The sequence below is a fragment of the Rana temporaria genome, chromosome 1, assembly GCF_905171775.1.
Source record: "Rana temporaria chromosome 1, aRanTem1.1, whole genome shotgun sequence".
Taxonomy (NCBI): domain Eukaryota; kingdom Metazoa; phylum Chordata; class Amphibia; order Anura; family Ranidae; genus Rana; species Rana temporaria.
The window spans coordinates 509,838,821-509,910,909 of NC_053489.1; positions in this window are offsets into that span (position 1 = coordinate 509,838,821).

Consider the following 72,089-nt stretch of genomic DNA (forward strand, 5'->3'; position numbering starts at 1 on the left):
AGGGGCTGAGAGATTTCTGGAGTAAGATATTGGAATATATCTTATATATTGTAAATATAGTGTAATACTTTCTATAACACCAGGATCAGTAAAAACAATAAAAACTGATATTTTTCACCACATGATAACAGCAGCTAAATATATACAGGTAATAGCCCGTAAATGGCGGAAAACAAAAAGCCCCACTATAATGGAATGGGCCTGTGAAATGAACTAAATACATTATATGGAAAAACAGATTAGAGAAGAGGAGTTCATAAAGAACCAAATGCCTAAAGTATGGCAACTATGGGAAGAATTTCGGCTCTCATCAAAAGGCTTAATAAAATATTTATGAATGGAAATACATCATACTAAGGAAGGAAGGAGGGAGAAATGGGAGGGAGGGATTACCTTCATTTTTATTTAATACTAGCTGAATACCCGGCGTTGCCCGGTCTTCCTATCTTAACCTTTTGGGGAGGAAAATCATAGTAATATAAATATACCCATCTTTTATATAAGGGTGTAGGTAAGGGTTAATTTAACTGTCATATATTTTTATTTGGCATATAAGTAATATGTATACCAGGTATTATTGAAATATCTCCAGGCGTACAGAAGTTATGTGGGAACATACATTTCCCATTGATTTGCATGGGACTTTAAACAAAAACCCCGACCCTCACAAATGGGGGTAGTTAAGGGATAAATTAACTATCCTATAGTTTAAGTGGACATATAAGTAACATGTGACCAAGTGTTATCGAAATATGTACAGCCGTTTGGAAGTTATGAAGTAACATGTATTTCCCATAGAGTTGAATGGGACTTTAAAGAAAAACCCCGACCATGGCAAATGGGGGTGGGTAAGGGTTAAACCACCTATCCTATGTTTGTTGCTGACATATAAGTAACATGTGTGCCAAGTTTCATGTTAATATCTTTAGTCGTTTAGACGTGATGCTGGAACATATATACATACACACACACGTTGAGTTTTATATATATAGATTTTTGGTTAGCTTGGTCTAGAATATGTGTGGAATGAATGTAAAGGTGATAGGGAATAACAACAAAATCCTGGTGAAATGACAAGGGAAAAGAATAAAGAGAATTAGATCCCACGATTATAAATCAAGATCCCAAGTGACGAGAACAGGGAAAATGTAAAACTATAAGATAAGATATATAAATGTATAGCTATATGTATTTTAACCACTTAAGGACCACCTAGCGGCGATATACGTCAGCAGAATGGCACAGCTGGGCACAGGCACGTTGCCCTTTAAGTGCCCAGCCGTGGGTCACGCGCGCCATGCGCGACGGATTGCGCCTCGGTCCGAAGCTCCGAGACCGTGCCCGCGGGACCCGCAGACCCGATCGCCGCCGGTGTCCCACAATTGGGTCACAGGAGCTGAGGAACAGGGAGAGGTGAGTGTAAACACACCTTCCCCGTTCTTCTCTGTGGCTTGTCACTGATAATCTGTTCCCTGTTATAGGGAACGACGATCAGTGACGTCACACGTCAAGCCACGCCCCCTACAGTAAGATTCACTCCCTTAGGACACACGTAACCCCTTAGAAAAAGAAAATAAAGGTCTGGTGTGACCCCTCTAACGCCTCCATCCCTAGTAGTACACAAAAAGACAAAGGGGGGGGGGGAAGCCCTGGGACTTTGAATGAGGTGAGAGAGGTTTAGCCAATGTTCACAGCGAACAATGAGACAAAATCTATTTATTATTTTCAAAGTGTTATGTAACGGAGCGGCAACAACAATGATTGTGAGTTACCTGGCATAATAGCCAATGTACACAGCACAGATAAAAGTAAATATGTAAAGATTAATTACAAAAGTTATACATCAATGTGCAACAATAAAACTTAAAAGTTACAGGGCCAGTGGATACATATATACAATAAACAAATAAAATGTACATACATATAAACAGAGAAATATGTAGACATAATGCAGACATCAATAATATCCAACATGTACAGGCATAAAACAAGTATCAATAAAGCCCTACTAGTTTCGCGAGACCCTGCTCGCTTCTTCAGGGGCGGATGCATGAATGTTGTATCTGCAATGTAAGTGATAAAATCAATAGATGTATGTTAATAAATGGGGACAGGCGGAATGATTGGCAAGAGAGGTCTGAAGAGGGATCTCATACTTACCAATGGGCTGAAATGAATTGCCAAACGCTGGATATCAGGATGTCGGCCGTGTAGTGCATCCAGCTAGGGAGCTGAGGAGACGGAGCAAACAAAAGCCACATCCGGATGATCAGCATGGTCTGGATGGTGGTATTTCTCACTGCAGTCTCCACTAAGCCCCTTGTAATCATGTCTAGAAAATATCTGCAAGGATGCACATGTATCAGAAGGCATCATGGTTTCAATATGAGCTTAATGTGTAAGGTTATACTAGATAAAATATAATCTACATATAAGGATGATTGTCGCCATTACTTGTAAAAAAAAAAATTATTAATAAAAATGCCATAAAACTATCCCTTATTTTGTAAACGCTATAACTTTTGCGCAAACCAATCAATAAACTCTTATTGCGATTTTTTTTACCAAAAATATGTAGAAGAATACGTATCGGCCTAAACTGAGGAAAATAAATGTTTTTTTATATATTTTTGGGGGATATTTATTATAGCAAAAAGTAAAAAAAATAGATTTTTTTTCAAATTGTCGCTCTATTTTTGTTTATAGTGCAAAACATAAAAAACGCAGAGGTGATAAAATACCACCAAAAGAAAGCTCTATTTGTGGGAAAAAAGGACGCCAATTTTGTTTGGAAGCCACGTCGCATGACCGCGCAATTGTCAGTTAAAGCGACGCAGTGCCGAATCGCAAAAAGGGGCCAGGTCCTTTAGCTGCATAATGGCCCGGGTCTTAAGTGAATAAAATGTATTTATAAAATGTATGACAATTTTTATAAAAAGAGATTGAAAACAAGGGTAAACTTTCCAACAGAGCATCCACTGGGTTACTGGGTCTTGCGGATGGACAACTGGGCAGAACTTGCTCAATATGCAATCAAGCTACTGGCCTGTCCTTCATCCAGCGTGATGTCTTAACGCACATTCAGTGCTGCTGGAGGTTTTGTAACGGATCAAAGAGTGCACAACTGCACTGTTTTCAAATTGTGACAGCAGGTGCGGGGAGAGGATTCACCACCTGTCATGGAGAAGGGGGGATCATGCTTACAGGAGGGTTGACCTCATCAATGTGCTACTGCTTTCTCATTGTCCAGCTGCAGACATGGCTGGGCTGGGACCAAAATTTGGCCCTGGACTTCATCCAAACTGGCCCACTTTGACAGGTCTCTCCCATGGCGGCCGGACAACTCCCGCACCCCCCCTGGCCACCCAAGCCCCTTCTTCCCCTTCACCAGCCACTAGCTGTTCTACTTTATTAGAGTATGACGGCTGGTACTGGTATTCTTATAGGCAGTACCAGTGGGGAAGCTAGACATTTCACCCGGGGCAAAGAATCAGTTTGGTGCCCCCCCCTTATGGGACAAGATTAGGCAGAAGTGAGAAACTCCCAGGCCATAGCTGTTGAGTCAGCTGTCTGCCCCCTCCCCCATGCTCCTCTGTCGTCGTCCCTGCTCCTCTGGTCCTCCTCCTGCTTCTTTGTTCCCCCCAGCTAAGCGCTGCGGGGAGAGAGAGGAGGTGAGCGCTGCAGGAAGGGAGAGAGACAGAGGAGCGGAGAGCCCACTGTCACTGAAGCCGGCCCACTGAGCCATCGGCCCACCAGGAAACTCCTTGTAGTCCCAATTGCCAGTCCATCCCTGGCTGCAGATTGAGTGGGTCCTGGGCCAGGCTGTATTGCTAACTGAAGGGAGGTCAGGGATCTGGCCTGACATAATTGGATCACAAAATTGGCTGAACAAAATTACAAATCTAGGTAAAAGGTAAAGCAGCTAAAATATGTATTTCATGTATCATTGTTTAATAATATGTATTGTTCTATTTGCATATAAGTGTAGTGATAAGCATAAATGAATAAGGTAGACTTTTAAAGCAGAAAGTTTTATAGTATATAAATACAAGTCTGGAAGCACACATACTGCTCCGATAATACCAGTGATGATACATATCATGTATTACATTGAGCTATTTCTTTTTTTTTGTGCTGCAAGACATTCTTTGTTTTGATTCAAGCTTTCTTGTCCTGCACATGCTGCAGCATTTTAATGTGTTTATTATAGCAAGCCTGCACATAATCATGGGCAAACTGTATTATCAAACAGCAGAAGTAGCTGGCATTATTATCAGAATCTTTCCTTTCAGGCACACAGCACCTTGGTTTTTATTTTATTGGGTACAATTTTGTACTTGGTCTGTCCCAATTGTCCCAGTATGGTTGTTAAATAATCAACAGACAAGATATTGAAAATAAATCATTATGTAGTGTTAGTGGGAACAAAGATAAAACATATACAGTGCGGAGAACAAAGAAAATAAAAGAAATAGGAAAAGCAGGTTGAAAATAAATAGTAGTGGGTGGCAAAATTGAATGGATGACAACCAGATGAGATGTAGAAAATATATGGGGTGTTTAATGCTATTTGCTGGAAGTTGACGCCAGTAGCTCATTTGTTATTGCCGTTGGGGGTTCTTACTCTGAGTCATGCAAAGTGAGTCGGCAATGTAGTGAGTATTAGAGTAATACCTGCACTTGGGGAACAAAAACACGTTTGTATTCATGCACAAATGTGTTTAAATAACCAGACAATTATGAACAGAGTATTGTCGATGAAATATCTATATGATAATCATCCACAGCAGACAAAAGTGAAGACACATGGGATCTGTGTGTGCTTAGTGCTGTTTCCCGACTACTTTCTAAGTTAGTCCTAAAAGAACAACTCCACATAACAGGTAAAATCATTATTTACTGATGTTGTTCAGGATTTACTGCAATTCCGCTAAAGCCAGTATAACCCTCTATTTTATGTATCACTCTGAAGCACATGTAGGTGATCCTCACACGACCATCCAGTCATCAGTCAACATACGCAGCTGCAAAAAAAGTGGATTAAAAGGCATATAGGAGGCCATAGAATAGGTTAATCAAAATTCAGCCAGTTCAGCAGGCACCAGAGAAATTCTGATCCATGTGTGGCAATTACTGCTCAACAAAAGTTGATCTATTTCTAGATTGTAAGCTCTAACGAGCAGGGCCCTCTGATCCCTCCTGTATGGATTTGTATTGTGGCTGTACTGTCTTCCCTAAATGTAAAGCGTTGCGCAAACTGTTAGCGCTATATAAATCCTGTATAATAATAATAATCTATCAATCGACTTCTGCTGACCAGACCTGTTGGAAACAATTCAGCAGGGAGGATTTCCCCATCTACCCCCAATTAGTGGTTGTGGGAGCTGGTTGAATGAAAAAATAGAGTCATGTATGGCCAGCTTTGGGCAGAGACTATGGACCAGATTCATGTACCTGCGCTGCGGCGTAACGTAACTCATTTACGTTACACCGCCGCAACTTTTCAGTTTCAATTCAAATGGGGCGTGTACCATTTAAATTAGGCGCGCTACCGCGCCGAACGTTCTCCGCATGCTCCGTGTGAAAAATTACCGTCGTGCTTGGCGCGAAATTACGGCGCCACAACGTGTTTTTTGAATGGCGACGTGCGTAATGTACTTTCGTATTCCCGGACGTCTTACGCAAAAAAAAAATTTGAAATTCGACGTGGGAACGACGGCCATACTTTAACATGGCTGGTCTAAATCTAAGCCATGAAATAGCAGGCTTAAGATTGCAACAGGAAAAACCGACTAGCGACGACGTAAGAGAATGCGACGAACGCGCGTACCTTCGTGGATCGCCGTAAGCAGCTAATTTGCATACCCGACGCTGGAAAACGAAGCAAACTCCACCCAGTGGCCGGCGGAGAATTACACCTACGATCCGAAGGCGTACGAAGCCGTACGCCTGTCGGATCTATGCCAAAAGCCGTCGTATCTTGGTTTGAGGATTCCAAATCAAGATACGACGCGGAAAATTTGAAAATACGCCACCATATCAGTAGATACGCCGGCGTATTTCGGCTGTTAATCTAGCCCTATGTTTTTTCAATCTTTATTGAAGCTGAGTGTACTTGGCTGGAGCACTGTAAAACTATAGGGAACGCACTGGCACTATCTGTATTCTTTCAGATCAACAACCCATCTCTGGGAAACACTTCTGTGCACTTAAAGCAGAGTTCCACCCAAAAGTGAAACTTCGGCTTTAAGAACGTCTGACCCTCTTTACATACCACATTTGGCATGTCATGGGGGGGCAGGTACCTAGTTTTGACGGGTACCCAGCTCCCACTTCTGCTCAGGCTGCCTAGGTGACTTGAGCGGAAGTTCTCCTCCCCCTCCCTCCCTGCAATCTTCTGGGACACGTCACATTCTTTGAGAAAGTGATAAGGTAGTCACGATACGCGCGAGGACAGGAAGAGCCGTGGTGACATCACTTCTGGGTTACGGCCAAACCCGGAAGTAAACGTTATACAAGACTGTTGTTTTAATGCTGTAACTACTCTACTTAAATGTGAGTTTTTCACCTTGAATAAAATTATTATTTTATGGAATTACTACACTATGGAGTGCCTATTTATCCCTTTATGTGCCTGTCTGAGATTGTGAAACCAGGATGTCTGTAGTGGAGGGATCTTTTAAAGGAACACAACAGAAAGGCTTATTTTTAAGCCTATTAAGGTGAGAGGCTGGGGGGAATGATTGGCACCAGCACTGGAGGATCAGCACTTGCACTTTTTGTATGACACTGCCATTGAACTTGGATTGCCTGTGACTCGCACTGTTTTGGACTTTTATGCACATTGCTGTGGATCACTTATAGAAATTTTCCAGCGCAAGGAACTGCATCTGCACAGTTCTTTGTTTGGATTTGCCTACTTTGCACATATTATTGTTGTTTGATGCACTTTATACTATATATCACTGAATATTTATATTAGTTTTTATCAGTCTTATCAGTTTTTTTTTTTACGCAGGATTTTTTTTTTTTCACATTTGGATTGCTGCACTTGGTATTTATTTGCACTGTAGAGGAAGTCATATTTATTTGTTTATTATTGAAGAACATATAAGATATATGCCCCTTTTATCTTAATTTTATAGTAATTTTAGTGTGAGTGCCCTTCTTATATTAATTTTGTTATCAGTGTGTGAACACTTAGGCCCCTTTCACACTGGGGCGGGAGGCGCGGTGGCGGTATAGCGCCGCTAAAAATAGCGGTGCTATACCATCGGAATTGTCGTGGGATTCAGCCGCTAGCGGTGCGGTATTAACCCCCGCTAGCTGCCGTAAAAGGATTAATACCGTAAAAGGATTAATACCGCCCGCAATGCGCCTCTACAGAGGCGCATTGCGGGCGGTAATACTGCGGTTTCCCATTGTTTTAAATGGTAAGGAGCGGTGAAGGAGCGGTATACACACCACTCCTCTCACCACTCCAAAGATGCTGCTTGCAGGAGATTTTTTTCTCTCCTGCCAGCACATCGTCTCAGTGTGAAAGCCCTTGGGCTTTCACATTGAGGTTGCTGGGCAAGAGTATTTCAGGCTGTATTTAGGCGCTAATTTTAGCGCTGTACCGCCTGAAAAACTCCCCAGTGTGAAAGGGGCCTTACTAGGTGGCTGCTACACATTTGTTTAGTTTTTTCATGGACTTTTATGCACATTGCTGTGGATCACTTATATAAATTTTCCAGCACAAGGAACTGCATTTGCACATGTCTCTTTTTTTTTCTCATTGGTTTACACAGATGTTTTACACAGGATTAATTTCTTCACATTTGGATTGCTGCACTTGGTATTTATTTGCACTGTAGAGGAAGCCATATGTATTTATTTATTGAAGAACATATAAGATATATGCACCTTTTATCGTAATTTAATTATTAATTTTAGAGTGAGCGCTCCTATACCCCCTTCTTATATTCATAGGTCCCAAAAGATCGTCTAACCATTCAGGACGTACAGCATGACTCGCGCATGCACAGTGCGTACCCGTAAAGGTGGCGCCAGGGAGAGGCAGAGGAGAAAACCGAGGCATCGGCGGCCGTATCGCTGGATCCTGGGACAGGTGAGTGTGTGTTTATTAAAAGTCAGCAGCTTCACTTTTTGTAGCTGCTGAGTCCTGACTTTTAATAAACACAGAAATGGGTGAAACTCCACTTTAACATAGCAAGAGCAGTGATTGCATAAGGGAATTTACATAGAGCGTTAACTGAAATCGCAGAAACATTAATAAAACGTACCTGTAAGACAATAGGGAAACACGCTGGTGTTGATATACTTAAAACAAATAGGCTATTTACTTTTCAAGATAATTTGCCTGATTAGGTATTCTTTGCAAAGTAAATGTTCACAACATTTACTAAGCTAAAGAAAAATTCCCTTGAAAAGTGAACAGCTTATTTGCAATTAGTAAAACAACTTCACTGCCACTGTCTGCATACTCTCAGGTCAACAACCCATCTGCAATTACAATACATCCATGGACAGCGATGTCCATAAGTGTCTCAGCTATCCAAAACTCTCCCTCCTGATTGGCTGAGACACAGCAGCAGTGCCATTGGCTTCTACTGCTGTCAATTAAAGTCATTTAGGCAATCAGGAGAGAGAAGGGGCTCCATGTCTGAATGGACACAGGGGGCTGCGACTGGACTTGGGAGCCCCCATAGCAAGCTGCTTGCTGTAGGGGCACTTGACAGGAGGGAGGGGCCAGGAGTACAGAAGAAGGACCTGGGAAGAGGAGGATCTGGGCTGCTGTGTGCAAATCCACTGCACAGGGCAGGCGTGTATGACATGTTTGTTATTTTTATAGAAAACAAAACGAGACTTTACAATAATTTTAAGCTTGAAGCAAGTTTGGCAAACACTAATAAAGTTGAGGTGCCAAATCCAAACCCTATTAAATTCAATAGTAGTTGAATGTTAAAAACAGTTACAGCCATTTTGTGGGCTAATAAGCAAGGGATTGCCAAACAAATGGCATGGGGGGGGGGCGGGCACTGGTACTGCCCCTGAAGACAAAACAGGCCCTTATCTGAGCTTGCTACTTGGAAGGCAAGAAAAGGGGGAAGATGAGCGTGCATCCCCCCACCTGAACCATACCAACTCACATGCCCTCAACATGCAGGGGGTACTTTGTTGAACCATGTTTAGAAAGGACACTGATTGTGGGAGTCTGCAGGTGGGGGGCTAATTGGAATTTGGAAGCCCTTTTATTTACAAGGAGACCCTCAGATACCAGCCCCCATGTGAATAAGTAACCACCTGCTCATTCTAGTATTCTAATTCCCCAAAAAATGGAAAGTGTAAATGAGGACAAAGACAGTTATTGAAAAGTCCTTTGATAAAAAAAAAAAAGTCCCACAATGTACATCCATCCTCAATCACGTTATCCAGTAATGTATGTCAAATGCAATGCTTTATGCCCTGCCAAGTAAGAGAGATAGGCAGGCAAGGCATGTGATATCGCTGGATGTTAAGGACACCTGCTATCCTTAAAGGGTTAGTAAAGGAATTTTTTTTTTACTTTAAAATAACAAACATGTTATACTTACCTCCACTGTGCAGTTCGTTTTGCACAGAGTGCCCCCGATCCACGTCTTCTGGGGTCCCTTGGCGGCTGTCTCTGGTCCTCCCCGCAAGAACTGACCACAGTCATGCGAGAGAGCTCGCATGGTGGTGAGTAATTGCGGGCGCGCTCACGTGATACAGCGATCGGCCATAGCCGCTCACTGTATCACTCGGCCCCGCCCCTCGGCGTGCCGCGTCACTGGATGTGATTGACAGCAGCGCCAGCCAATGGCTGCGCTGCTCTCAATCCATCCGCTCTAGCCAATCAGCGGCCAGGCTGAGCGCGATTAGGATCTCGGGACCGAGCGCGGGACTTTCGAGGGGTCAGGTAAGTATAACAGGAGCTCGAGGGGGGCCGGCAGCATCAGATGTTTTTCACCTTAATGCATAGATTGCATTAAGGTGAAAACATTTTTTACTTTACAACTCCTTTAACAATCATTGTCAGCAGGAAGTAGCAATACCGCCAATATATGTACAGCTCCTGATGAATAGGTAAATGTTAAGTTATTTGGATCAAAACTTTAACCACTTCCCGCCCGGTCAATAGTCAATTGATGTCCGGGAAGTGGTTGTGGAATCCTGACTGGACGTCTATAGACGTCTGGCAGGATAACATGCCCTGGGGGCGCGCAGCACGGCGATCAGTGATGCGGGGTGTTAGTCTGAAACCCTGCATCTCCGATCTTTGTTAAGAGCCTCCGGCAGAGGCTCTTTACCACGTGATCAGCCATGTCCAATCACGGCTGATCACGATGTAAACAGGAAGAGCCGTTGATCGGCTCTTTCTCACGTGCGTGAGAGAGTAGAATGTACTCACTTATATAAGAGTTTACAGAGGTAGCAGTATCTGGGTGCGCCCTTATTATTAAAAGGGGCTTCCAGATTGCAATAAGCCCCCCCTGCCCACAAACCTCCACAACCACTGGGCATGGGGACAAGATGCTTTGCTTTGCCAGGGGGGTCATGTAGCCTTTTATGGTTTGGGGAGGGGGTTGCTTGACCTCCCCCTCCTCTCCTGGCCAGTCAAACTGCTGCTCAGATTAAGGGTCTGGTATGTTTTTTTTATGGAGGCCTCGCACAATTTCATGGAGTCCCCCTTAAAATCCTTACTGACCCGAAGGGTATCATATTGATTTCATTTTCATACTTACCTAAAACCCTTCTAAAACCCTGCTCCATCAAGATCTTAACTCTGTGGCCTGCTTGGTGTTGAACGGCATCTACTGGAAAGCTTTGGAAATAAATCCATCTACCGTACTGTACCAGTTTTGAGGATGAGCTTTACTCCCTTGCATTTTTTATGTTGTAGAGAATTTAGCAGGAGATGCTGAAACATGCAGGATTGGGCAGGGATAAGGTTCTAAGGTGGTACAGCGTATCTCTGCTAAATCAGCAAATAGGTAAATCTATTGTTTTCCTCTCTACGGAGCTCTATGGCATTTAGTTCCACTCCAAAAAACTGTCAGATTGTCACTGAAGAGTGCCAAAGCTGTCTTTATAATGTAAACATTTGACTAGGTGTACATTTATCCTTAATGATCAACCCACACATTTATTACGCACCTCAAGCTACCACCTACTATCACCTTAAAGCGTAACTCCACTGGGTGATCTACTGTATGTACATTGCAAGGATTATAATAACCTTTGTTGCAGATTCCTATCTTTTGTTATTTCAAAGAAATCCATGTGTGTTGTCTGTGCCTCTGGGCTTAGTGGGTCTAATGGGAGTGGTTTCATAATTATCAGTCAGCTGTGGCAGCTGCAGGGCACTAATGAGGAAAGCTGTTGGGCCTACATCCCTTTAGTGTTCCTATTGGAAATATCTAATCAAAAATGAAAAAAACGTGGGCGTGATGATATGCGTCGGGATTAGGCTATAGGCAAAACCGGAAGTGACGTAGGAATACAAGCTCGCTGCTCGTGGATTGTCTGTTTGTGAGCGTTTTTTTAAAAGTGAATGTACCAGCTCTACGTTTTTAGTAATGAACTGTTGATCTAAACTTTATTGCACTGCATCTGCGATCTTTCTTCCATCCTAACCATTGGTACTGAGGTAACCACATAGGAGTCTGTACCCAGCGAAGGGAACCTATACCAGATCCATCAGGGAGGGACCCCGTAGGGGACCTCTGGAGGCCATCTTGAGTATTAGATCTAGATACATGCTGTCACCTTACAACCGTAAGGTAAGAGCTAGCACACATTGAGGTGCCATCGCTTTGAAGTGCCTTGACACCAGCCATTAACTCACTGTTTGGTGAAGGGAATCATCACTCATCTTATGCTGCCAGATGGACTCTTAATAATATTTTTATTTATTTTTGATTGGCACATTGGTTATACATATTATCACTGTGGCTGGTATTTGTTCCAAGTTTCTTATATATGTGATATACCGGTACTTTTTTTGCACTGTTCACTTTATTGCACCTTGAGTGCACCTCTATATCATATTTGTTTGTTGCACCTTACCCTGTTCAATTATTCATTCACTTTATTGATGCATTGTGATTTGTGCACATCCTTAGTACTTGCACATGCACTTTCAAATTTGAGCTATTTGTCACTTAGTTAACTTACCAGTCACTCTACAGTGCAGTACCATTATTATTTGTATTCTCACTTGTATCTTAGGCAGACTTCGAGGAAAATTGGTGAGCCAATCACACAAGCAGGGAATTATGTTTCTGGGGTGTGTTCAGTAAACATTCTGGGCCAGATTCTCGTAGATTGGCGTAAAAATGGGCGGGCGTAACGTATCTGATTTACGTTATGCCGCCGCAAGTTTTTCAGGCAAGTGCATGCGCCGTCCCTAAATGTTCCCGGCGTGCATGGAAGTCACGTCGCAAATGACGTCGCAAGGAAGTCATTGGTTTGGACGTGGACGTAAATAACGTCGAGCAACATTCACGGACGACTTACGCAAACGACATAACTTTTTAAATTTTCGACGCGGGAACGACGGCCATACTTAACATTGACTGCGCCTCATAGACCCAGGGGCAACTTTACGCCGGGAAAAGCCTAACGTAAACATCGTAACTTTACTGCGTCGGCCGTGCGTACATTCGGGATTTCGCGTATCTAGCTAATTTGCATACTCGACGCGGAAATCGTTGGAAGCGCCACCTAGCGGGGGGGAAAAATTGCAGTTACGATCCGATGGTGTGAGAGACTTACGCCTGTCGGATCGAAAGGATATCTATGCATAACTGATTCTAAGAATCAGTCGCATTGATACGACGGCGCTAGGCAGAGATACGACGGCGTATCTGGAGATGCGCCGTCGTATCTCTTTTGAGAATCTGGGCCTCTGTGTACAGAACAACTCCATGTAGCCATATTGCTTTGTATTTACAGAAAGCTACAGCGGCTGCAGGTTGAAAAGGAAAGGTAATTTTTAATAACATTCAATTACAATTTGACTTTTGCTTTTTTTTTTTTTTCACGAAAGGGGAGTTACCCTTTAATTAAACCAACCTTGCTGCTCTTTTCCATCTGACAGTATTAGCTGCATTCCGAGGACCATCAAGGAAGTGACAACGCATTGATTTATTCTGCACCTCACTTGATTATTTCTGGCAAGGTTTGACTCATATGACATTCATGTATGTACTATGTTTAACTTAAATGTTATTCCCTTCACGTTCATTTACCAAATTTTCTCTAATTCAAATTACCTTTCATGATTTATGCATGCTGTTATTGGGTTACTTTAAATGAAGTGTCTCTTCTCATCAATAGAAGGACATGCCAAATTAGATATGTACAGTACATGTGACTGTATGTCCTCCAGGCTAGCCAATATTACTATCTACATTTGTATCAATACACTTCTTTCTCTATGTACACATGAAAAATAAAGGTCAATCAGGGTTGTGCCTTTATGAAGCAGCATTTAGAAAAGAACAATGCTAAAAGTCTCCAATAAGTAAAGTGCTTATTTTCATACGACAACAATATACTAATGGTGTATTTAAAGTGTATGTCAAGCCAAAACTTTTTTCTTCATTTTGAACATACTGTACAGTAAGTCCCCTGCATACGAACCTTCGAATTGCGAATTTTCAAAGTTCCAAACATAGGTTTGCACAGTTTTTTTTTTTTCCGTTCAACCCAGCGGGCTGAACGAAAAAAAAACCTGACGGATCTCTGTTCAAACACAAGCAATGTTGGTATAGCGATCTCCTTCTGTGCTATTGTGTTCTAACAGGGGGCTGTCCACTGCCAGAACACACTGATCAGCGATCGCAGTCTTTGTCTGCAAGCACTGATCTTTTTTTGGAATTACGAACAAGTTGGACTTACGAATAAGCACCCGGAATGGAACTCGTTCATAAGTAGGGGACTTGCTGTAGTGGGAAAGGGTCAGAACCCCATCATGTTTTCTACCGCTAGCCAGGGTTTTAAAAGAGAGATTTATCTTAACTTCCTATCCTGCTCACAATGTTTTACCAAAAAGGAAATGAGAGGAGCTCTCAAACAGCAACACAGACAGAAATAAAAATGCTTTTTTAGTAATGCTTAGTAGAGCAGAGACCACTGGGCAGGTTTTTATTTCTGTGTGCAGGTCATAACCAAGACCTGAAGTACAAATACACAAAAAAATCACTGGCACTAGACGAGGATAATAGTAACCCTAATGTAAAAATCATAACTCGTATGTAGGGTATGAGGAAGATAGTCCAGTGCTGCGGGAATCGTGGTACCCGGAAGTACCAAAATACAGAAAATACACCAAAAATCCGCGCTCATGAAGACCTGAAGTACCTCAATCAGGAAAAGTCCACGTGATGGATATTAGATAGAGATGACAATCATGGAAAATAAACATATCAGACACATTACATTATTTGTGATGGCTGTGTGAATACAGCATCTTTTTTTATACATAGACCCTTTAATTGTACACATATGTTGAAACTTTCTTAAAATAAGAGCAATATACTTTTTGTTCCTTATTTAGAGGTTGCTTTTATAAGGGTAGTTTAACTTACTTTGTTTATGTGTACAGTATGTGTTTTATGCATTGATATTTGTGTACTTTAGCTTTCCTTTTTTTTTCACAGATTTCTGCATCTTCTAATGTACAGTGAAAAGTTCACGATATGCAGTAAAAGCAGAGTAAGCAATATCAGTACAGGAGAGGAGTGTTAAACTGTGTAAGTCTGAAAGTAAGAAGGGGGAGAAACACAGGACACGCCATCTGATTGCAGCAAAGTTTTAATAATAAGGTATGTACTGTTGTACACTCACAAGACAGAGATAGAAATCAAGCTCATCTGTGTTTCTGGGGGTAGCTCTCCCAATGTCCGGGACAGGCATCGAATCGTAGAGGAGATGGCAGGAGATCAGTTTTCAGTCCTGTGGCCACCAGGAAGTTGACCGGAACCAGTGTGTAACGCAAAGAAGTGACATCACTGGAAGTAGAGGAACATCAGGGAGATACCTTCTAGATGGGTGAATAGGCAGGCTACGCGCTCTGAGCATCAGCTCCTTCTACAGGCCACAGGACTAAAAACGGATGCATGTCTCGGATGCCGGGAGAGATACCCTCCAGACACACAGATGAGCTTGATTTCTATCTCTATCCTGTGAGTGTACTACATAGTTTGTTATTAATACTTTGCTCTAATACTTAACTCAGGTGGCGCTTTCTGTGTTTCTCCTCCTTCTTATCCTGTTTACAGAGCTGGCTTTCTCTGAGGATAGCTGCCGCCATTCACCTTACGTACCTACCCCTTATGGACTAATGGACTAATATGACTAATGGTTTTACACCCTTTCATATGTTCACAGTTACTCTATCTTTGCACTTACAGTTTTTCGCTTTTTTTTTTATGTATTTTTTTTGTGTAAGTCTGAAAGTAAGGCTTAGTTTAGCTGTAACTATTGGGTTAAAATACCAGGCTCAAACAGACTGCACTGTTTTCACCAAATGGGAAAATTCATAGGTTTTATGCATTATGAGAAGGAAGCAACTATGTAATGAGCAACTATGGCTACTCTTATACATGTATATGTATTTTTCAATATACCAAAATTAACTATTTTATATGTATACCTAATTAAAAATACAACATTTAAAAAAAGGCATGTACTGGCACTGTTGTGCTTCACTTAGAACCAACAAGCAACCAATGTATGTCCTTCCTGTAATTAAACCACATTCAAAGCTCCAATACATGTTTCACATTATCTACCCTTCTTTTTGTAGGACAGCTCTGTCAATGACAGCTGTATTCACAGCGATAAGACTAGAAGGCAATAACAGTGGCTGTCAGTAGTTGATCACTGACACTGGACAATGGTCAACTGACAAACCAGTTAACACTTTGTCATGAAAAGGGTTGTTTTTTTTTGTGCAGGGAAAAGTAGAATGCTGTATTGTTCTGAAAATGTCTATGATATAGGGTTAAGAGTTAGTTAGAAAAAAAATCCAATAGAATTATTGTTACCTTTAAACTAGCTGCATGTATAGTAGTGCTATTGACTGCCAAGCACTCGTACTTGCTCTTAAATAACAAAAAAAAAAGCAATTTTGCTGTTTACTTTGAAGTAAATGATAGGTGGTATTGCAGTCCCTTAAAGGGTCACTAAAGGAACATTTTTTTTTTTTGCTGAAATTACTGTTTACAGGGTATAGAGACATAAAAGTTAACTGATTCCTTTTAAAAATGATTAAAAATAGATTAAATTCAATCATATAATGTGCCTCTAGTTTCACTTTCGGTTTTAAATTGGTTTCATGTTTCTGTGAAGTAAAGAGACCAACAGAACAAAAACAAACAAATCCAGGGCAGTGTTTTGTTTTTAAAATCAATCTGATTGTTTCTGTTAAGTTTTAGACACACAGTAATGACAGCTTAGACCACCGTGAAAAGCTCCCAGTACTGTGGTTATAAGGAGCCAGACAACCAGGAAGTGTGGAGATCACAGCAGAATTACAGCAACTTCAAAGCAAAAACGAACAATAAGGGCATGAAACCAGGACTGCAGTAAGGTAAAGGAAGCTATTTAGCTAAAAAAAAATTCCTTTAGTGACCCTTTAACCTAGGCTTGCTCTTTTGAATATTGTAATGTGCTGGACAGTAGACATGTGCACACTGAAATATTTCATTTCGTAATTTCGTTTTCGTCCAAAAATTAATATATTTAGTTACTCCCGAAATTAGTTTTATTTATTTTGTTTCGTTATAAAATGCATTCGTTCGAGAATCCAAATTAATTAAGATCGAATCTGTCAATTGAAGGCTTATGGTGTCTGTCGAATGTTCTAAGAAGTTTCGACGGAGCAGCTAAATTGTACGAGGCAGCAATCATACATTTCCGGTCGAATGTTCCGCCTATAAGCTATAGAAGAATTCTAATGTTGTATGACACTAGTAATAATTACATTTATTAATTATTATTACTAGTCAACTAACATTCGAATTCTTCTATAGCCTATGGGCAGAGCATTTCACCAAAAATTTATGATTTTGGCCAGGGGTGAAGTCCTGGGGAAAAAAGTGTGGGAACTCCCACCCAAGATTCACTCCCCCACCAAAAAAAAAAAAAAAAATGATACGCTCATATGCATAATTACTAAACCCCATTTTTTTTTTTTTTTCGATCCACTGTACCTTAATAATCCTTTATGTTACTGGCCACTTCCTGTATATGGATACATCTAGTTATTGCAGGATTTAGAAAGAACTTTAAGCAAGTTCTTTCGAACTGGTGTAGCAATGAAAACGAAAATAAAGCACATGTCTACTGGACAGTTGTGAAGAAGGTAATCCATGTCAGTTCTGAAGAACCTTACCTTAATAAGGATGTTGGGATGCAACGCCCCCCGGTTAGCAACATACAATGTTGCCCTTACATCTTTACTTTAGAAGCTTGTTGGTTTAAGATACAGTATGCAAATCTAGTCCCAATAAGCACTAAGCTAAAGGATAACCCTAGCAGTAGCCCTAATCCTAGCGCTAACCTTATTTGTTTATAAATAAAGCCAATGTCAGAACTGTCATGGCTTTTTTAAGCCATCAATTATTTTGTTTATAAACAAAGCCATGTCACACAGTTTGGGGTGTCACATATAGGAGCTTTTTGCTCTCCTAGCTTTAAAGGAGACCTTTTTTTAACACATTTGCTTATAAGTGCCATGTGTCTTAACTGAAGGCTAATTTCAATTACATTTTCCATTTTTATCTGTTGGCAATGATTACATATACACCTAGAATGTTGCAACATTGCTGTTCTTCTCAAGTTCCTAGAATTGACCCTGTATGGCCAGCTTAAGTTCACCGCCTTCCCCCCTCCTTTTACACTTTTGGTGATTTTTTTTTGGGGGGGCGAGCATTTATTTAGTTTTACTAGGTACCCACTTTCACCCCCGCACCCCCAACTTTCTGGGACAGGTCCCAGGAGGCTGCGGGTCCATTCACAAATCACAGCGCGACTCCCACATGCACAGTGGGAAGCCTAAAATGACAGCCACCTTCTTTTAGCAAACATGCTGGTGCCAGGGACCCAAAGACCAGTGAAGAACTGTGCTGAGTGCTGGATCCAAGGACGTGTATGTGTCCTTTTTTTTGGAAAGTCAGCAACTACAGAATTTGTAGTTGCTTTTCATTTTTTTTTTTTTTAAAGATTAAAGATCCTCTTTAAATAAGTAAACTACTAATCATACCGAGGCCTACATAGTGAAAACGGCTAAAGGTTTTGCAGCATCAACTAATAATATCTTTGTCTTCTGCTGTTCTCCATGATGAATCAATACACTCTGTCAGTGTTGTGATTTTCTTGGAGGCCATCCCAATGAAACAACACAAAGCATCTCGTTACTTTACTCTGTCAGATCAATTTATAACATGCTGACCAGGAATCCCAAGACAAAGCTCCAACAACAAATATTGGGATTAAGTGTCAACATCTGTAAAAAAAAAAGCAGCCTTTGGGGCCTCATAGTATCCAATCTTATCATTTGTTTGAAATGTCATGTAAATCTTCAAAATAACTCCACAGCGGATATTAGAAAGCTACGGTTATTTTCTTTTTCTATTTTGTTGTCCTTACGCATTGGTATACTACCAAAAGTAAATAATGCTTTTTTTCATGCCGAAATAGAGACGGTAACAAAATTGCATATGATCCAATTCCCCTCTAGGCTGGGAAAGATGATTTGACTAACTCCGCACAGGGCATATGCTCGAACTCTGTAATGTAAAAATTTCAAATAACACCCTAATGAAGTGTTATCAAAGATCACATCATATTAATGCAAGCAAAAAGAATGCTTGCAAGGGACAGCGGAGATTAGCTTACACCGCATTAAATATGGAAAATAAATATTACACAGGATGCTCAATTTTAAATGCTTCCTTTGGGAAGTTATCCCAAAGAGGTAATGACTAAGGGCCAAATCCACAAAGACCCGGTGTAACGGCGAAATTCTAATTTAAGTTACACTGCCTTAAAATTTCTACCTAAGTGCCCGATCCACAAAGCACTTACCTAGAAATTTCTGGCCGTGTAACTTAAATTCCGCCGGCGCAAGGCGTTCCTCATTTCATGGGGGCGATTCCCATTTAAATGATGCGCGCTCCCGCGGCGGCCGTACTGCGCATGCTCGTGACGTCATTTTCCCGACGTGCATAGCGCGAAATTACGTTACGCCGGGCTTTGTGGATTGCGACGGGTCAATAAAGTTGCGTCGGGAAAAAAAAAAGATACGACGCGAAAAAAAAATCAAATTAAAAAAAAAAACGCGTCGCTAGACAGAAGGGTCTGCTTTTACATGGTGTACTAACTTTACACCTTGTAAAAGCAGCCCTAATTTTGCGTATGCAAACTAAAACTTACGGAGAAAAAACTAAGCTGAAAAGCTTAGTGGATCTCCGTAAGTGCTAATTTGCATACCCGAGGCGGCATTTCGACACAAAATGCCCCCAGCGGCGGATGCGGTACTGCATCCTAAGATCCGGCAGTGTAATTCAATTACACATGCCGGATGTTCTCCCTAACTATGGAAAACTGATTCTGTGGATCAGTTCCATAGTTAGGACCAGGGGTACGACGGAGTAACAGCAGTTACCCCGTCGTATCTCTTTTGAGGATTTGGCCCTTAAACCACTTTGGGCTGGTATGACAGGTTATATTGTATGCACAGGTTGGCCTTCTAAATTAATAATAAAAAAAAATATATTTATATATATATATATATATATATATATATATATATATATAACAACTAATACATTATCCCATTACAGTTACAGCCTATCCACGGCCGCCCTGTCTACCCATGCAACCGCCACCTTTCAGGACGCCGGGGTGGTGTTTTTTTGAAGCACCTGATAGGCTTCAAAATAGCGTGGGCTCGGGGTGCAGGGCATTGCGCTACAAGCCCACCCAGGTGTGTTACAATAGCGAATGAATATTTACTATTGAAACACTGATCCTCCTCCCAGCCAATCAGGAAGCAGGTATGAGACCTGTTTCCTGATTGGCCAAAAAGAGAAGCGGCTGCCAAGGAGGAGGGAGGAAACAGAAGCCTTGACAGACCAACCAAGGGGGATGGTGGGGGCACTGTTTTACGCCCCCCCCCCCAAAAAAAATTACCATTGGCGGCCACTAAGATACATTATGTACCAAAAACCTAATTTTTTAGAATCTTACCCCTACTATCCTGTTAAAGCAGCTGTGCGTGGATTCTAATATGACCGTGCAGTCCAATAGGCAGCAGAGATAGACCCAGTGCTGTGGGGTATGACTGTTAATTAGGCCAAAGGTAAGTTCATTTTTTTAATTCAACCAATTATTTGAACAAAAAAAAAACGAACCTGATTCCCCCATCCACACAGTTAAGGTGGATGGGAGAATTTTCCTGCTGTGTCATTGTATTCTGACAGCTGGGAGGCATCCCGCTGTCAGAATACACTGATCAGTGCTGCAGGCTGAAGAGCCCCCAACACTTGCACCTTCTTTTTTTCTTTTGGATATAAACTCTGGGCTATTCGGAAGCTTTTTTCAGTGAAGCACATACGGTAGTTTGAAAGGGTGAATGATCCTATTGCTGTTTTTCATGTTTTGGATTTGTTTTATGTCATTAAGTGTATAAGGGGTTAATGTCATATAAATATGATTTTATTTGTATTAAGCAAAACGTTTTTATTAGAAAACATAGGTATACAATCAGTAACATTATTACAATTCCAAACAGTGAAACGTCAGACATTTATGTGTTAACTTTTATATCATCACTAACATACAGGTCCTTAACCACTTAAGAACCGTGGCTGTTTTTCAGATTTGGTGTTTACAAGATTAAAATAGTTTTTTTTGCTAGAAAATTACTTAAAACCCCCAAACATTATATATTTTTATTTCTAACACCCTAGAGAATAAAATGGCGGTCATTGCAATACTTTTTGTCACATCGTATTTGCGCAGCGGTCTTACAAGCGCACTTTTTTTTAAAGAAATTTTATTTTTTTAATTAAAAAATAAGACAACATTTAACCCAATTATTTTTTTTTATATTGTGGAAGATACTGTTACGCCGAGTAAAATGATACCCAACATGTCACGCTTCAAAATTGCGCCCGCTCGTGGAATGGCGTCAAACTTTTAACCTTAAAAATATCAGTAGGCAACGTTTAAAAAATTCGATAGGTTGCATCTTTTGAGTTACAGAGGAGGTCTAGAATTATTGCTCTCGTTCTAACGATCGCGGCGATACCTCACTTGTGTGGTTTTCATATGTTTTCATATGCGGGCGCTACTCACGTATGCGTTCGCTTCTGCGCACGAGCTCGTCGGGACGGGGCGCTTTAAAAAGATTATTTTTTCGTTTTCTTATTTATTTTTATTTATTTTATTAATGTTTACACACAAAAAAAATGGGTCACTTTTATCCCTATTACAAGGAATGTAAACATCCCTTTTAATAGAAAAAAGCATGACAGGTCCTCTTAAATATGAGATCTGGGGTCAAAAAGACCTAAGATCCCATATTTAGACTTCAATGCAAAAAAAAAAAGAAAAATGTTGTCATTTGAAAAAATGACAACAAGAAAATATTGCTTTAAGAAGCATGGGCGGAAGTGATGTTTTGACGTCACTTCCGCCCTGCTATGCTATGGGGACGGGTGGGGGCCATCTTTCCCTAACTCGTATCCCAGCCGTGGAGAGGAAAGGACCCGATCGCCTCCGCCACAGCCGAGAGCGCGGGAGAGCGGTGGGAGGCCCTCTCCCACCCCCCGATAACGGTGATCTTGCTGCGAATCCGCCGCGGAGACCACCGTTACCGTTTACAGGACCGCTCAAAAAAAAGATGGCTATCTCGGTTGTGGCAGCAGCTGCTGCCGTTACCAAGATATCCATCTTTAAAGTACCGACGTATATGTACAAGAGCGGGTCCTTAAAGCGGGGGTTCACCAAAAATAAACTTTTTTACATTAGCTACATCCCTCCAGCATACTGCTAACATCTGCAGTATGCTGTTTTTTTTTTTTGTACTTATCGTTATACGAGCTCTTGTTATCCGGCTCCGAGCGGGGGATTACTTCCGGGTAAAGGCGTTCCTAAGCAAAGAGGAGTTGATTGACGGGCTGCAAAAGCGCGTCACGCCTTCCGAAAATACCCAAAGTCACACTCGGGTGTTTACGGCGCCTGCGCAGTCAGCTCTACACGGCAGGCGCCGTAAACGCCCGAGTGTGACTTTGTGTATTTTCGGAAGGCGTGACATGCCTTAGCAGCCGTCAATCAACTCCTCTTCGCTTAGAAACGCCCATTCCCCGCAGGATTCCCCGCTCAGAGCCGGATAACAAGGGCTCATATAACGATAAGTACAAAAAAAAAAACAGCATACTGCAGATGTTAGCAGTATGCTGGAGCTAATGTCAAAAAGTGGATTTTTGGGTGAACCTCCGCTTTAAGTGGTTGCATTAACACCTAGTAATCTCTCCATGGTCGGATCCCCTGGGCAAGCCCCCGAACATCCAACCATGGTGTCCATAGCCTCTCGTATTTAAGTGAACTACCCCTGTGTTGCTATATAAGCTTCTCCATGCGCAAAACCTCCCCTATATTATGAATCCACTCCCTGGTTGTTGGGGGATTCTCAGATTTTCAATGAATCATGATCAACTTACGGGCTTGAAGTAGAACTCTTCTCTACTATACATTTCCCAATCATATTCTTCCAAAGCCCCCAACAGACAAGCTCTTGGGTCTAGCGGTAGTGAAACCTTGAACACTGAATTAACAGTATCCACCACTCCGGCCCAATAAGTGTGGGGCAATGCCATAACAGATGAATGTGGACTCTGGCTGCAGGTTCATCAACTGGAGTCTGTTTGGTGTATATTATATCTGTAACAATATGTACAGCTGAGTCGGCCTTTGTACAACGTTCAGGGAGCAAGGACCCACCGCCTAAAAGGTATTTAGCAGTTTATAATTACTAAAATAATTGCATTTCCATGTTCTGTGTAGTGTGGGAGACCAGATATAATGAATGCAGGGTCCTGGATTAAGTAACACTTTAAGGACAAAGGGCATATTTTTGAATGTTTTTTAGACTCTCCCATCCAATATGCTCCCTGGAAGTCCAAATGTCCCAATCAATTGGCCTCATAAATATTTGGCCATAGGTCAACTGACAAGAGATTCATTTATTGCAACCCCTATACTTCATTATGAGTTACAATGTAACCCATAATCCTCTTGCATATTTATATTGATCATTAAGATCTGAGTCTGACCTACCATACACCTAAATATCTGCAATAGATATTTAATCTATGTGAGAAATAATGCCCTAACTATTCCTTCCATACAACCTTTTTTTTTTTTATCAGAAATCACGCTTTAATTAAAGATTATCTGAACTGTGGAAGCTGTGCCCAATATATGGAAGAGGGCAAAAGTACTAGTCAACAGTATTGCCTTTGGTCCCCTTGTAGCTGATCTTTCCCCAGTTACTGACTTACCGTACCTTGTTCTCTGTGTGGAGGTGACCATCTTGATAGAAGAGCAGGGATAAACGTCCCCGTGTCAGACTGGCAGTCGGGTTAATGGTGGGGTAATCTTTAGGAAGAGCAGGAGAGGAGAATGAATGAAGCAGAAGCAGAAAGATCATTGATCTATATGACTTTAGATACAGCTTCCTTTTCAGAAAAGTGAACAGTAAAAAGCACAGTAGTGATATCACCAAATCTTATGCCACATTTCATTAGCCTAGCAGTTAGAGGCACAGCACCTTAGATCAGCCCTCAAAATTTCCACTCGCCTACTAGCATTTGGCGAGTGGATTTAAGCTGGGGGCGAGTGATGACAGGGCTGCATGACCAATCTCCCTCCAATCTGTGCCTACACTTAGAGTCCTGATGAGATTGGCGGCCGAAGAGGAAAGGTGCATGCTCGGGAAAAGTAGTCTGGTGAGCCACGCACAGGCAGAGCAGTACACAGGTGCTCTCCTTACAATTCTCATTAAGCCATGGGACCTAACAGTATGACCTCTCTGAGCCTGCCCCCCTCCCCCGGGCCCCGACCAATGTAGATGGAGAGCAGAAAGTAATGAGTGAGGTGGAGGATTGCAAAAATTACCACTCCGGTGCAGCGCTCACTGAAAGTTGCCCTGACATGAGAACGGCAGCCTTCTAGTCTGTGCAGTTTTCTTCTCCTTGTGCTCTATGTAAGTGTCCAACAGTTTAGCCTGAGCACTGTGAACAGACTGGTCTCAATGTGTGCTGTGCGCTGTCAGTGTGCACTGTGCTATCGTGTCAATGGCTGTGCAGTTGTGTGGATCTCAGCGCTGGATTGTGCTTCCTCCCGCTGTGCTGCAGCTCCTCTCCTCTCTGCCAGCCTGAATAAAAGGGGGAAGTGGGGACATGCAAGCGTGGAGCCGCACACACAGGCTCCTGATGATGAGATGAATGGGAGAGAGAGAGAGAGAGAGGATGGATGGGAGTTGCAGAGGAGACAGCAAGAGAATGGGGAAGAGACCCAGTTCTAGTGCCTTGTCCCTCTGATCTGCCCCCAGTGCCCTGTCCCTCTGGTCTGCCCCCAGTGCCCTGTCCCTCTGGTCTGCCCCCAGTGCCCTGTCCAGCTGGTCTGCCCCCAGTGCCCTGTCCGGCTGGTCTGCCCCCAGTGCCCTGTCCCTCTGGTCTGCCCCCAGTGCCCTGTCCCATTTTGTTAAAGTTGTTGTTGGTAATATTTAATTTTGTAACTTGATTCTGCATAAAACATTGTCATTCCATGAGATAATCTACGAGGGCGTGTTTGCGGGTGCAATTAGGCGCAGGACAGTGTATGAATTAGGTGGGGCAACTGGTGGCGAGTAACTCTTGAGGCCTGGCTAGTAGCTCAGGACTTGAAATTTTGAGCCCTGCCTTAGATGATCTCATACTGCCGATGTACAGCTTTAAGGCTGTAGGCAAAGGAAGTGCACTGGTATTTTGCAGAAGTAATTTAATATAAAAAAAAGAACTGTCTGTGACTTGCTTAGGCACAATTAACATTTCTATATGTTCACTATAACATAGCAGATCTTATTGTTTTGAGTTCAGGTTCATTTTCACCAATCTAACTTTTTAGCTTTACTTAGTCATGTCCACTTTCTTCAAAGCTTTCTACAGTTCTAGGTTATCCTGTACAGTCCAAATTACTTTCAAGCCAGCAAAAAGTATGACCTGACAGTGGGACATTAGGACAAGCAGCACTAGCATGCAATAACAAATTATTCTATAGTCTGCTTAATCTTAATAAGAATGAGTGTAGACTGCTTTGCATATAAGGCGTAGGTAATGACATGCTTTTTAGATGCACAGATTCATTAGTTCTCTGAAATGAATTCCTACAACCTGCTGTGTGGTGTGTGTTTTAATAGGGTCCATCCTTGCTCTGCTATAGATCTTATGAATACGTTTCATCCTAAAGAACCATCACTACACCTTTCTACAACTTTCATGGACAATCTATTAGATTAAATCTCAACCTGCAACAAACCTATGATCCTACAGCACTAATAAAGGCATTTGAATTCAATACCACTAGCCTGGTGTTAAAATATAAATGTACTCTTTATCCTTTGCATTAGTGCAGAAATATGTGATTTTGAAATAAAAACCCTGACTTATAGGATAAGAGAGCCTACAATAGGATAAAAGGTTGCAGGTAACAATATTGCCTAGAAAAAGTGGTATTCGCTATTATAGATAATCTGCCAATCTGCTGTATAAATGAATCTGTTATAGAGTACAAAATATCTGTACAGTCTAAAGACAAAATGTGTGACTGTTAAATAGTCAACCGAAATTTAGAGGTGGAAGAAAAAGTTTTGCATTTTCATCAGTATTTCGCATGCTTTGTATTCATTATCAATTATTACATTTATATATTTGAAGATGTGCTTTGTTGCTGGAAATATACACTCCCTTTTATGCCTCGTACACACGACCGGTTTTCCCGACAGGAAAACTGCCAGGTTTGAATTTGGTCGGGAAAGCCGGCCATGTGTATGCTCCATAGTAGTTTTCCTGACAGGAAAACTGTGAGCAAAAAATTCTCTTTCTCTCTGTTCTCTTTTTTCCCGCCGCGATTCTCTGCGTTTTTTTGCTTGGCAGTTTTCCTATGGGAAACACTTCAGGGGAGCATACACACGGACGGTTTTCCCGACCAAAGCTGTCATGGCAGTTTTCATGTCGGGAAAACCGGCCATGTGTACACAGGGAAAAGCAACCGAGCAGATTCTCGGTTTTCTCCTCGGTTTTCCTGGCGGACTTTTGACCACCGGGAAAACCGATCATGTGTACAAGGCATTAGAGAATCTCCATGATTTAGAGCTGTTCATAGACTTGCAATAAGTTAACATGAGTAACAGAGCTCATACATACACTAATTCTTTGAAATTGCGCCACTAATTTAAGCATCTCTTTGATAAATAACCAGTCTGAAAACATTATTTATTTCATTCATTATTTCATGTTTAGACCATTTTAGCGCAGTATATCACCAATTTTTTTTTCTATGTTAGGACTGGGCCTAGATGGATGAGTTTTAGGTGACCGCCCAGGGTGTGGTGATGGTGGGGTGCATTGACACTGCCCTTTTTCTCCCCATATGCCAATTTGACGCCATTTGGGTTTGCCACTCTCTTCTTTGACAGGTTGGTGGTCCCCTCTCCTGCCGCACTCCAAGTGCCCCTATGGGCAGCTCGCTCGGGTTCCCCCGAGGTTGTGAAGGGTCACATTCCATCACGGGGACCTTTCTGTGTGGTTTCAGTTTGCACCTTTTTCCAGGGAGGCTTCTTCCTTCCCTTACACCACTTTGGTCAGGATGCCCTCTATATCCTGGCGCCTTGCTGTATGGGTGGATGGGGACAGGTGCTCTAGTGCGGCACATAGCCGGAAATGGCTTGGCTTCTCGCAAACTGCAAACTGAACTTTTTAGCTGAGCTTTCTGTCAACAATGGCTTTCTTCTTGACACTCTTCCATAAAGGCCAGATTTGGGGAGTTCATGACTAATAGTTCTCCTGTGGACAGATTCTCCCACCTGAGCTGTGGATCTCTTCAGCTCCTCCAGAGTTACCATGGGCCTCTTGGCTGCTCCTTTGATTAATGCTCTCTGTGACAGACCTAGCCAGGACAGAGGCTTTTGGAGAGGACTGAATGCGAGCCTCTTGCCTTCCGATTATGGGCCAGGGCCTCAAAACAGGAAGGCGGATCGGTTATCCCGGCAGACAGACCTGGAACCTTAAGACTACTTTTCCAACATCCTCGAGTTGACCCGTTCGGTGTCCCACTGTGGCTGTTGGACTGTTTCTCAGCGGGGGGTATTGTCATGGACCTTGGAATGCTAAAGTGTTTGAATCTGTTACACAGTGGGGGGTCTTCTGCCCTGTCTTAAGGCTAACCCCCCCCCCCTCCAGACGGCTCCATGAAAAAGCATTGTTCTGTGTCTGGCTGTTTGTGTACATTGATTGCCCCCTGGGGCTTCTATCTCATTACACATAGCAGTCCTCCTATTCAAGCTATCGGACCAATCCCTGCTGACCCTGTTTCAAGTCCTCATTTGCATGGCTAAGAGGACCTAATTGAGAACTACAATGTACAATGGAAAGTGGTTGTTGGGGCAGGGGGGGTCAAACTGCTGTATAAAAGTGTGTTGTGTGCATCCAATAAAAGACTCCTGTTTGAACTTACATACAGTCTGCCTGGTGTTTGTTCTGATGGATTTCGAATGGCACATAGCTGTAGTTCGAATCCCGGAGCATCGGATGGCCGAACCATCAGACGTTGCGATCCGCAATCTGATCCCATAGTAGCAGAGGAGTGTCGGGAGAGCGGAACCAAGCGAGCAAGGGTCTCGTTACACTCTCCTTGCCCGGTCTGTCTGTTTAGGTGGACGGCCATTTCTTGGTGGGTTTGCAGTTGTGCAATACTCTTTCCATTTCTGGATGATGGATTGAACAGTGCTCCATGAGATGTTCAAAGCTTGGACTATTTGTTTATAACCTAACCCTGCTTTAAACTTCCCCACAACTTTATCCCTGATCTGTCTGGTGTGTTCATTGGCCTCCATGATGCTGTTTGTTCACTAAGGTTCTCTAACAAACCTCTGAGGACTTCACAGAACATCTGTATTTATATTGAGATTAAATTACACACAGGTGGACTCTTTACTATTTACTAATTAGGTGACTTATGAAGGCAATTGGTTTCACTAGTTATTTTAGTTAGGGGTATCAGAGTAAAAGGGACTAAATACAAATGCACACCACACTTTTCAGATATTTATTTGTAAAAAAAATGAAAAACATTTATCATTTTGCTTCCACTTCACAAATATTTGCCGCTTTGTTTTGGTCTAGCACTTTAAATCCCAATAAAATACATTTATGTTTTTTGGTTGACAAAATGTGGAAAAATGAAAAGGGTATGAATACTTTTTCAAGGCACTGTATATATGAGAGTTGTTGCCCACTGATAATTACTGTACCTCTAAAGATACCATGATACACAGTTATTTTTAATTTTTTTGCACTTAGACAGGAAGCCTATGAATATGTAAAAAGTCATTATGGCTGTTCTGAGGAACTGCCACCCGTAAAGTGATACTAAACACACACTGTTAAATTGACATTATCCCTTCTATTTCTGTATGTGGATGATGGCACTGTAATTATTTTAATTTAATTTAAAAAAACAAATCAATATACAGCTGTCACATGACCAAGATCTTAAGCAGGAAGAGCTTCTAGTTCTCTGCTGCTGGTCACATATTCAAAATTAAAAAAACACCCTTTGGAATACAGAGTGAAAATAAATAATATCAATAAATTGGCATCCAAATATATGACATGAAATCTTTATTATTTTGAGGAAATTACATGGTGTGCGTGGATTTTTGGCAGTCACAGGCTGTGCCATGCTTCCCAGCCTGCTTCTTAGAATAAGAGGGAGATGAAGCTTCCATCAATCGACACGTAATATCCCACCCCCATTGTGTTTAGCTGGTTAGTGGGAACTGAGGAGGAGGGTGTGTGGCTGTAATTTACCACTGTGTATACGTCCACATGTGTGACTCTATAGTCACATGGGCTGCTCAGATGTGATAGGCAGGAAATGCTCAGCGTGGCAACTCACTGAAAACCAAGAATGTGCAGAGTTGCCACCACAGCTGCAAAATCCCTAGCTGAATTGGGGACATGAACAGAAGGTGGATATAGAGAGCAGCAGGATCAACCAGGTTTTTTTTCAGAATACAATATACAATGATGTGGGTTTAGTTACATTTTAATTAAAGGTTTTAATTGATAATGTTATTTACAATGTTATATACATATATACACATTATGCAGTATATATACTAATATAACGATATATAATATCTTATATATACAGTATATATATATATATATATATATATATATATATATATATACATATATACATATATAGAAGCAGCCTGCAAAGTTTGTCCTTTAAAAAGCATTTAAAGGCTTTGCACGTTACATTATAGTCAATAGTTGTATTGGACAATTACTGAGTGAGAAGTGCATAATTAATGAACAGTCATTGTGAATGTTTGAAAATCTGTGACCCAATCATTGAACAGATAGTTTGGGCACTAAAATAAATGACTTGTTCAACTTATTACCTGATCAGCATTTGTTTAGAAGCTCTTCGGTTCCCTATCAAAATTCTAATCAGTCCTATTTAAATTACTTTTTTTTCCTGCAGCGTTGTTATGAATGCTAATGTATGCCTTGCAAGAAGCAGCTACATTTTTTAGCTTGTGGGGAAAGGAATAAAAAAAACATACAGTAGCTCCACAGGGCATAAAACATTATCAAAATCTCAATGACTATTTTATTTCGCCATTCTAGAAACTGCACAGGATTCTTTAGGTGACTGAAAAAGGGAATAAATCATAGACCTGTATTATTTATTTAAAAAATAAAGAGATGCACTTGCGTCATTAGTGTAAAAAGGGGCACGGTGCCAGAATTCTTGGTCAGGCATGTGTTTGTAAAAATACTAGCCCCTGAGAAAGTCAATTTTATTTTCTGATTGACTCTACTGTATTTGATAGCAATAAACCTGGTAATAAGTCACTAGTGCTTCTCTCTGTGCTGTCAGTGATACACATACAATAATAGTATCATGTATGGTGGCAGGGCCGTCTTAATAGCATCATGGGCCCCTGGGCAAAGTAATGCTCTGGGGCCCCTACAATAGAAAGAGTGCAGGTAAACAGGCATCAATTAGGTAGGAAGCAGACAAACGGAGCTTCCCCTTTTGGGTGGAGCTCCGCATTAACTACAAGAACAATCATTCTGTGCAGCAAAGAAACGGTGGGAAAATACTACATACATAAAGTAACCAAGCTGTCCTGTGCATATACAGTAATATATCTGCTAGATTGATGCCTCCCCAGCACTCTGACCTCTCTACACCCCAGATATCCCCACAGCACTCGGACCCCTCTACACCCCAGATATTCCCCCAGCACTCGGACCCCTCTTCACCCCAGATATCCCCACAGCACTCAGACCCCTCTACACCCCAGATATCCCCCCAGGACTCTGACACCTCTATACCACAGATATTCCCCCAGCACTCGGACCCCTCTACACCCCAGATATACCCCCAGCACTCAGACCCCTCTACACCCCAGATATCCCCCCAGCACTCGGACCCCTCTACACCCCAGATATCCCCCCAGCACTCTGACCCCTCTATACCACAGATATCCCCCTAGCTCTCTGACCCCTCTATACCTCAGATATCCCCCCAGCACTCTGACCCCTCTACACCCCAGATATCTGACCCCTCTACACCCCAGATATCCCCCCAGCACTCAGACCCCTCTACACACCAGATATCCCCCCAGCACTCTGACCCCTTTACATCCTAGATATCCCCCCAACACTCTGACCCCTCTACACCCCAGATATCTAACCAGAACTCTGATCCCTCTATACACCAGATATCCCCCCAGCACTCTGATCCTTCTACACCCAAGATATCCAGCGAGCACTCTGATCCCTCTACACACCAGATACCCCCCCAGCACTCTGACCCCTCTACACCCTAGATATCCCCCCAGCACTCGGACCCCTCTACACCCCAGATATTCCCCCAGCACTCGGACCCCTCTTCACCCCAGATATCCCCACAGCACTCAGACCCCGCTACACCCCAGATATCCCCCCAGGACTCTGACCCCTCTATACCACAGATATTCCCCCAGCACTCGGACCCCTCTACACCCCAGATATACCCCCAGCACTCAGACCCCTCTACACCCCAGATATCCCCCCAGCACTCGGACCCCTCTACACCCCAGATATCCCCCCAGCACTCTGACCCCTCTATACCACAGATATCCCCCTAGCTCTCTGACCCCTCTATACCTCAGATATCCCCCCAGCACTCTGACCCCTCTACACCCCAGATATCTGACCCCTCTACACCCCAGATATCCCCCCAGCACTCAGACCCCTCTACACACCAGATATCCCCCCAGCACTCTGACCCCTTTACATCCTAGATATCCCCCCAACACTCTGACCCCTCTACACCCCAGATATCTAACCAGAACTCTGATCCCTCTATACACCAGATATCCCCCCAGCACTCTGATCCTTCTACACCCAAGATATCCAGCGAGCACTCTGATCCCTCTACACACCAGATACCCCCCCAGCACTCTGACCCCTCTACACCCTAGATATCCCCCCAGCACTCTGACCCCTCTACATCCTAGATGATCCCCCCAGCACTGTTAATATATACCATAAGATACCCCTTGTATTGTGACTCCACTACATCCCTGATACCCCCTACACTGTGGCCTCTCTACATCCCTGATACCTCTAGCACTATAGCCACCCAAGCTACCCCAAGCATTGCTACCCCATATACACCCAAAATCCCCCCTCAGCATTGTTTCCCCCCATACACCCTTGATATCCCCCAGCACCATTATTCCATCCATGTAGTACCCCCTTTTCCAGTGGAGATACAGTGCATGTAAACTTTTGGCTATGCGCCCACCTTCAGCACTAGACTCACCTATACCAATCAAGCAGGCAGAAGAAGGGGCGGAGGAGGGAGCCTCCCTCCAGGCCTTCTAAGCCCTTTGGTGCAAACAGTGCTGGACAGCTGGGCTCACCATGACACCATCCACAATGCTAATTTCGCAGGTGGGCTCTCAGTGCTGCCAACTCTGCAGCTCCCACTCCAGCTCCTACCCTGCAGCCTTCGAGTGCCGAGCATTCAAGCTGCATGGAGCAGGGTCAGAGCATCAGTGGTGCTTCGGCCCTGCCCCTCCCTGCTGGTTGTGAAATAATAGGTATCGTTCTGCACGACGCACCGCTGCCAGCCTGCCTCCCCTGTGTATCCATCACTCTGTGCCAGCGTGGGCTCAAGGACTAGCTGCTTCGGGGAAAGTGCAGTGCCCAGGTATGCCCTCTCATTCAGACAGCCCTGTATGGTGGTACAAGTCTTTCTTTTTTCAATGCAACAGTTTCCAACTGTTTCTCATTTGAAGGGACTGTCTTTTTTTTTTTTTTTTTAACAATTCTCTTTTTCCTCCTCGATACCTTTTGGCCCTGTGTATAGAATTATATATATAACAATAGTTTTTTTTTTAACTAACAAAAGTGTTATACTTGTAGCAAACCCCAAAAAGAAGTTGTTTTGTTTGTCCGTTACTCTGCCTTTCAACCCCAATGAACTGTCCCAGCCCCTCTGGCACACCGAGCAATGCTATTAATGGAATAACTCCACAGGAATACACAACACAGTTTCGTTTGTAGTTTACTTAAAGAAAAGCAAAGATCAGGTTAACATTTGTCAGCCAAGACCTGTATAAGGAACCCAGGACTTGGCTGAAACAGTTTAAAGAAACCAATGAAAGCAGTAAGTAACAATATGCACAGATTAAACAGGCTCCCCAACAACTTGTGGTGTGTGTGGGATGCTGTGGCTAAAGGGGAACCCCAGGCCGGCCTACGATACCTCTAGTACACACCCAGTGAAATAATCTCAATACCCGTGGTGTGTCCCCTTTAAGCAATGTCCTGGAAGCAAAGCTTTGCGTTTTATTATCTTCACCGGCAATGCAGGATCTCTGTGGACAATATTTGGATGTGGTATTCTTTGAAAAGCATTAAAGGTTCCTGGGCAAAACCCCCTCACCAAATTCTGTACACAGTCAGCGGTCCTCCCCTGAGTGATCGATCGATCTTAGATGCAGGTGTGACCTTCTTTAGCATGGACAGTCTGTTCCTCTGGGCTGGAACTGCATGAACAATCTGTTCCTCTGGGCTGGAACTGCATGAACAATCTGTTGGTAGGCTGCAATTCCACACACACAGAGTGCAGGAGATGCTCTCCTGATGGGGTGCAGGCAAACAGAGGCTCTGGCCTAGTTCCTCTGGCTTTTTATCTCCTCCCCCACAGTCCTTTGCTGCTGCCTGATGATTGGCTCAGGCTCTTCCAATAGGGAGTTTACAGACAACTTTCAATAGGGAGTTTACAGACAAGCAGTTCTGTGTGTCTGTGTGAAGAGAGAAGGGGGTGAAAAAGCCCACGCTGCTGCAGCAAACAGCTGTCCTCTAATAGATTAGATCAGTCTGTAGAAGTACCTGCTACATACTGAAAGTATAGAAAGTTGAGAGGTATACTTTTACAAAGTAGATACCCCCACATGCTCACATTTACTGGAAAATGCTAAGCCATTCCCTATTCATTTACAACAATTTTTCCCCACAAATAGAGCTTTCTTTTGGTGGTATTTGATCACCTGGGCGGTTTTATTTTTTGCTCTATAAACAAAAAAAAAGCGTACATTTTGAAAAAAACACAATATATTTTTTACTTTTTGCTATAATAAATATCCCATTTTTTTTTATTTTTTTTTTATTTTTTTTTAGTTTAGACCGATACGTATTCTTCTACGTATTTTGTTAAATCGCAATAAGCGACTGGTTTGCGCAAAAGTTATAGCGCCTACAAAATAGGGGACCGAATTATGATTTTTTTTTATAATTTTTTTTTACTAGTAATGGCGGCGATCTGCGATTTTTATTGGGAGTGCGACATTACGGCGGACACATCGGACACTTTTGACACATTTTTGGGACCATTCACATTTATACAGCGACTAGTGCTATAAATATGCACTGGTTACTGTATAAATGTGACTGGAAGGGAAGGGGTTAAATGTGTGCCCTGCATAGTGTTTCTAACTGTGGGGGAAAGGGACTGACTGGGGGAGGTGACCGATCGGTGTCCCTATGTTCAAGGGACACAGCATCGGTCTCCTCTCCCTGACAGGACGTGGATCTGTGTGTTTACACACACAGATCTACATCCTTGTCTGTGTATCAGCCGATCGCGGGCACCTGGCGGACATCGCGGCCGCCAGGCTCGCGCATCGGCACTTCAGCTTGCGCTCCCCCAGTGACTGGAGGAGCGGAGGACGTCCATAGACGTCCTCCCGGCAATTGAGAGCCACCTTGTGGCCGTCTTTTGTCAATTGCCAGGATGTAAAGTGGTTAAGGTGGCAAAACATTTTTAGACATGAAGCTCCTTGTTTAATTACTGTATTTCAATGTAAGGTTGGAAAAACCCATAAACATTGCATTTGTTTTAATAATTAATTATGAAAGCTGCATGGAACTGTGTAACCCCAAAGATCTGTGACTTAGAAAGCAGTGAGTAAATGCGATCTATGTGGCATGCTACTTAAATAGATCTTCTACACACATAAGTTAAAGTGTTACTAAACCCACAACAGTAAAATCAGTTTCTATATGCAGTAAAGCATGCTTGTTATACTCAACTTGGATCCTAAGGGGTTAATATTTGGCATTGTGTAAAAAGACTGTTTCCTGTCTTCTCTGATCCTCTCCTTCTTCTATAGTCCCTATTCCATCTCCTGATAGAATTAGGGTCACTGCACATTTTTTTATTCCTAAGGAGGGAGCATGTGATCAGCACAGGGCCAAGTAGTACTATCCAGACAGAGGGTCAGGGGTCCTGCAGCCTCATAGGACAGTCAGATTAGAATGAAAACTCATCCTACAAGTTTTAACCAGACACTGATAGAAGTCACAAGCCTACTATATAAACAATGGGGTACTAATGTGCTACCAAAGTGTTGAAAAACTAAATAATAGTGATAAAGAGCTAAAGTAAAAGCATAAACAGCAGCTAGACTTCTATAATGTTGCCAGCACCCATGTAAATGTGTAAATATAGAGAAGTAGCACTAATTACTCTGAATAATAAATAATATGATATAAAGTGCATCACATTTGGGATAGCATCTAAATGAATCAATCTGATATAAAGTGCATCACATTTGAGATAGCATCTAAATAAAAATCAATCAGCTAGAAAAAAAAGTCCATATAAATATATAATAAACTATAAACAAGTCCATATATAAAGTGCATATAAATAGTGTATCCGTAAGTAAAATAGTGTTTTGTGATGCTTATTATATCAGATTGATTAAATTTTATCAATATATTCACTTTGCACTTTATTAGTAATTAGCGCTACTTCACTATATTTACACAAGCCTACTATATACTTGACTGGTGTATTGCTGATGTTCCGATCTGACCTAAACCATGACCCACCACTTATCTATACTTACTACTTAAAATAATCACACGATACCTTCTTGGTTAAATAGCCAACCGGCCCCTTTATTAACAAAAAAATTCTATAAAAATAAACTCAATTTAAATATATATATATATATATATATATATATATATATACACCAAATAAACATAACCCCAACTTTATAAACTACTGTCTGGCTGAGGTTCGTGAAGGAATGTATATCTACCACATCGGCTGCACTACCACCACCTCACCATCCTGGCCCCTAACTGTTGCCCCCTTCATGCCACTGGAGCCCGATGATTGGTAGCCTATTATTTACAGCTAGGGAGGGTACCCATACCAAGATAGGTCCAACCCGTCCCCACACCATAACCTGTTTACCTTCACCCTTCCAACCTCCACGAACCCGAGACCCAGAAAGCGCATCAGCCACCTCATTCTCCACCCCAGGGATGTGTACAGCAGACACACAAATATTCAAACGTAAACATAACAACACCAGATGCCGCAGCAGGCGTACTACAGGCAAAGAGGATGCCGACAGGGAATTGATGGCCTGCACCACCCCCAGATTATCGCAGTGGAAACGAACCCTCCGGTTCATGAATTCCGCGCCCCAAAGTTCCACTGCGAGCACTATTGGAAACAGCTCCAATAACATCAGGTTACCAATGAGAGCCGACTCCGTCAGTCCTCTGGCCATCGCTCTGCACACCAAAGCCCATGGAAATAAGCCGCGAATCCCACCAACCCGGCCGCATCCGTGAACAACTCCAGCTCCTCCGCTCGAATCGCCGGCCCCAACCAGAAAGACCGACCATTATACTGTTCCAAGAAAGAATCCCACACCTGCAAATCCGCCCGATGCTCCTGACCAAGCCGTAGAAAATGATGCGGTGCCTTAACTCCCGCAGTCGCGGAAGGCATAATTATGCACGCGAAGTTCAGCTTCCCCAACAACGACTGCAACTCCCACAGCTGAACCTTAGACTGTCGCGCAACCGTGGCCACGGTCACCCGAAGGTCCTACAGTTTGTCACTGGGTAACCTACATTCCATCAGCGAAGTATCAATGATGATACCCAAAAACGTCAAAATGGTAGTGGATCCCTCCGTCTTGTCCAGGGGAGCCCCGAAGACCTGAAAGATATGCTGCAAAGTGGCCAACAGAAGGAGACAAGTCCGCTCACCCGGCGGACCTATCACCAAGAAATCGTCCAGGTAGTGCAAAACAGACCGAAGGTCGGACAAGTCCTTGATGACCCATTCCAAGAACAAACTGAACAACTCGAAGTAAGAACAAGAGATAGCACAAACTCATAGGAAGGCACCTATCCACAAAAAACTGTCCCTCCCAACGACAGCCCAACAAACGGACACTGTCCGGATGAACCGGCAGCAGGCGAAACGCCGACTCAATATCGGTCTTTGCCAGAAGCGCCCCCCTCCCGAACCTCTGCACCCAACGCACCACCTCGTCGAACGAGGCATACGACACAGTACAGAGTGCCGGATCAATCATATCATTCACCGAACCCCCTTTTGGATGAGACAAATGGTGAATAAGCCTGAACTGATTCGGCTCCCTCTTCGGAACTACGCCCAAGGGGGAAACAACCAAGTCCTCTACCGGCGGCTCAGCAAACGGGCCAGCCATCCTACCCAACGCCACCTCCTTAACCAACTTACTGCCCACCACTTCCGGATGCTCATGCGCCGATCTAAGATTAGCTGAAACAGGAGGGACCCTATCCAACAAGCTTTGTATGGGAAAGCTGTCCCGGAAACCCGCCCACAACGCCCGAGCAGCCCCCCCTGTTCGGATACCTACTTAGATACGGCATCATTTTTTCCACCCTCACCGGAGTCATCCCTTTTTCCAGCGTCGGCCGGCTTCTTCCCCTTAAGGAAGCACTTGGACCAAGGGTGAGCACCACCGCAACCGGAACACTCCTGTCTGAAGCAGCAAGTCCCCCCGAATTTGCAGCTCCCCTCATTAAACTGCCAACAGAACCCCTTGCACTTAGAGGCCGATGGTGACAAGGCAGTGACACCCCCAGCCCCGCCATGAAAGGGCGGCGGCACTGCCTTGGCTTGTATCATGAGCTTCACCCACAGCCCTATATTTTTCTGATCCCACCAAAAAGACGTTCGAAAAGCCTTCCGCTGCTGGAACTGCTCATCGTACCGGAGCCACGCCACCCCACCATAGACCCTTTGAGCCTCACTATTCGCATCCAGGTAGCAGAACAACCCCCAACAATTGCCTGGAGCCTTCTATCCAAAATGTGAAAAGCCTGCGACCAGTTAGCAAACGTTCTCAAGATAAGCCGATATCAACGCTTCTCCTCCTCCTTCTTGCTCTCATCCGGCTTAATCTTGTCCAGATTAAACTTCTCCAGCAGAAGCAGCGAAAAGATCTCCATGTATTCCCCTTTCCAGAACCTCTCCCTCACCTCCGCCTTCAGATGCAAACCCAGCAGACCCTCATAGCAGATGTACACCGTCCACCACCGACCACCCTGCTGACCCTGCACTCGTACTCACCCGAGTAGATCCAGCCACCGGCGCAGGAACCACAGCCATTGTCGACGTAGGAGGCGGCGAAGGTTCCGCCACCACCGCAGGAGTCGGCGGTACTGCTAACACCACAGGCGTAGCTGAGGGTACCGTCAACAAAGACGGCAGTACAGCCGTCACCCCCGCAAGAGGCGCCGGCGAGGCCAACACCCCTGCAAGCAGCGGCGGCGAAGCCACACCCCCCGGCAGCGGCGGCGGTGAGGTCACCACACCCGAAATCGGCGGATGAGCCGCCACCACCACCGACGGAAGCAGCGAAAAGATCTCCACGTATTCCCCTTTCCAGATCCTCTCCCTCACCTCCGCCTTCAGATGCAAACCCAGCGGACCCTCATAGCAGATGTACACCTCTCCCCGCGCAACATCCGCCAGGCGCACGCTGTCCACCACCAACCACCCTGCTGACCCTGCACACGTACTCAGATCCAGCCACCAGCGCAGGAACCACAGCCGTTGATGTCGACACAGGAGGCGGCGAAGGATACGCCACCACCACAGGAGCCGACGGAACCGCCAACACCACAGGCGTAGCCGAGGGTACCGTCAACAAAGATGACAGTACAGCCCTCACCCCCACAAGAGACGCCGGTGAGGCCAATACCCCTGCAAGCGGCGGCGGCGAAGCCACCCCCTGGCAGCGGCGAAGTCACCACACCCGGAAGCGGCGGATGAGCCGCCACCACCCCTGCAGCCACGCTGGTACCAGGGAGACCACGGCACTCGGGGCATCTGCCCCAGAACCCCCGAAACCCCATGAGTGCAGCCAGGAGATGCTGAAGCAACATGTCCCCAACGCCCATCCCCAGAGCACCCGCCTGCAGCAACCCAGAAGCCCCCACCAAGCCCACCCCCGCAGCTACACCTGACACCGGGGCAGCCCCAGCACCCACTAACAACCCTGGGGGGGAACTGACAGAAGGAGGAGGGGACACAGACAAAACAGGAACAGGCACAGAGATAGACAAGGACTTACGCGGCTGCCCAGGGGAAACTGACCGACCAGCCGATGTTCCCGGTCCTTGCAGGGATCCCATCCGTACTGAGGCCCCGTCATGCACGTCCGAATCCGAATCAGTGATTTCTCTCTCCGATCGTTGGTCACCCCGGGCCATCAGGTGACGCCGTGGTCGTGGAAGGCCCTGGTCGCACCTACGTGACGTCATCAGCCTGCGACTTTCAAGCACTGTGGCCAGCTCCCGCACTTCTCCCACGCTGAACGCCCTGCCGACCCACAGGTCGCAACTCCAACACCGCCACTGTCTCCACGATCACTTCCACTTCTCCCCACGATAGTTGCGGCCGACCCGGAGGAGGAGCCCGCGCCAGCAGCCGCTTGCCTTCCACGCCGTGCATCACCAGAAACGGGGGAAGACCCCGCCCAGCCGTAGTCGAATCCTGGTCCCTAGCCGAAGGCCCGGAGGGGGACACAGAAGCCACCCTCCCGGCAGGGTCCCGCCGACGTTGGGGATTCCTCCAAACCCCAGCAGCCAACGCCGGACGCTTGGCCCTGGGAGCTGAGGGGTCCGAAACCGGGCTCCCAGAGTGGCGGCTCACCCAAAGGGGTCTAGTCAGGCCTGAAGCGCTCCAGAGGCATGGACCTCCTTGCGCGTGGAAGTAGTGGAGCAGGCGGAACTGAGCCCTGCCCCGACCCCTGCAGCAGCACAGATAGCTGAGAGTTCAGCCACTGCGCGCCAGGCCATCAAAAGTCTCCATGACTAAGGTAAGACTACCTGCTACTAACAAAAAATTCCCTGCCTATGTCCTCTCCCTTGCTCTGCTGCCCGGGAATGAGCTAACCCCTCCCTCTGCCCCGGGGTAAAAATTAACTCCTGCTCCTCCCCATTCCCAATTACCAAAACTCCCCCCCCCACTTTTACTCCCACGCACTTCCTAAACAACTTCCTGGTGTTCTCCCCACAGCTTTCCGCAGTCATGTTGGCCCTACACCCAGGTTCCCTTTAGCTCCGGGCCTGTTCTGTTCATGAGAAAAGCATAGCTCCCAACTGTCCCTGGTTTCAAACAAAGTCCCTCTTTCCTCCTCATGTGTCCCTCATTTTGGTCGGATCTATATAGTTTTATATAAAATGCACTTTCCCAGAGCTAAATATTTCATCTGAATTCTAAAAGGCTGTATTTGTAAATGTAAAAAGCCAGTATAAAAGGGTAGTAGTGGTAAAAAAAAAGACTTGTGGGTTTAACTAATAATAATAATAAAGTCCTGTTCATACATACTTTTGCTAATAGGTGTCCCTCGTTCTTATCTCATAAAGTTGGGAGGTATAGAAAAGGTATTTAGCAGTTTATATTTACTAAAATAATTGCATTTCCATGTTCTGTGCACAGAGGGAGACCAGATATAGTGAATGCAGGGTCTTGGGTTTAGTAACACCTTTGGGGTTGATTTACTAAAAGGAAAATAAGCTGTGCACTTTGCAAAGTGATCTACTGCTCATTTACTACACTCTGGAGCAATTGCTTTGCAAAGTGAACAGGCAATTTGCCTTTAGTAAATCAACCCCTTTAAATAGTCCATCGCGTTTCAGATTTACCTTGAGTCAGGTCAAAAGTCAGGGCATTATTTATCTAATTCACTCATTAGTCAGTGCTAAGAACAGCAGTATAAGAAGGGGCACCAAGCCACAAAATGTTCATTTTATTTTTTTTTCTTTATTCCTTTCCCTCTTCTGACAAATTCTGGATATACATGGCTAAAGTCTGCAAATAACGGATTGTGTGTAGGGAACAGTGAAAACAATCTCTATGGTCCAAGAAACAGAAAACCATCTCTCCTTTCTATTGTATATTGGTCTCCACAGGTAAAAAGTACCCACAGAACGCTTCTTTCAATATCTTAGTCTGTTTATTAAAGTATTCACATGATCCTGGAGGTTGAACTTTTTTTAAAAAGACATCATGTAGGTGTGCCTAGGGCAACCTGATGTCTAAATACAACCCACCCAAAAAGTCATTATATTTACACGTTATGATGATGTCTGACAAGTGCCTCATGCAGCCTTTTATCTCTACCAACATCTACCCTGTCTTGCGGCCAGTCAGGAAGGACTGTCTTGTTAGACACATTCCCCTCTATAAAAGTATGTCAGGGACATGTTTTCATGTATATGCCAAACTACTGTGCTGCTCAGATCTCTGAACAGTATAAAGCCTTTTCATCTACACAAAGAACCTCTTTACACACGTCTTTATCCTCAAAACTCACTACATCAGGAATGCCACAAAGAGGCTTCCGTAACAGTTTGTTTCTCCTGAACCATCATCCTTCTCAGTCTGTTGCGGCATGTTTGACCAAAGTTTATTATACTAAGGATTTTGCTTAACCCTAATCACCATCGCTGACACACGTCAGTACATCAGTAATGTAACTCATAGTGAATAGGTTAACCCCTTTTTGTGCCATAAAGTTATTGCCAACTGCAATTGGTATTGTTACTTTACTGGTAGTATAAAGCTATAATCTTAGCTGAGGGATTGCAGACACTGAGGCTTTCAACTTTACTTTCAAAATCCCAAACATCAAATATTATTCCCAAATTGGACTAAACGACTACAGTTTTTTTTTGGAGTCAAATGATCATAGGGACAATTTAATATAAATACCAAAATATAAAAGCTGAAACAAAAGCACATTATATGAAAGAAAAAAATAATATACAGTATATATATATATATATATATATATATATATATATATATATATATGTATATATATACATACACACACACACAGCACACACACACAGTATCTCCCAAAAGTGAGTACGCCCCTCACACTTTTGTAAATATTTTATTATATCCTTTCATGTGACAACACAGAAGAAATGACACTTTGCTACAATCTAAAGTAGTGAGTGTACGGCTTGTATAACAGTGTAAGTTTGCTGTTCCCTCAAAATAACTCAACACACAGCCATTAATGTCTAAACCGCTGGCAACAAAAGTGAGTATATTCCCAAGTGAAAATGGCCAAATTGGGCCCAAAGTGTCAATATTTTGTGTGGCCACCATTATTTTTCAGCACTGCCTTAACCCTTTTGGGAATGTTGTTCATCAGAGCTTCACAGGTTGCCACTGGAGTTCTCTGCCACTCCTCCATGACGACATCACAGAGCTGGTAGATGTTAGAGACCCTGCGCTCCTCCACCTTCTGTTTGAGGATGCCCCACAGATGCTCTAATGGGGTTTAGGTCTGGAGACATGCTTGGCCAGTCCATCAACCTTACCCTCAGCCACTTAAGCAAGGCTGTGGTCATCTTGGAGGTGTGTTTAGGGTCATCATCATGTTGGAATACTGCCCTTTGGCCCAGTCTCCGAAGAGAGGGGATCATGCTCTGCTTCAGTATGTCACAGTACATGTTGGCATTCATGGTTCCCACAATGAACTGTAGCTCCCCAGTGCCGGCAGCACTCATGCAGCCCCAGACCATGATACTCTTGACACCATGCTTGACTGTAGGCAAGACACACTTGTCTTTGTACTCCTCACCTGGTTGCCGCCACACACGCTTGACACCATCTGAACCAAATACGTTAATCTTGGTCTCATCAGACCACAGCACATGGTTCCAGTAATTCATGTCCTTAGTTTGTTTGTTTTCAGCAAACCGTTTGCGGGCTTTCTTGTGCATAATCTTTAGAAGAGTCTTCTTTCTGGGATGTCTATTTCCCAAAAGACAACCTCTGCACTTAACTTCTTTGGTCGACCATGGCGAGACCTGTTCTGAGAGGAACCTGACCTGTATGGTCTTGGCCACTGTGCTGCAGCTGTTTCAGGGTCTTGGTAATCTTCTTATAGCCTAGGCCATCTTTACGTAGAGCAACAATTATTTTTTCAGATCCTCAGAGAGTTATTTGCCATGAGGTACCATGTTGAACTTCCAGTGACCAGTATGAGAGCGTGAGAGCAATAACACCAAATTTAACACATCTGTTTGCTCCCCATTCACACCTGAGGCCTTGTAACACTAACGAGTCACATGACACCAGGGAGTGAAAATGTCCAATTGGGCCCAATTTGGACATTTTCACTTAAGGGTGTACTCACTATTGTTGCCAGCGGTTTAGACATTAATGGCTGTGTGTTGAGTTATTTTGAGGCAACAGCAAATTTACATTGTTATACAAGCTGTACACTCACTACTTTACATTGTAGCAACGTGTCATTTCTCCAGTGTTCTTACATGAAAAGATATAATAAAATATTTACAAAAATGTAAGGGGGGGGGGTTTACTTTTGTGATAGATATACTATATAAATGTCCACACTTTAGACTTCTTTTTCTAAAATGTATTTGTAGAACTTGGTAAAGATAGAAGAAGTGGATGAAAAAGGGTAATAAGTAAATAGGTTCAGGTGCAAGATTTCAATCCGGAAACACTTCTGCTTCCAGCAACACAGCTTTCGTCGCCACTCTAGCCAGAGTGGGTATTGTGCACCCGGACAGGACTCTCAAACCGACCTAGCAACCGGAGTGGCGCACGGAACAAAGTACTGTCTCTGCCACAGACCGTTCTTTGGGTTGAGACACTTTCGGTCCAGAATCCCCTAGCTCAGGATTCAGCACCCGGATCTCTTAGGTTAATTCTCACAGAATTCAAGTCTGATAGGCGATCACCATCAAGCCTCTAAGTATGGTGCATCCTTCGATGAAGCTTCCAGGCCTCTCCTGAGATACCAGCCTCCAGCTTGGTCCTCTCCAAGATAGGTCCTTCATCAAGCGGCTTCCTCCCTCCAAGATGGACAGCACAGGATCACCTTGAACCCGTAAACCCAGTTTGCTTACTGGGCCTACTCAACAGATCACAACCCCGGACCAACGTGGTCCCAGAGCCAGGATTGCAGGAGCACGCACCCCCGGCCAGGAGTCAAGTCAGGTGATTGGCTGGGCCATTCTAGCAGCTTTATTTTCTTTCTTTGAAAGCAATTGAAAGTATCCTTGGGATTGTGTTTGGGTTCATTCATTGTCTTGCTGCAGGGCCGCCATCAGGAATTATGAGGCCCCTTACACAGCTTCAGGCATGGGCCCCCTGGAGCAGAGAACCGGGGGGGGGTACTGCCACCTGGAAATTGAGAAGGAGGGGGTGCTGCCACTAATTGAGAAAAAAAAAAAAAAAGGGTGGGTTGCCACATGGGGCCCTGGGGACCTCTGGGCCCTTTAATAAAAATATATATATATATATATATATAAAAAATAAAAATATATATATTAAAAAAAATATATATATATATATATATATATATATATATATATATATAAAAAGGGGGGTTGCCATCTGGGGACCTTTGGGCCCTTTAATAATAATAATAATAATAAAAAAAATATATATATATATATATATATACCAGGGCTCAAAATTTGAAGTCACGAGCCACTAGCCAGGCCTTGAAAGTTACTCGCCACCAGTTGCCCCACCCAACCCCTCCCCTGCCCCGCCCCTAAGTCTGCCCCTAAACACACCCTCATAAACGATTTAATGAAATTACATTGTTAAATGTTTTATGCAGAATGAAGTTACAAAAAAAAATATTAACAACAATATTACATTACACAGCCCTTGTACCTCTGGACCCTTTACATTACACAGCACCCTGCACCCCTTTAAACTACACTGTACCTCTGGACCCCTTTACATTACACAGCACCCTGCACCCCTTTAAACTACACTGCACCTCTGGACCCCTTTACATTACACGGCACCCTGCACCTCTGGACCCCTTTACATTACACAGCCCTTGTACCTCTGGACCCCTTTACATTACACAGCACCCTGCAACTCTGGACTACTTTACATTACACTGCACCCTGCACCTCTGGACCCCTTTACATTACACAGCACCCTGCAACTCTGGACCCCTTTACATTACACTGCACCCTGCACCTCTGGACCCCTTTACATTACACAGCACCCTGCAACTCTGGACCCCTTTACATTACACTGCACCCTGCACCTCTGGACCCCTTTACATTACAAAGCCCTTGTACCCCTGGACCCTTTACATTACACAGCACCCCTTTACACTACACTGCACCTCTGGACCCCTTTACATTACACAGCACCCTGCACCTCTGGACCCCTTTACATTACACTGCACCCTGGACCCCTTTACATTACACAGCACTCTGGACCCCTTTACATTACACTGCACCCTGGACCCCTTTACATTACACAGCACTCTGGACCCCTTTACATTACACTGCACCCTGGACCCCTTTACATTACACAGCACCCTGCACCTCTGGACCCCTTTACATTACACAGCACTCTGGACCCCTTTACATTACACTGCACCCTGGACCCCTGTACATTACACTGCACCCTGCACCTCTGGACCCCTTTACATTACATGGCACCTTGCACCTCTGGACCCCTTTACATTACACAGCACCCTGCACCTCTAGATGCCTGTATGTTACACAGACACCCCCCTTAACAGTTCTGGGCCCCCTACATGTTACACAGACCCCCCTACAGTGCAGACCCCCTCCCTACAGTGCAGGCCCCGGCTACAGTGCAGGCCCACCTGCAGTGAAGACCCCCTTTATAGTACAGGCCCCCTACAGTACAGACCCCCGCTACGGTGAAGACCCCCCTACAATACAGACCCCCCCTTCCTACAATACAGACCCCCCTTCCTACCATACAGACCCTCCCCCCCGCTACAGTACAGAATCCCCTACAGTACAGACCCCCGCTACAGTACAGACCCCCGCTACGGTGAAGACCCCCCCTACAATACAGACCCCCCCTTCCTACCATACAGACCCCCCTTCCTACCATACAGACCCCCCCTTCCTACCATACAGACCCCCTCTACAGTAGACCCCCTCTACAGTACAGACCCCCGCTACGGTGAAGACCCCCCTACAATACAGACCCCCCCTTCCTACAATACAGACCCCCTTTCCTACCATACAGACCCCCCTTCCTACCATACAGACCCTCCCCCCCGCTACAGTACAGACCCCCCTACAGTACAGACCCCCGCTACAGTACAGACCCCCGCTATGGTGAAGACCCCCCCCTACAATACAGACCCCCCCTTCCTACAATACAGACCCCCTTCCTACAATATAGACCCCCTTCCTACCATACAGACCCCCCCTTCCTACCATACAGACCCCCCCTTCCTACCATACAGACCCCTCTACAGTACAGACCCCCGCTACAGTACAGACCCCCCCTTCCTACCATACAGACCCCCCCTTCCTACCATACAGACCCCCATTCCTACCATACAGACCCCCCCCCTTCCTACCATACAGACCCCCCCTTCCTACCATACAGACCCCCCCTTCCTACCATACAGACCCCCCTTCCTACAATACAGACCCCCCTTCCTACAATACAGACCCGAGACCCCCCCCCTTCTTACAATACAGACCCCCCCATTCAGACCTATAATGTACCTGGCTCAGAACACACACCGCAGACAGAGAGCCAGAGGTAGTGGCTTTGCGGGGGAGGGGGGGTTGCGAGCTGCACCCGAGCCAGTCGGCACATCTGTGACTGACGCAACAATCCCCTTCTCTCACGGCTCTGATCAGTCTCAGGCAGCGGCTGTCAGCCGAGCAGAGAAGCCGCCTCCCCCTCCTCCTGCATGCAGAGCACTGTATAGACATAAAGGAGGAGCGGGGGAGGCGGCTTCTCTGCTGACAGCCGCTGCCCGAGACTGATCAGAGCCGTGAGAGAAGGGGATCGTTGCGCCAGTCACAGATGTGACGACTGGCTCGGGTACAGCTCGCAACCCCCACCGCCCCCCCGCAAAACCACTACCTGCTCCGCTCAGGCTCTCAATTACAGATGTAGTCTATCATCGGTGCAATGTTAAACCCGCGGCGGCGCTGTCTTTTTTCATTTGCGGGGGGGGGGAGCCAGCCTGGCACCCCCCAGTGTGTGGCACCTGGAGCGGCACGCCCCCCCCCGCACCCCCTGGGGGGGGGGTTGCGGTATCGATCAGGGAATCCCCCTCTGGCCGCTCTGATGTCCTTTAAAAAAAAAAAAAAAAAAGCCTGCTCTGCTTCAGTCAGAAAGCTGTCAGACTGGTCCACCCCTGCTCCTCACTCGCACTGCACATAAATTCCCTCGCCAAATGCGAGGAGGCGAGTGCAATTTTGTGGGCTGTATATACAATGTATGAACAGCGATTTGTCATTTCCCCATGTCAGTCTGTAACGAGCGATCGCGGGTGCCCGTTGCGCGCCCCTATTGGCTGCTCGGCGAGATGACGTATAGCTACGTGATTTCGCCCAGCAGAGCTGACCTGCTGCCGTATAACTGCGGTGGCTGGTCGGCAAGCAGTTAAAGTAGTTCTATGCAGTAAGATAAAAAACCTTTTGTGTGCAGCAGCCCCCCTCAGCCCCCTAATATATACCTGAGGTCCATCTCTATCCAGCGATGTGCACAAGTGCCTCGGCTGTCTGGGATCCCTCCTGATTGGCTGAGATACAGCAGTGGCGTCATTGGTTCCCGCTGCTGTTGATCAAAGTCAGTTGATGAACCGCATTACTGTGTCTGAATGGATACAGGGAGCTGCAGCACGGCTTGGGTGCCCTCATAGCAAGCTGCTTGCTGTTGCTGCACTCAGCAGGAGGGAGGGGCCAGGAGCACAGAAGAGGCACCCAAGAAGAGGAGGATCCAGGCTGCTCTGTGCAAATCCACTGCATAGAGTAGGTTAGTATGACATGTTTGTCATTTTTCAAGAAAAAAAACAAGACTTTACTATAACTTTAACGCCTAAAATAACATTTTATTATAATGTATCAGCACAATATAGATATGATATCCACAACTAGATCTAAGAGCACCCTTCTTGTTCGTCTATGAAAGGTACAGTTTTTTACAGTCTGTAACTATTGATTAGAAAGGGAACAGGAAACAAAAAAAAGTAAATAACTAGGAGATAAGTAATGGCTAAGTAGGAGCTCTGATATTTAGCCAAAGCTACTTACCCAAAAATGTAAAAAGAAAAAAAAATGATTGACTGGCCTTAACAAAAGCATTTTTGTTTAAATTTGCTGTTGCTGGCATGAGAATATCCGTGTTCAATTTTATTTTATTGTGCTATTCAAAAGACAAGCACCAGGCCAGAAAGAAGCAATATTTTTCTTCCAGTGTTTCTCAGTCAAATGTAAATGCATAAGTGTGCGCAGCCTATTGCATTAGGGTGTGCACCCCAAAGCTCAACCACACATGTCTTTCTCTGCAGCCTCAGCTGCATGGGACAGTGAATTAATGGGAAGTGCTCTGAGCTGAGTGGCTTCCTGTTCATTCACAGACAGAATCATAGAAAATACAGTTTACTATGCGTCAGTTATGAATGGACACAGTGAGTGTGTTCATTTAGACAAGGAAGGAGTCGATAAATGACATGTTTACTAGCCCCTTCCCCTGCTCGGCATCCTGAAGAGAAGCCAGCAGCACTGAGGGTGGGTGGAGCCCAGCAGTAGGGGAATCAGCACCACACATAGCGATTAGGGTGTGCCTAAGCACCCCCCCCCCCCCCCTGCGCATGCCTATTTGTAAATGTAATCTACAAATGCACCAGTAAGGACAAAAGTGCTACATTCTTTTTGCATTACTGTTGTTTGGCAAAAGTATTTCCAGTGCATAATAAAACACTGTATTTAATAAACTATTTCTAGCATCATCATCATCATCTACAAAAAGTATGAGAAAGTAAAGAAGCCACTACTGATTAAGTTGAAGTAGGAAACCAGAGAATAACATGAAAAGTATAGAAACAAAAAGGGGAGGGGGGAAAACAGATACTTTCCAACATCATACTGTATATACATTATTATGCATAATTCCACGTCATCAGGGCCAAGGAATTAGTTTTCAATGTCTATCACTACATATTCACAACCAGTAAAGCATCCTCCAAGCTGAGTATGCAAGTTTGGAATTGAAGTTTAGCATGTCAAAATCATTATTTTTTCAGTGGGCTACAGTTTATAAAGTTTTTTTTTGTCTTATTACAACATATATGTATTTTCTTATGTGCCTTGTGTAATATTTAGACGTGCAACCTATTTATTTTGTATATTAGAAATTTCCTAACTTACTGCAACAAATACCAGTGGACTAATTCAGTCCATATGATGAACTGACACTGTTAACTAGATTTAGAAACTAACTAGCAGGGTGACAAATCGAAGACTGTAATTTTCAGCCAAGTTACCACCCAGTCGTGCTTTGCCTAATCCATAATTCCTCAGGGTCCATTGGCTCCTGCTGCTGTCAGTCAAATCCTGTGAGGAGGGAGCAGGGGTGGAGCCAAGACGTGTTGTGTGTTGGTCTATGGATGCACACAGCCCAGCTCAAGCGTGCATCCACACAAGTGATCCCATAGCAAGTGGCTTTCTGTGGGGACACACAAAGAAGAGGAGGAGCAGAGAGTGCTGGCAGGGGACCCAGAAGAAGAGGTTTGGGGTGTTTTTTTGCAAAACCATTCCACAGAGCAGGTAAGTATGTAGACAAGTTGCCTACAGGGGGAGTGTTTCCTGTTAGCAAGGCTGCCCAGGCTGGGAAGTGGTAAAATTGGGTTTCTGCAGTTTCCCTATCTCTTCTGGGCTTTGCCACCTCCTCTGTGCTGTAAAGAAAAGGGAGGGCTCTGTAGGGAGAGCTGCTACATGGGAAGAAGACATGGTATAGGTCTACTGGGGGTGTTAATCAGAGGCACCAGTGTTCCAGAGGACATCCAAGTCATGGAGAATACCATGAACTACCCCCTCTGAGGAGGTATGCCTGGGCAGCCACACAACTGTAGTTTTTAGGATTAGGGATTGGACTCCAGTAAAGTTACATTAACTGTTCTAAGCCTGGTCTGAAATTACTTTTAAGGGGCATGAAGGTTAATGGCAATTAAAAGAATTAGAGTCTGTAAAGCACAAAACTCACCACAGCGAAAAGGGTTAACTTGGCAAGACAAGGAGAGGCAGTGTGGTTGCTAAGAGTAACCAAGCACAACTTCAAGACACCAAGAAATCAGTCGTTAGGCATGGTATTTGGTAAGGTGACAGGTCCTCCCATTGCAAGGGGGTTGTTATGCTGTCTCTCTCCCTAGCAGTGGGTATCCAATAGCAACTGGAACTGACCCCAACTTACGGGCCTGGTCATCATGTACGGGAAGGAAGGAATGGGGTAAAAGAGGTATGATGGACTGGTGAGTGGGCACAGGCTCAGCTCGTCCCTCCTAATGCAACATCTACCAAGGTACAGTGTGTAGCGACATGGGACAAATAGTTTTAAAAGAAACTCTGTTATTTGTACTCCACACAGTATGGAAGCTCATCTAGTTGGGGAACTGTCCTAATGTTAGATTCTTCACATGACCGTAGGCTCTGACTGATCCCAAGCATTGATGAGAGTGTTCCCTGTGTGCAGTGTGAGTAGACCCTGCCCGCTGCCTGCTGTAGCCCAAGGATACGCTGCCGCCCGATACCACCCACCCCACAAGTATACCATAATTGTTTTAAACTAAAGAAAAAAATACACTGTAAATAAATATTAATAAGAGTGAGGAAGGATCTGGTTTTATTTCTATTGTTGACCTCACATGGGAGATGTTCCCTCGCTTGCTGCACCTGTGACACCTTACACGAAATTATGGTTGTCACCACAATACATTGAGAATCGGGATAATTAAGTCACAGATGCTATCAGAAGCTTCAACCCTTCTCTGCTTGATCCAAAGCAAGAGAAGACATTTATGGCTAGAGATGGAATTTTAAATCACAATTATTATGATTGGTGTTGCTGGTTGTAATTGTTGTTGCTGTTGTTCTTATTTTCCATATGTATGCACAATTAATTGTATTGCTTTAGTCAAGCACTTTCCCAAATACTTGGTGCAGCAGAACTGAAAACCAATGTTCCTAGAAAATACACACAACCACATACTTCAGCAACAGCCTAACAAAAGCTGAAATTACTGTCAATGTAGGACTAGAAGAATAAAGCTTGCATTGCATATAAAGAACACCTGACCACATTTATACACCTTATTTAACTTTACTAACTCTAATACAGCAATAATATTTAGGAACTCACATTACTGGGCTGACTCAATAAAGTGATGTGGCCAAAGGCAGAAGTATAGCCTACAGTACATTTTATAGTATTTTTGTTGAAGGTCTAATTGGACCAAAAAAGCTTCTGGCATTGACGGATTACCAATACAGGCAAGAATATCAGTGTGTTGTTTTTTTTTTTTGTTATAATGAATGCATTTGTTTTAAATATTAATTTTAAATATTACAGCAGTTGTTTTAAAATAACCTGTCTTTTCCCAATCAGAGAAAAAAGATATTCTCCCCTAAAATCCCATGAGGCATAAAACAGAGACTTTCAGCAAGGTTAGGAACATGGAATCATTCACGTGCAGCATTCATGCCTTCAGTTTCTGTGCACTGTTATAGGTTTTAAACAGTGTAGGTAATTGGGGGAATTATTCAACAGAGTGTTACTGTAACTTTCAGTTTGTTAAAAGGTTAGTCCCTTTCCCACGGGCACCTCGGTTTAACGGAATACGCTTGCTTAGTGAGGGGACCCCTGTTCTGATCCCCGCTGAGCAGGCGGATGAAAGGTCCGTGTCCACTCCGCTATGCATTGCAGACAAAGGGTCCGCCTGTCCGTTTCCACCGGATGGATGTAAAATACGACCATCATCCATCTGTTTTTGGCAGAAAGGATTGTATTGGATGGTGGCGGGTGTCCGCTGACATCTGCCGCTTCATAGAGGGCAACGCAGGGTCCGATCAGGTACGCCTGAAAAACTGACAGGCAGACCTGATAGGACAGCCTGTGGGAAAGGGCCCTTAGAGTTAGAAACATTAACACAAATCAAGCTCTGGATGTCAAAAAACATGCATTCACTGCATAATAAAACCTACACAAACATATAAAATCTGCACAAACATGGACTCGACCAAAGTAACACGTGGCTTTATAAAATATTCCCTATATATACTCTCTACAGTATATAAGTATATAATACCAAAGTCAATTGAGAACTGTTCAGTAAAAAAATGAATTCAGAAAACACAGGTCCTTACAAGTCTCTTCATAAACAACATACTTCACATTGAAGTCAAAGATAGTTCTGGTAACTAGCTGGATGGATCCAGGCCAAGGACACAGGGCCACGGCCACCCCACCAGAACTGGAATACTTTAGCAGTAATCAGCTAGGAAAAGGAGCTAGGAGAAACTGTCTGTTTTTAGGCACTAGCCCAGCTGTCTGGCTCAACCCCTGAAGGACCTCTCATGCCGCGTACACACGATCGGTTAAACCGATGAGAATGGTCTGATGGACCGTTTTCATCGGTAAAAAACGATCGTGTGTGGGCGCCATCGGTTATTTAACCATCGGTTAAAAAAAAGCCAACTTGTTTTAAATTTAACCGATGGATTCTTAACCGATAGGTCAAAACCAATCGTTAGTAGGCACGACCATCGGTTAAAAATCCACGCATGCTCAGACTAAATTAGGCGACGGGAGCGCTCGTTCTGGTAAAACTAGCGTTCATTTTGGAGATGGCACATTCTACATTTTTCAAATTAGTGCCTCGTTTATTGCAGCACATTGAACCCACAAGAACAAACTGAACCCTAGAAAACGATCTGCAAAGCACGGAGACTGAAAAGCGTGAATCGGCTCTAACCAAACTTTTACTAACACGCAGTAACACGGAATCAGCAAAAGCAGCCCCAAGGGTGGTGCCATTGGATTTGACCTTCCCCTTTATAGTGCCGTCGTACGTGGTTTACGTGTCCGCGTTCTGACACGATCGGTTTTTTAACCGATGGTGTGTAGGTGCGACGGACCATCAGTCAGCTTCATCGGTTAACCGATGAAAACAGTCTATCGGTCCATTCTCATCGGATGGACTGATCTTGTGTACGCGGCATTATCCAGCTTCAGATAACTTGCTCAACTACCTCTGCCTTATCAAGTGTAACCCCTCTCAGCTGCTAAGGGAGGGGAGCCAAGGAATTCATATTCCCTTGGTGTAAAGAGGCCTGCTATTGCTTCTGAGCATGGTAAGTAAATGACCACTCTGCTATATATATAAGGCTTTGAATTAGATCGTTTATTTATGTGTAAATCAGAATTAATCAGTATTAGGCTGGAATGTGATAACTCAAGAAAGCACAACGACGTGTAATACCTTCTCCTGCAGTGTGCACACAACAGGATCTGACACTATAGACAGTCCATTAATAATCCAGATAGAGAGGAGCTGCAGACACTGTTAATTAAACCTCCATCCAGACAGCCAATATTGCATGAAAATTACATTTAATCATTTTTCATATTAGCTTGATTTCTTAAAAGATGCATAAAATTCTGCTTTATTGTGGTTAAATTCAAGCATGTAACTTGTTCAGTTAAATAGTGTTGATCAGGCTTTCATGCTCTAGTGGAATAGAAAAAGCTTGCTGTGCCATAGCTAGATTGAAGTATAAGATATGTTTAGGAATTCAGTAGCAACTCAGTAAGGCTTTTCTAAACCCCAAATTATGTACTGGCTAGACCTTAAAGCGGAAGTAAACCCATCTATTTGATAGTTTAAAAAAACGGTTAACATTCCCGGCATGCCGGAAATGCTAGATGTCACATTTGCTTGTGCTCTCAACCAAACTGTCAAACCATCCAATGGCTGGTTTCATAACTGATCACATGTGCATCATTGTGGCAGTTGCAGATTAAACAAAGGCCAAGATGGCCGCTTCCTTGGCTGAAAACAATAGGAGGGTTTACTTACACTTTAAGAAGCACATGGGTTTCACAAAAGCTAGTTTTAAAAATTAAATAAAAATATGACTTACAACCCTCAACTGAATTCCAAAGTAACTTAATGAGTATTAGCATATGAGTATATTCATTATAAAAATATGAGGATAGAAATATGAAAGCCGCCATTTCTGATCTCTTATGATGTTAGTTGGGTGGCTATCAAAGTTATGCGGTATATTTTATAACTTGAGTTACTGACTGAGAACAAGTGTGCAGCTAGGAATTCTTACTTTGCTCTTCCTTCACAGTTTGAATGCTTGTTTCAAGTCAGTGACCTAGAAAATTCTAGAGGTAGGGATAGCCATGTAACTAACATTTTCAGAAGAAGGTCAGCAATGGCAGCCCCCATAGCTGTCTCAGTTTTAGTTTCCTTTAAAGTAATATAGTCCAAATGTTTTGCTTCAATAGAGTATGAATTGATTAGAGATCCTGATGAGTGTCTATTGCTATTTTATCTAAAATGCATACACTATACACTCTGACAAATTAATCTTTTATATATGTGGTGCAACCCCCAATGGAGCCACTGGCTAAGCTGGGTCCTCTGTTCTGGCCTTGACCTTCTCAAGGACCTCAGCCCCTGTGACACACCAGGCTCCCTCCCCTCTACCCGACGGCACCTGCTATCTCGGTCCCGGACTTGCAGATGGGCAAGCGGAGCCCAGGATAAATGACGGGAGTTCAGGGGGGGCGCCCTTCCCAGGTGTGTGTGGAAACAATTAGGCATCAGTGCAGCCACCCAAATGCTTCCATCACTTCCAGGCATGAGTCTGCTTGTGAGATTTACACACAATTCTGGTGGCTAAAGCCACACATGTGTTTAAACCCCCCTACTGTCAGACCAAGCAGTGAAAGGGATAAAGTATGAAAATACCAAACCAATTGGAAAAAACAAACTTAATATATTGTCATAAAATAAAGTTAGTAAAGGCAGGTGGAGACAAAAAGTAAATTGAACAGTAATGGCAATTATACACTTAGGACACAGAAAATTTAGCAATAAGGACAGGACATAAGGTGAAACTTGCCAACCAGAAAAGCATACACAGTAACAATGATACCTGAAGTGCAGCAGTGTGAATAAAATACTTGAACTATAAACCACTGGAGCTATGCTGCCAGAGTGCAGCAGTGGCTGTGCTAGGCCTAAAACTATCTGGTAAGCACTGTCAGTACTTGAGAGGTCAAGAAAGAGTATAGGAAGAAAGCAGGTTTGCACGCAGGTTACGCAACAGCGGCAAGCATTGAGATGTTTCTTCTACCAGATATACAATGAGACCCTTTAAGAAGCGTTGGTGCACTTAAAGCGGTGGTTCACCCTGGTAGAACAACATTGTAGCATACAATTCGGCATTGTAGCGCGAGCTACAGTATGCCGGTCTTAATTTTTTTATCGCCGTACTCACAGTGTAATCGTACATAGTAGATTCCGTCTGCCGCGGGGAATGGGTGTTCCTTTCAAGAGGGAGGGTGATTGACGGCCGGCTCTGGCGCGTCACGCTCCCCGAAGACAGCTGGAGTAGGTCTCGGCTCTTCACGGCGCCTGCGCACAGACTATGCGCAGGCGCCGTGAAGAGCCAAGCCTATTTCGGCTATTTCCGGAGAAGCGTGACGCGCCAGAGCCGGCCGTCAATCACCTTCCATCTGGATTGGAACGCCCATTCCCCGTGGGCAGTCGGAATCTACGATGTACGATTACACTGTGAGTACGGCGATAAAAAAAATTAAGACCGGCATACTGTAGCTCGCGCTACAATGCCGAATTTTAGGCTAGAAGAAATTTTTTTATTTTTTTTTATTTTATAGGGTGAACCCCCGCTGTCCTGACGAACCTGCTTGCAGTGATGCCTAGTACACACGATCGGTTTTCCCGACGATCAAAAGACCGCAGGGAAAACCGGGAACCCAGCTCAGTCCCTTTTCCCCTGTTCACACGGCCGGTTTTCCCGACAGGAAAACTGCCAGGAGAACTTTGGTCGGGAAAACCGGCCGTGTGTATGCTCCCTAGCAGTGTTTCCCATAGGAAAACTGTGGGGGAAAAAACACTGTGATTCGCAGCGAGAAAAAAAAAACTTTCTTATTTTTTAAACCACAGTTTTCCTGTCGGGAAAACTGCTAAGGAGCATAGACACGTCCTGTTTTCCCGGCCAAAGGAAAACACGGCAGTTTTCCCAACGGGAAAAACAATCGAATGTGCTAGGTATTAAGGTTTCCTATAAATGTAGTAAAGTCTTTGCATGGATGTAGATGTGGCAGAAGTACCTGGTAAAGCTGTGTCAGATGTAGCAAAAGTTCTGTATAGCGGTCATATGGATTTGGTAAGAGTCCAGTGTAGGTCTGGGATAAATGTAGTAACAGCTGGGTGAACTTGGCATACTGCTCTCTGCAACTCTTTAATGGGCCAAAAGCACTCTCACCAGTGGTGCAGCTGTAGGCATCTACAGGGAAAGGAGCCCTCTCAGTCTCTTGTTGGAGCCTCTGGTGAACAGCAGTGGTTGAAGGTGGTGGATGGATGCTCCAACCTCTTTGTAGTACCAAAGTTGGTGTTGCTGGTACTGCCAACAGCATTCTCATCCTCCAGTCACAATGCCCATTTCTCAGCTCCCCAGGAGCTGGTATACAGCGATCCTCAGAACTTTCCTGGATTTCAGAGTCTATCTGGATTTGTAGTTCAGATAGACAATTCCAGCATTAAAGAGATGTATTTTTGAACTACACCACCAATGATCCCAAGTGTTCTGTGTCTCCAGTCTGTGAGATTGCTTGACTAGCTAACCTGCTCCCTGATTGGTTCTTTGCTCTGCTGCCATCAAGGGAGGGGTGAGCGGGGGGGGGGGGGGGGTTTGACCCAGAGCCGCAGCACAGCCAGCATGAGAAGAGGATTTTACATACACTACTCTCTTAATTCCAGCTGTGGCTATCCGGAGTCTAGTGCAGCAATGTGGACAGGAAAAGGAGGGGGAGGCATTACATCTCTCCCGGACAAGACAGCCGGCTACACATGTTACAGTAAGACTGTTATTTTGTTTCTCTGATTGATGTACATCGTTGACCACAAGATGCACACATGGTAGGAAGATACACCTGGCACTGGACTCCAGCACTCATAAAGTATTAGTCTGTTAGAATTCCTTTTATTCTTTTTGCAATGTTTCAAAAAATTGGGCTGTGAGTCCAATGTGTGACCTGATCATCATTTAAACTATAATGGTTTGAGGTACATTTTGTTTTCATTTTTAGAGTTTAAGTTTTTAAATGTTTTTCTGAATTTCTAATATCTATATAACATTTATTATAGGGTGCATTCATGACACTTATGCCTCGTACACACGATCGGAATTTCCTATGGAAAAAGTCAGACGGACTCCATCGGAAATTCCGACCGTGTGTTTGCCCATCTGAGTTTTTTCTGAGAAATTCCATCGGAGTTTACATAGAGAACATGTTCTCTTTTCCTACGAAGGAATTCCGTCAGTTTTCCGATGTGAGTTTGGCCAAACAAAAGCCATGTGTACGAGGCATTATGTGTAAAAGGAGTTTTGTTTATAGAGTAACCCTATTTTCGTGGGGGGGGGGGGGGGGAATAGCAAAAAAATAAAAAATAATATAGCGAATATGATTGTGACACTAATCATTTTGTAATGGAATGTTGTTAAAAATGACCTTTCCTTTTCAATCTGCAGCCAATGGGGCAGATCCACAAAAGTATTACGCCGGCGTATCTCTTGATACGCCGCGTAATTTCAAATTTTGCGCGTCGTATCTTTGTTTTGTATCTTCAAAACAAGATACGACGGCATCTCGGCTCGATCCGACAGGCGTACGTCTTAGTACGCCGTCGGATCTAAGATGCAATTTTTAGGCGGCCGCTAGGTGGCGTTTCCGTCGAATTCCGCGTCGAGTATGCAAATTAACTAGTTACGGCGATCCACGAACGTACGTCCGGCCAGCGCATTTTTTTACGTCGTTTGCGTTCGGCTTTTTCCGGCGTATAGTTAAAGCTGCTATATGGTGGCGTACTCAATGTTAAGTATGGCCGTCGTTCCCGCCTCGCATTATGAAATTTTTACGTTGTTTGTGTAAGTCGTTCGCGAATAGGGATTGGTGTACAATGACGTCACCGTCGTGAGCATTGGCTTGTTCCGGGTTAATTTCGAGCATGTGCACTGGGACGGCGCATGCGCTGTTTACGTCGGGTCACAACGTATTTACATAAAACACTCCCCCATCACAGAGATTTGAATGGCGCGCCATTACGCCGCCAAAGATACACTACGCCGCCGTAACTTACGGCGCAAATTCTTTGAGGATTCTAAAAAAAAAAAAGTTACGGCACCGTAGTGTATCTTAGATACGCTGCGCCCGGCGTATTATTGCGCAAGGGTACGTGGATCTGCCCCAATGTATTTTTTCTGAGAATACATTGCAATATGGCTACCTGCAGTTGTTCTGTACACAGAGTGTATACTGACCACTCCCCAGAAACATAATTTCCTGCTTGTGTGATTGGCTCACCAATTTTCCCAAAAGTCTGCCTAAGATACAAGACAGATTTCAGCATCCCTTGCAACAAAAATGTCATTGTTTGAGAGATACTTTCAATAGGAACTCATCTAAAGGGATGCAGGCCCAGCAGATTTCCTCATTAGTGCCCTGTAGCTCCACACCTGAAACCACTCCCATTAGACCCACTCAGAACAGAGGCAGAGAGAAACACACAGGGATTTCTTCAGAGTAACAAAAGGTAAGAATCTGAAACAAAGTTTGTTATAATCCTTGCAATGTACATTGATCACCCAGAGGGGAATGTTTTTTTCTTAACAAAAGTGGAGTTACGCTTTAAGATTGTCATCAGTAAAGTGAGTAATCGGACCTTTAGCAATTCAACCATATAAACAACAGTTTTTGTTTTCCAATAAAGCACTTAAAATGTGAGAAAAGGAACCCTGCACTTGTTGGCTGGAAACTAAATTGAAAATACAAACCTGCAATATTACCGTACTAAAATATTGTTTTGTCTATAAAATAATATTTAATCAAATCCTTTTTAAAAAGACATTTAAGTACTGAAAATAATTAATAAATAAATAAAGATGTTTTGTTAAAAACACAATCCAAATCCCTATAAACCATTTGCAGGGTGTGGGAGTGTCCTCGTTCGTCATTTTGAGCTACTGCTTTGATGGATCACTTACTGTGAGGTAAGTGATGATGATTTATTATCTTTCCATATTTCCAAGCTGCTTATCTGTGTTACGCTTCTGTTTATATTCGGTGTTGGTTCTAACCAGGAGAATCTAAATGATCACCATTTCCTATGAAAAGCATAGCTGACATTCATTATGAATGGGGCATTTAATAAATACACCTCACATCTGCCATACATTCAAGGAATGGAATATGGAGCACATTCACTGGTCAAATCTTCGGGTAATTTCTCTAGGTTAATGAGACCCTGTCTATAACTTACCAAAAACTGAAGATAAAGCACAGAAAAATCAAGTGATTAAAATGCTTACTTTCAGGACTTTACCTTTTAATAAAAAAAATATGAATATGCCTTTGAACTTGCTAAGAAATGCAATTGCTCCAAAAAGAGTCAATCCTTAAAGTAGAAGTCCACCCTAACACTCAAATCCCTGCTACTACAGACATCCACAGTATAACACTAACCTATCTTACCCTGTAAAGAAGAAATCAGTATACATACCTTTTTTGAACTAAACATGCCATGAGGCATTGTAAAACTGACGTTCATAGGCATGATGGGAAATGTACAACTGGAGGGCCATGGTTTAGAGACCCTTGGCCTAGGCCATCTTTATGTAGAGTAACAATTCATTTTTTTTCAGATCCTCAGAGAGTTCTTTGCCATGAGGTGCCATGTTAAACTTCCAGTGACCAGTATGAGAGAGTGAGAGAGATAACACCAAATTTAACACACCTGCTCCCTATTCACACTTGAGACCTTGTAACACTAACGAGTCACATGACACCTGGGAGGGAAAAGGGCTAATTGTGACCAATTTGGACATTTTCACTTAGGGGTGTACTCACTTTTGTTGCCAGCGGTTTAGACATTAATGGCTGTGTGTTGAGTTATTTTGAGGGGACAGCAAATTTACACTGTTATACAAGCTGTACATCTCACTACTTTACATTGTAGCAAAGTGCAATTTCTTCAGTGCTGTCACATGAAAAGATAGAATAAAATATTTACAAAAATGTGAGGGGTATACTCACTTTTGTGAGATACTGTATATTTGCAAAATTTCCAAATGGCTCAGAGGTCTATGCAACAACTGCAGTATTTGAACCATGGCAGCAAGAATCAGCGCAGTACACTTTTAAAAGACAATTAAATACTGTTTCCTTTTAAATCTAAATTACACCAAACCTATTTATCACTTTAAACCACAAAGCTTTTCTCGGCTGCCTGAAGCAGTTTGCCCTTTTGGCACCAAATGAGTTAATCAACTGTGTGAGTTTTCATTACACCTAAAATATAATTTAACAAATAGAGAGAAAAGGGAAAACATAGAAGCCTGTAATGTCAACAACAATGTTTTCAACCCACCTTCTAATTATAAAAATGCCTTCTGGAAGAAATAACAGCACGCTAGCTTTCACTGAAAGACTGAACGGTGGCACTGTTTTATTGCAATCACTTCGGCAGCACCCCAGGTCAATGAAAAACAAAACAATTGTTAAAATGAGCGTTTTTAATCATTGCAATTCCAGCAAAGGAAAGCCTCAGTAGCTGTGGCCATCAGAAACGACTAAAGTGGAAACAAGGAATTCACATCTCTTTGGACACAGATGTGTTAAAGGAAATTGGGTGGAATGAAAACAGACATGGTCACTTCACACCGAGCATGCTACATTCATGCCTGGATTACAGAGACAAGCCATATAAGATTTACTTCTTATATGCAGAGAGTCCACAGATCATTTACAGCACAGTGACCACTGGCTTTTAAATGGCTCCATAGTCTCTACTAATCAACATCTGCTGAAAGCGGAAAGATGGGGATGAATGTCATGTACTGCTTTTATGTTGCTTGAAGGGCAAGATGATGTTCACCTGCCTTTTTGATTTGTTTTCCAGAGGGATTAGGAGCTTTATTTTCTCCTAATTGTATTTTTTATTCTTTAAAAAGCTGGGTTGCTGTTCCAAGCAATTAAAAAAGTATTGAGTACAGGTTAGTATATGATATTTAATATGCATCGGTCATTCAACAAAATGGCTGACAGCATACAGTAGGTTGACCTGCATATGCAATTTCAGAATATATTGCTCATTGAAAATGAAAGTGGTTGTAAAGCCAAATTTTTTTTACCTTAAAGGGGTTGTAAAGGTAAATGTTTTTTCACCTTAATGCATTCTATGCATTAAGGTGAAAAAACATCTGACGGTACCGCCCCCCCCGAACCCCCGTTTTACTTACCTCATCCCTCGAAAGTCCCGCGCACGTCCTCGTGATCCTCTTTGGTTCCCAGCCTGGCTGTTGATTGGCCATTGGCTGGCGCTGCTGTCAATCACATTCGATGACGCCGTGCACCGGGGGCGGGGCCGACTGATACAGTCGGCGGCTATGCCCACCGCTGTATCACGGGAGCGCGCCCGCAAAAGCTTTCCACCATGCTCGCTCGCTCGCATGAAGGTGGAAAGCTTTTGCGAGGAGGAGCCGAGACAGCCGCAGAGGGACCCCAGAAGACAGGATTTGGGGACACTCTGTGCAAAACAAGCTGCACAGTGGAGGTAAGTATAACATGCATTAAGGTGAAAAAAAAACTTGCAGTTACTGCCCCCCACCAACCCCCCCCCGGAGTCCCCGTTTTACATACCTGAGACCCGACTTCTGGGGCGCAATCCTGCGTTGCTTTCGCTAAACTCTAGTCGGCTCTTCATTGGATGATTGATAGCAGCGCAGCCATTGGCAGACATTGGCTCCCGCTGCTGTCATTTAAATCAATGACCCGCGCTGGGGGGCGGGGCCGAGTGATACAATCGGCGGCAATGGCCGAGACTGTATTACAGGGGAGTGTGCCCGCAAGCTAACCCCCTTGGGAGAGCACTTCCCAGAGGGGGTTAGCTCTTGCGGGGAAGAGCCAAGACAGCTGCCGAGTGACCCCAGAAGACGAGGATCGGGCCACTCTGTGCAAAACGAACTGCGCAGTGGAGGTAAGTATGACATGTTTGTTATTTTAAAAAACAAACCCATACAACCCCTTTAATGCATTTCTTGCATTAAGGTAAAAAATGTTTAGGTGTCAGCCTCACCCCGCTTTTTACTTACCTGAGCCCTCATTCGATCAAGTGCTGTGCACAAGAGTGGCTCCCCTGGGTATCTCCTTCCTCTTTGGCTGAGATACAGCACCAGGAGTCATTGGCTCCCACTGCTATTAATCACAGCCAGTGAGGAGGGGGCGGGCCAAACTGCTTATGCTCAGATTGGCTGAGGAAGGAGGCATGGCTTGCCTCCGAAACGCGTCCCAATTGGCTATTCCACTCCAGGTAGACAGACAGAGTTCCAGGCTTTGACAGCTCACTCCGACATCTACCCTTACTGGAGCTGTCACTGTGGTATGGACTTCAGCCCCCGCAGTCAGGATGTTTTTGCTCTGAGCCCTACACTTGCTCTGTACACATGTTTTGTGAGTGTGATTTGTTTCTACTGTTTTTTTTCTACTTTTACTCTTTGCTTATTATACGGTACTACACCAGAAGATTGGCGCTTCTCTCCCCTCTCCCTCTTCAAACATATAAGATACTAATAGAGAAAGTGAATGTCAGAATAAACACAAAACTGAACAAAGATAGCATAAACAAAGTGTGACTAACCTGTATCAAGTAGTGGACACAAAACACATTGCTCACTTCCTTTCCGAGTTTAATGTGAACTTGTTGATTTCAGGCTCCTGAAGTCACACAACAAGACATTATAGCTCCCTCTAGTTGCAGCCTAGTAATAGCATTACTGGAAGGCTTATTTAATGACTTGTTACACTTTAGAAATACAAATTTACCATACAGTTTGACCAGCTGATTCCTCATGTATTATATCCTTCCTACTACTGCTGAAGTACTAGACTGGTGGGATTTTGCCAGTAATAGCCCTCGCTTTCAAGTTAGATGCCAGGCATTTATGAGGCGATACTACCTTTTCCTGATTGTCTGTTTTGTTCCAGCTGAAAGAGAATTTTTAATGGGAATACCAGACAACATGCTTTGCTCATTTGCAAAGTGGTGCCATTCAGTTGAATTGGTTGCATCTGGTGGCAGTACCACCTGCCAAGCATGCTGGTCATGTTAACTTGCAGGTTGATGGTTGGTGGTAGTAAAAGAATGGCTCTAACAGCACCCCACAGTAAAATTCAAGGTAGCTCTGGAACATCTGGAGAAATCCCAGGCCCAAGTGTCACCCCACTGGAACTTAAATAATCAGCAATCAGAGAGGTGCTCTCCATATTCACTGGGTCTTTTGGAGAATCTGCATGCTATTAGGTTCCTACCCAGCTACCCACACATCAGTTCTGACTTTAGAGGACTTCTAACACGACTTACCCACCTACACTCTCTTATTAGGTGTCGCCTCTCAGAGTTGCCGAAAGAGGGAAGCTGAGAAATCAATCTTCTCTGGGTGTGTCCAGGGTTCCAGGGAGTTGTGGAAAAAGGTGTTAAAGGGGCATGGTGAGAAAATGAGCACCCTATTACAATAACTGTAATTGTTGCAAGAACACATACGGTATTATTGACTGTATTTCTTTAAATGGATTGTAAAGGCAGAAGTTTTTTTTTTTTTATCTTAATGCATTCTATGCACTAAGATAAAAAGCCTCTTGTGTGCAGCAGCTTCCCTCGGCCCCGCTAATACTTACCTGAGCCCCATCTTTATCCAGTGATGTCCACGAGTCGCTCGACCATGCTGGACTCTCCCTTATGATTGGCACCATTGGCTGTCAATCAAAGCCAGTTAGCCAATCAGGAGATAAAGGGAGCAGGGCTCAACCACAGCTCTGTGTCTGTGGGGACACTCGACAGGAGGGAGGGGCCAGGAGCAGCAAAGAGAGACCGGAGAAGAAGAGGCCAATCCACTGCACAGAGTAGGTAAATATAACATGTTTATTTATTTATTTATTTCAAAACGAGACTTTACAATCACTTTAAGGTTTGATATTCTGCTTATTTGTATAAAATCAAGTTATAGACCTTTGTACTGTATAATGAAAGTGTTCTACAAACCTTTGCATAAATGAACACATTCAGGGCCACTAATGGATTGCTTACACACCTATCGGTATGCAATACGTCAGTACACTCTGTGTAGGCACCAAGAAAAATGTGTTAATTGTCCTTGATGTGGCATCACTACAATTTGTATTATAAAAAATGAAGAAAGCATATGTAGGGAACAGCTGTGTCTTTCTCACCCCTGCCTTATTGTATTTTCTTTAGTGTTTTTTATTTTCTTTTCAATCAATAAGAATATGTAAACTCCCAAATGTAAAGGAGTGCTCAGCTTAAGCTGCTTTCATCTTCCAACATGCCACCTTTGGTATTGACATCTCTAATCAATCATCCTGCTTCTAAGCTTTGACCTTTAAACTGCTCGAATTTCTGATATAAGCATCAGAACAAAACTGTAAAACTGTATTCCCCGACCCCTTTTATAATTTCACATTAAATTCCCACCCATATATGATAAGCTCATTATCTTGGCCTGGTTTACTTGGATGAAAAGGGAGTAATATGATTAACATCCATACTTTCAAGAACCAAGCAACTTTTCAACTAGCTCGGCTTCAGGCCCCTGTTTAATCTGGATCGTTTTCATTCTGGATGTTGTATAGAAAAATACATGCTTTGTGTTCTATATGTGAGGCCTATAGAGGAAAATAATATGCTGCTTCTATGCATTCCAGACACATATTAGCCATAACACACAACTCTATACAGCAGTGAACCCTTCCAAACTTTCTCTTGAGCAGGGGTCTCCAAACTTTTTATACAAAGGGCCAGTTTACTGTCCTTCAGACTTTAGAGGAGCCAGATTGTGGCTATTGGGAGTACCAGCATCAGTTGGAGTAAACAATGCCATGTCTTTGGTGTCAATGAGAGGAATTGTGCCCCATCATTTGTGCCATTGAGAGGAATTATGCCCCATCGAGGGTGTCTTTGGGGGGAACTGTGCCCCTTCTTGGTGTCATTAGGAGGAGTGGTCCTCCATCATTGGTCTCATTGGGCCCCATTGTTGGTGTCATTGGAAGGAACTCTGCCCCTTTGTTAGTGTCAGTGAAGGAAATAGTGCCCCAGGGGCCAGAAGAAATCAAGCAAAGGGCTGCATCCGGCCCCTGGGGCCACAGTTTGGAGGCCACTGCTCTTAAGCATCATGGAATGGATTGGTTGTTAGTAATGCATATCATGCTGTATCTCACATGGTGTAACTGACCAGTGAGTTTACTGGTTGATATTAATTTTAAAGTCCAACTCCAGGAGAAAATATGAAATTGAAGTAGTGCATTGGCATCAATTACCATGTATTTGACTTCAAACGCCTCTTTCTGAGCCGTCCTGCAGTGCAATGGATCAAAGTCAGTTTTCTCTATTAGCAAAATTATTATTCTGTCTGGGGTACAGGGAATTTTTCCTGCTTGTTATCTTCTTGGGCACTTGTCCCTTTCTACCCTCTCAAGTTCTCCTGCCTTTGGAAGCTATGGGAGAGGACCCAGCCATCGGAAGTGTTGCCTCCACCAATAGGAGGTGTGAGCATCATGCAGGCAGTGATGTGAGCAGTGCCGATCCTGACCTCCCTGGGGCCCTAAGCAAAATGACATGGCAGGGCGCTGACGACAGTGACATGTCACATTAAAGAAAGTTGAGAAGCGGGGGGAGGGGGTGTTCTGCTGTCAGAAATTACATCTTACATTAAATTGAGAAGCAGGGGGTGCTGACTTCTTACCTCTTCTCCCATGCAGCCAGCGAGTTGATAAGCGGGGTGATGGGGTGAAAATTACTTCTCACCAGACGGGGCCTCTAGTAATTTGGGGGGCCCTTCGCAGCTTTGCGGGGCCCTAAGCGGCTTGCATAGTGAGCCTATAGGGCGGATCGGCCCTGGATGTGAGTACCACCAGAAGGACCTCAGCAGAGAAGGCAAATAGATTATCATGTGACAGTAGCTTCAATTAAATAAAATGGGCATTTGATTTTGATTTTCATACCAGCGGTTGATAAGGAAGGGGGGTAGGAGTTTAAGGGTGGGACAGGGTTTGATAATATTCTGAAGTTGGGCTTTAATTTCTCTTCTGCCCCAATACTTAAAACTCCCCTCACTTTCCTTTGCATAAAACTGTTGAAAAGTCTAGAAATTTCGTTTTTCTCTGCAGTGAAATATCCTGCCATCATTTTTTTGTCTAAATATAAATTACATTTGTTTGTATGCTTAGCTTTATCTTTATTATATTTTTTTATTAAGCTAAAATGTCAGATGTGGGTGACACAGTATGTGAACAAATCAAGAACAAATTACTTGATTAACACATAATACATTTGCAAGCAGAAAACAGCAAGAAAAATAATACATTGTAATAATCAAAAAACAGATTACTATTCCCACAGTGCAGAAAGTCAGTTACATTCATTTATTTGCTCAGAAAATTGTTCAAGCAGAGGATTCCCTTTACACTAGATGCTATTTTTACCACAATATGGAGCACAGAAACTAGACTGGGCTGACAGCAGTGTCATAATAATGCATGGAATGTGTATGTACAGACTGTATTTTTATATTGGTATGCAACATGGATATTTCAACAAGAACAACACACCAAAGGTATGGGCAATTCAATAGATTCAAAAACACCAACGGAAATATCACAGCTCCGAGAATGCCACTGGGTGCTGTAACAAGAAGTCGAATGAGCTACCAGACATCACAGTGTCTAAAAAAATGCAGAAGGTAATCATTCAGTATGACTGATATGGGTACTTGCACAACCTCTAGCTAGCCCAAAAATCACATACGCTGTTTAACCCAATGCTGTATCTTGGCCTAGGCCAACAAGGCCCAGGCCTAGGGCAGCACTAGTCCCCACTGGCTTGCGTTACACTGTTAGTGTAGCGCCAGTCTTATGAGGTGGACTGGGCCGCAAGACAAATCGGTCTGGCGCCCCATAAAGTGGAGCAGACATAAGGGACACTGACATAGTTACGTATACCTGTCAGGTAGGTAGTAGGACTCTTCTGCAATCCTTTGCTTGTATCAGTTGTACATATTAAGGAATCTTAATTTTATTTCTGTTGATTGCTGATGAGAAAAATAAACAGATGGATTTATTTGTTCCAGCCCCCAATCCTTCCTTTGCTCACTGCCTGGACCACTTACCTCCATCACTATGCTATACCACTGGCATGGTTATATCCTCTTAGTCCTCCATAAATTTATCAGAAAACTTTCCTACAGTAGAACTATAGACAATACTTTTTTTCCCATCTTGGATAGAGTAAGAGATGGTTAGAGCCCCTGTTAATTTTTTTTTGCCATCCATTTATTTCCCTCTATTTCCTGCGAAAGGAAATCTCTGCAGATTAACCACTTAAGCTCCGGACCAATACGCTGTCTAAAGACCAGAGGTGTTTTTACAATTTGGCAATGCGCTGCTTTAACTGGTAATTGCGCGGTCATGCAATGTTGTACCGAAACGAAACTTGCGTCCTTTTCTTCCCACAAATAGAGCTTTATTTTGATGGTATTTGATCGCCTCTGCGATTTTTATTTTTTGCGATATAAACGCAAAAAGACCGTAAATTTTGAAAAAAAATGATTTTTCTTATAACAAAAAGTAAAAAAAATCGAATAAACTAAATTTTAGTCAAACATTTAGGCCAAAATGTATTCAGCCACATGTCTTTAGTAAAAAAAATCGCAATAAGCGTATATTTATTGGTTTTCGCAAAAGTTATAGCGTCTACAAACTAGGGTACATTTTCTGGAATTTACACAGCTTTTATTTTATGACTGCCTATCTCATTTCTTGAGGTGCTAAAATGGCAAGGCAGTACAAAACCCCCCCAAATGACCCCATTTTGGAAAGTAGACACCCCAAGGAAACTGCTGAGAGGCATGTTGAGTCCATTGAATATTTAATTTTTTTGTCCCAAGTGATTGAATAATGACGAAAAAAAAAAAAAAAAAAATGTTTACAAAAAGTTGTCACTAAATGATATATTTCTCACACATGCCATGGTTATATGTGGAATTGCACCCCAAAATACATTCTGCTGCTTCTCCTGAGTACGGGGATACCACATGTGTGGGACTTTTTGGGAGCCTAGCCGCATACGGGGCCCCAAAACCCAAGCACCGCCTTCAGCATTTCTAAGGGCACAAATTTTTGATTTCACTCCTCACTACCTATCAAGGTTTCGAAGGCCATAAAATGCCAAAATAGCAAAAAAAAAAACCAAATGACCCCATTTTGGAAAGTAGACACCCTAAGCTATTTGCTGAGAGGCATGTCGAGTCCATGGAATATTTTATATTTTGACACAAGTTGCGGGAATATGACAAACTGATTTTTTTTTGCACAAAGTTGTCACTAAATGATATATTGCTCACACATGCCATAGTTATATGTGGAATTGCACCCCAAAAGACATTCTGCTGCTTCTCCCGAGTACGGGGATACCACATATGTGGGACTTTTTGTGAGCCTAGCCACGTACGGGGCCCCGAAAACAAAGCACCGCCTTCAAGATTTCTAAGGGCATACATTTTTGATTTCACTCCTCACTACCTATCACTACCTATCACAGTTTTGAAGGCCATAAAATGCCAAGATGTCACACAACCCCCCCAAATGACCCCATTTTGGAAAGAAGACACCCCAAGCTATTTGCTGAGAGGCATGTTGAGTCCATGGAATATTTAATTTTATGGCCCCAAGTGATTGAATAATGACCAAAAAAAAAAAAAAAAAATTTTTTACAAAACGTTGTCACTAAATGATATATTTCTCACATATGCCATGGGCATATGTGGAATTGCACCCCAAAATACATTCTGCTGCTTCTCCTGAGTACGGGGATACCACATGTGTGGGACTTTTTGGGAGCCTAGCCGCGTACGGGACCCCGAAAACCAATCACCGCCTTCAGGATTTCTAAGGGCATAAATTTTTGATTTCACTCCTCACTACCTATCACAGTTTCGAAGGCAATAAAATGCCAAAACAGCACAAAACCCCCCCAAATGACCCCATTTTGGAAAGTAGACACCCCAAGCTATTTGCTGAGAGGCATGTTGAGTCCATGGAATATTTAATTTTTTTGCCCCAAGTCACTGAATAATGACCAAAAAAAAAAAATACAAAACGTTGTCACTAAATGATATATTTCTCACACATGCCACGGTTATATGTGGAATTGCACCCCAAAATACATTCTGCTGCTTCTCCTGAGTACGGGGATACCACATGTGTGGGACTTTTTGGGAGCCTAGCCGCGTACGGGACCCCGAAAACCAATCACCGCCTTCAGGATTTCTAAGGGCATAAATTTTTGATTTCACTCCTCACTACCTATCACAGTTTCGAAGGCAATAAAATGCCAAAACAGCACAAAACCCCCCCAAATGACCCCATTTTGGAAAGTAGACACCCCAAGCTATTTGCTGAGAGGCATGTTGAGTCCATGGAATATTTAATTTTTTTGCCCCAAGTCACTGAATAATGACCAAAAAAAAAAAAATACAAAACGTTGTCACTAAATGATATATTTCTCACACATGCCACGGTTATATGTGGAATTGCACCCCAAAATACATTCTGCTGCTTCTCCTGAGTACGGGGATACCACATGTGTGGGACTTTTTGGGAGCCTAGCCGCGTACGGGGCCCCGAAAACCAAGCACTGCCTTCAAGATTTGTGTGAGTGAAATCAAAAATTTATGTCCTTAGAAATCTTGAAGGCGGTGCTTGGTTTTCGGGGTCTCATACGCGGCTAGGCTCCCAAAAAGTCCCACACATGTGGTATCCCCGTACTCAGGAGAAGTAGCAGAATGTATTTTGGGGTGCAATTCCACATATAACCATGGCATGTGTGAGAAATATATCATTTAGTGACAATATTTTGTACATTTTTTTATTTTAATTTTTTTTGGTCATGATTCAATCACTTGGGGCAAAAAAATTAAATATTCCATGGACTCAACATGCCTCTCAGCAAATAGCTTGGGGTGTCTACTTTCCAAAATGGGGTCATTTGGGGGTTTTTTGTGCTATTTTGGCATTTTATGGCCTTCGAAACTGTGATAGGTAGTGAGGAGTGAAATCAAAAATTTGCGCCCTTAGAAATGCTGAAGGCGGTGCTTGGTTTTCGGGGTCCCGTACGCGGCTAGGCTCCCAAAAAGTCCCAAACATGTGGTATCCCCGTACTCAGGAGAAGCAGCAGAATGTATTTTAGGGTGCAACTCCACATATAACCATGGCATGTGTGAGCAATATATCATTTAGTGACACATTTTTCTTTTTTTTTTTTTTTTCTCATTATTCAATCACTTTGGACAAAAAAAAAAAAAATCAATGGACTCAACATGCCTCTCAGCAGTTTCCTTGGGGTGTCTTCTTTCCAAAATGGGGTCATTTGGGTTTTTTTTGTGCTATTTTGGCATTTTATGGCCTTCGAAACTGTGATAGGTAGTGAGGAGTGAAATCAAAAATTTACACCCTTAGAAAGCCTGAAGGCGGTGATTGGTTTTTGGGGTCCCGTACGCGGCTAGGCTCCCAAAAAGTCTCACACATGTGGTATCCCCGTACTCAGGAGAAGCAGCAGAATGCATTTTGGGGTGTAATTCCACATATGCCCATGGCATGTTTGAGCAATATATCATTTAGTGACAACTTTGCGCAAAAAAAAAAATATATATATATATATATTTATATTTCCCGCAACTTGGGTCAAAATCTAAAATATTCCATGGACTTAAGATGCCTCTCAGCAAATAGCTTGGGGTGTCTACTTTCCAAAATGGGGTCATTTGGGGGGGTTTTCAATTGTCCTGGCATTTTATGCACAACAATTAGAAGCTTATGTCACACATCACCCACTCTTCTAACCACTTGAAGAAAAAGCCCTTTCTGACACTGTTTGTTTACATAAAAACATATTATTTTTTTGCAAGAAAGTAAAGTTGAACCCCCAAACATTATATATTTTTTTAAAGCAAAGGCCCTACAGATTAAAATGGTAGGTGTTGCAAAAAAAATTTCCACACAGTATTTGCGCAGCGTTTTTTCAAACGCATTTTTTGGGGAAAAAATACACTTTTTTTTATTTTAAAGCACTAAAACACACTATATTGCCCAAATTATTGATGAAATAAAAATTATGATCTTAGGCCGAGTACATGGATACCAAACACGACATACTTTAAAATTGCGCACAAACGCGCAGTGGCGACAAACTACATACATTTTTAAAAGCCTTTAAAAGCCTTTACAGGTTACCACATTAGATTTACAGAGTAGGTCTACTGCTAAAATGACTGCCCTCGATCTGCCCTTCGCGGTGATACCTCACATGCATGGTGCAATTGCTGTTTACATATGACTCCAGACGGACGCTTGCGTTCGTCTTTGCGCAAGAGCAGGGGGGGACAGGGATGCTTTTTTTTATTTTTTTATTTTTTTATATATTTATTTCGCTTTTTTTATTTTATTTGTTAACTGTTCCTTCCATTTATTTATTTTTTTACCATTTTTATTGTTATCTCAGGGAATGTAAATATCCCTTATGATAGCAATAGTTAGTGACAGGTACTCTTTTTTTTTTTTAAATGGGGTCTATTAGACCCTAGATCTTTCCTCTGCCCTCAAAGCATCTGACCACACCAAGATCGGTGTGATAAAATGCTTTCCCATATTCTCAA